Genomic DNA, 72,089 nt, shown 5'->3' on the forward strand with positions numbered 1-72,089 from the left:
ACCATAACTGATATCCTATTAAATATTTTACATATTGTATTTATTGTAAATGTTTTATTTTATTTTGAATTCTGTGTTTATGAATCAATAAATTCACTTTATCTTTCTATGTCCACTACTTTTGTTGGCTTTATTGTTATGCAACAATAGAGGAAGACACTTCTTGCTACAATTGAATTTGAAGTGCGCAGTGATTTTTTTCTTAATAATTTTCCGTCCCACAAAGAACAAAGTTTGAGAACGGCTGGTCTTCTAGTCAATTGTCGCTTTTACCAAACAACATTTTGAATATTGCAACTAAGCTTGGATAAAATGATAGATAGATGACCATTGGGTTATTTGATTTAAACCTGGATTTTTGAACCACTGAAACTGGCAAACTGGATTTTTGAACCACTGAAACAGGAAAATATCTAACAAAACCAATAAAACATGACAAATGTACAACCATGTACAAGCAAGCAGCCACTTTTATTTTTAAAAAGCTACTCACAAACTTACTTCAACTTTAAAGTTGTTCAAGAAATAAAGCGCGGAATTTCATATATAACTTGGTCGTTACGTTTGGAGTATGGACTGTTAGTAAGCTAAAACATGTTGAGTTATCAGTCATTCACATACAACAAGGGTTCACAATCAGCGGCCGTCAAAGGTGAAATGTGCGGCCGTGCTGGTGTGTATGTTTTACTCCAAAATACCATATGTTGGTGTTTTATTAACGGAAAATAAACTAGACTCGGAAATTATAAAAAGTAGCAGTTGTAAACAATGCACCATATCACTAGGGAGGAAAAAGGTCTGTTACATTTCATACAATTTCATATTATTACAAATGCCAGTAGCGCAGTCAGCCAGAATCAAAGGCATAAATATTTGATTCAACTTCGGTAATTATGATATAGATACCAATCTAGCATTATGGCCCAATTTTGGAGATTTGCAATGTCTAAAATAGCACTTTTTCATATGGCGCGGAATCTTAAAGCAAAACTTACGGTGTATTCCGTTCATGTTGTTAATATTTTATAAAATGATTTTACAGCCTTAAAATTCACTCCTTCATTTTCAGTTGGAACTTTTTTAGAAGCAGATTTACCCTTTCATTTATACTTAACGTCTCTATGTCGATGCTCGCAAAATAACAAGTTATTTTGAGATGGGAAGATTTCCAAAAATATAGTTTACCGACATAATATTGATGACGGCCTAAATAATCGCGTTGAGCTGACCAAAACAATCGGCAAGGGTTCAAGGGTTAACCCTTTAATGCATGGCGGGTCAAATTTGGCACATCAGGGAAAACACCCAATTTCCTTAATTAAGTAAATTCCACTTGCAGCCGTAGACCAATTATAAAAACGTAATCGGGCCGTCTATAGAAAAAAGGTTGTGCCACCCTGACTTACAAGTAGAGCAAAATGGTGTTGACAAAGACACATGAGTTTATGTCTCACAGCAAATGCTGCAAAATCGCTTTTCAAAAAACATTTGGGACTGGACCCAGGCTACGTATATAACACTGCGTATACCTTATATAGGTAATTATACAATTAATCTTTGTTTTCAATGCAGTATATGAAAAATTATCAAACAAATACAGCCCAAGTTTTTCATATCAAATTTTGGAAAGTTAAGTTGGGTATCAGCTATAATAATGCAGCAAAGTAATTTTACATGAATGATTGAAAATTTTGATTATTAAAATAAAGAATTGTGCAATGCCAAACTATTAAGATATGAGCAATAATACATTTAAGATAAAGCAGTTAATTTCACTGTTTTTTCATGTTGCATTAAATTAACTTTCCTTGAACTAGATTGACCAAACATGGGCTGCTGATGGATTGCACAATTAAGGTATGATTAACCTATTGACCAGAATCGGCCAAAGAAGATTTCAATTATTATATACCCACCCTCTTCGTTTACGGCTTTATAGGACGGGCAAATATATTGCTATTTCAAGAAATACAGCATATTAATCACCTGTCTGTCGTCATCTGTTTACTTAGCACTTCAATATCTGGTACAAACTGGCATTTATCAGAAAAACTAATAAATCATTGACTGAGAGGAAACAAAGGGCAGAGGAATATTACAGAGGAATTTCGCAACAACTCAGAAGCGCAATAAACTGAACACATTATCCAGCCAATACAAGGGAAACTTGCTTTAACATCTCTACTACAAAATTACGAATCAGACAGACTAATGAAAAACATCAAAAAAGTGGCAAAAACTTAAGTTTGAAAATCTCGCTTTAGTATTGCATTTGAAATACATTCACAGAAAAGATCAAGCACACATACAGATTTTCATTTAACACATGAGAAAGCTTTCAATAGTAAAGTTTAAATAAAATTAATATCATCTGCAAGGGGTCCAATTATTATCTGTGGTAGGGTACATGAGAATTCAATATATTCGATCACATGTTGTGCCAGACCAATCAACTGCAATTCATTCTGGCATGAAAATCCTTTGTATGTATGTGTGATAAATGATCATGCATGACTGGGAAGGTTGAAAAATCTAATCATTGAATAATTCGTCTACCGGTAATTCATTTACCATCATTGCCTGCATCGAGACTGATTGGGATTTGATTGGGACAACATCCAATTCTTTTAGCATTGATAACACAGATTAGATAATTGACATATTTGCTACATTTGATTGTAGATAATGCATTATTGTTGAATATATCAAAAATAAACTCGAACCATTTCATTAGAACTAATTTTCATTCAATCGTTTATTTAAGCTTTACTGTCTAGTGAAAGGTTAAGCGTGAGTAATAGCTCATAACATTTTCTTGTGTTATTTTCTTACAAAACAATAGTACAATCATTATGATGGATAGTTACTGAGAATTTCACATTGTATTTTCGGAATTTGCAAATTCAATGCAAAATACAATGAATGGGTTGGTTTGCATAAGTTAATTCACCTAGGATTGACTTATGCACATGACTGAAGACTGATGACATCAGTAGGTTCTCTCAGACCTTCAATCAAATGAAAAAATAAATATGAGAGAGAAATGGAAAAAAGCTCTCTCGTTTCACAGTGGCACTCAACAGACACAATTCAAAAACCGGCGTGGCATGGACACACCCCGTTTACATACAGCTTTTATAGGACTATCGAATATACATTTATAATCACCTGTCTGTCATCAACTGTTTACATAGCACTCCAATTCCTGGTAGTAACTGTCATCTCATCAGAAAAACTATTTAATCATTGACTAAGGTTAAAGATAGGACACAGAAATATTACAGAGAAATTTCGCAATAATCTGAAACACAAAAACATTGGAAAAATGGACAAAACTTTGGAATTAGGTTTAAGAAACATACAGACATTATTTACAAAAAAATTAAAGCTACAAATAGTTAATTAAATGAATAGTATTCTATCACAAGATATTCAGCGCCAGCATTACCCTTTGGAATGTGCATAACAATACAACCGATTATGTTTCATGACTAATTGGTCGCAAAATATTGTGCCTAGAAAGTCCTTTCAAGTATGCGATATTTGGTCATGTGTGACTGGGAGAGTGAAAAAAATTGAACTCATTGAAGAAAATATCGGAAGGTACAATAGTGCCTACAATATGCTTATTATGTGGGCCTTCAATGTTTATGTCACTAAACCCGACTCCAGAAAAATTCCTTCCTATTGGTCATCATATTAAATTTTGAAAGCTTATATTTTGAGAATAATTACGAGAATTGGCAAATCTTTCAAAACCATCATCTGGGTCAAAATATTTAAAAACCTGAAAAATTTGATTTCAGGCCCTGGATTCTCCCAATAAACGTTTGAGTCATACATATTGATTATACAAATTGTATGTTCATTCAAGCCTGATGCAGACCTAATCAAATTGGTTGATACTATTAATAAATTTATAGCTCAACCTTAATCTTGCCTTCACTAGTGAAATTAATTTAATTAAGAACAGTGGCGCAACCAGCGGGGGGGTTACGGGGGTCGTGTCCCCCCCGTTTAAAATTCGTTTTTTTTTATAATATTGTTCTACGTTCAAACAATACGGTGAAAACTACTTTTTTCCATTGCTTCATCACCTCGACGTAATTTAACACCGCCCGACTTCAATCATACCTTTTTGCTGTTAGTTGCGTAATAATCGCTATCCCCGCGTATATGTTTGTATTCGAAAATGACATATGTTACCTCAAAAAAGTAGAAATCGCGCGCTGTCGATGCGAATTGAAAGCGACAATAGCATAATGCTATCTCTCTCTCTCTTGTGACGAATACTCTCGTGCTTCATCATCTTGACGCAATGTAACGCCGCCCGTCTCCATGTTATAATAATGCAGCAGAAACTCTGAAAATCTGGCTACGAAAATTATTTTCGGAAAAATATTGCTTCGACTAACCTAAGATTTTCTACATATGAAAGGCCGAAACCGAAAACGCCGTACACATCCTACCGCCCCCGTTCACGTTCTGATTTCAAAACATTTCACAAGTATTTCATTTTTTATCGCAATCGAAAGCAGCCATGTGTGGCACGGCAATAACTAACAGTTGTCGCGAAAGGTTTTCAAAAACTCCGACTTGAAGTGCTTATAAGACGTCGAGGACGTTTTTGGTTGAACATTTTTTACATTTGTTATCGTATATTTCAATTTAGTCAAGATATGTTGCGCGCCTCGGCAATAAACTTAAAAGCAAATCCTGCTCTAATTAATTTTTTAATTTCTTGCAATCTATAAAATAGCTTCTAAATATTATTGGGTTTCTATCGGAGATTTTATCGTTATCCCAACGTCGTTGATAACAATATCGTTCATTTTAAGTTGGAGGTATTGATTTATAAACCAAAAAATTATAACACATAACATGAAAAATTTAAATCAACACCGACTCAAAAAGTATAACACGTGTTTCCATCTTTATTCTCCATTATTGGCGGACGGAAATTTAAGAATCGAGTGTAACTAATTTGATTATGATGACGATGATAAACAAAAGTACACAAACATACCATACCGTTCTTAGTCGTTATTTCTCTGTCCTTTCTTCTTTCTAAGTGTATATTAAGACCATAAAACGTGTTTTATTTTTGAACTCTGCGCTGATTTGAATATTTCATGTCGGCTGTTATGTATTTTTGTTTGTAAATGAATACCTCTAACTTAAACTGAACGATGTTGTCATCAACGCCGGATGCCGACGAAATCCGCGATAGATATTAAATACTATTTAAGAGCTATTTTATACGCGCTAAATTACAAGAAATGAAAAAATTTCCTGTTATGTTCGGTCACTATCGAAATTGAGGAGGAAAACAACTAATTAAGACACAATTTGCCTAAACCATCTCGACTAAGTTAAAATACACGATAAGAAAATATTTTCAATCAAAAACGTCCTCGAAGTCTTATAAATTCTTCAAGTCGGCTTTATCGAAATTCTTTCTTGTCAGCTGTAATATATTGCCGAACCACACATGGACGACGACGCTAGGATATGTGCGCCATATTCGGGATTATTATAAACACGAAAAAACAGTATTTGAAGTTTGCGATATTTAAATTTTAAATTCGATTCGGACATCCCTGCATTAAATTAGTCAGTTTTTAGTTGTGTTTCCAAAAATTAGTTGTAAATCAAGTTCTTTATTTGTCATTATGTCTTCCGGTGAGCTTCAGTTTAGTTTAGAATTTTTCTGGGGTTAGGGTCGGGAAAAGGTCCATTCGCAAGAAGTGCATTTTGTTTTTAGTCTTAACGAATTCACCCAACGAGCAAGGCGCGGCACGAAGGAAACACTGGAATTTATTCAAGCCGTGTTTCACTATCCACGAGGCGCAGAGCGAGGGAAACGTTGAAAATAATTAACAGCTTTTCGTTAGCAATTCGCTGGAATGTAATGAACGGCGTTTTACTACCCACGAGGTGCAATACATAGCGAAGCGCCGTTAATGAACGAGAGCAAGGTAAGCGAAAGGCTGGGATTTAATCGATGGCGTTTCCCTATTAACCAGGAGCAATTTATCGTGTTTCAGCGGAGCGACACCTAGTGGCGTTGCGACTTACGTCGTGGTTGCACTGTGTAAATGCCGGTCGGACCCCCCCATTGAAAACGGCCTGGTTGCGCCACTGATTAAGAACAATCATTTACATTATACTCTTCCAAAATAGGACATCAATCAAAGATACATAATCCATCACAAGGTCACTAAAAAATTTCCTGGGACTGACAAACTTGGAATATTACTTCTAAATACCACAAACATTTACCACAAAATGCCACCACTGAGTAGTGACAGTCAGTATGGAATACAAGACTTGTTATATTTGAATAACACATATTGTTCAACACTGATAAAATGCCATTCAAACCAATTTTGCAAGTTGTTTATATAATAGTATAAAATTTTTCTAGTCTATTCAAACTGTTTCCTTTCCTTTTATAAATTATACTTTGGAGTGTGAATAGAATAGTTCACAAGCACATAATTCAACGTATGTAACAGACAAGAATGAGGACTGAAGTTTGCTTAGTATTGAGAAGATACTACTATTATCACAAAAAATACTTAGCTTATCAAATGCAGAATAAGTTTCATTTGATCATATGCAAATATACCTTTCGTCTTCTCGGAACCTCTTGTCTGGTTACCAGACGATGTAGAGTATGGGACTATTTAGCCAGTAATTTGTTTCAGATGCATGGACATGATGGAGGATGAAGCTGTAACTAACCCAGTGGTTAAGTGAACCACCCACGGTGGCGAGGAATCCATCAATTCTCTTGCACATAAATATTCCCCATAGAATTCGAACTTGTGAAGCGCACAATGCCAAGATTTACAGCTTCGTTCTGAAAACAGCTTTTACCAGGCAATTACTGATAAGTGGAAATATTACCTTACGAATGGATCATACATAAGTTAAATAATTGAAAGCATTTCAGCACAAAGATTTTGAGCTTTGCAGTAATCTGTTATTTCATGCCATTAAACTTTTGATCTGTTTACTGCAATTCTATTTCCCCTGGGATAAACCAGGGCTGTGCAACAGGCAGTCCGTGGGCCACAATCTGGCCAGCAAGGCCATCGAGTGTGGCCCTTGTCAACACTCAGATTTTTTCCCAATCAAGCATAAAACCCTAATCCGACAGTTTATGTTTGAAAAGGCACTCACATGGATAAAATGGACATAATGTTTTATGCTCTTGTCGCTTTTAAACTAACCATGGGACAACTAATGAGATAAACAGAGGATGGTGGGACACTAAACCTCACTTCCAGCAAACAAAACAACATTAATGCTGAAAACTAATGTTGGGGCAGTAGCAGAAAAATACAGATAAATAAATTTCAAATGAATGAATTTGGAAACATTAGGCCATCTGTCAAAAATCACCAATAATATTTGACTTCACATTCAAAGCAAATCACTAATGGCAGTATGCAACGTTCAAAATTTTAAACTTTAGCCTGCTCATTTCAGTCATTAGCCTGCTGGGAGTTAAACATTGTGCCTGGGTTAAACTTGCCACCAATTATAATCATGTAATTCTCTTAAATAAGTTGCTAAAAGAAATTCTATAACTCATGTTGCAGGGTGCCATATCCAACATGGATGCCTAGAGATCGCTTAACCAAGAATTTGATTTATATACCGGTTATACAGTTACCGTAGATGTTTTCACCTGAAATTTTTAAATTGATGGTTATTGAGAAGCCTCACCTATGAGAGGGTTAGTCTAACAATAAACCATACTGAAAAAGAAGTCAAACCTAAAATACTAACGAAAGCCGGACTTTGAGAAACATTTAAGCGACCCGATATCCCGGTGACTCTATAGTTTACAAAAGAAAACGACTGTAGACATGACATCCGAGGTAACCATAGCAGACGTGGATCATTGAATAAACAAACAAGGGTACCGGTAATTATTTAATGACTGCGCTAAGTACAATTGTTTGTTTTTTTGGCGCAGTACTGAATTCCAGTACACATCAACGGACAATTTTACTTAATTCAGAAGCTAAGTGATGTTTTATATATACACTTATGGATCTCTGCTGAGGCTGGGTGCTGGAGGTAATTATATACATGAAAAGAGGTTGTTAAACTCACAGTAATATGGATCTAGTACGACAGCACATGAGACATAAGAAGCAATAATATTATAAAAATAGGATGATGAAAACGAGTACGATACCGGTACCAGTTCCATATTATAAAAGCAAGGCTAAAATGTATAAACATGACAATGTTAACAAGCCCAATTCCAGATGAAATTAACCTATTTTCAAACATGTACTTGCCCTAATGTCCATGTGACACAACATGGACACTCATTTGATCCATGTGGAGTCAAGTCGAAATAGGCTGGCGAAGATGACTTGTCACATGCTAATCTGTACCAGTTGCTGGTAAGGTTTCCTACTTCTCATTGTATTTCATTGTTTGAAGCAAAAATTGAGACTACTACTTAAGAACTATTCAATTTTAGAAAATAAAAATCCTAAGGCTCAAAAGCCTCAATTGAATGGAAAGTAAAATAAGTGTTAATATAGCCTACTCTAATGACAGGAAGATGCAAAATGAAATATAAGATATCTTCTGAATTTAAGAATTAAAACAAAAATGTAGAGCACACACAAAAAATATTCAGTCACAATTTCTTATACCAGCATATCCTAATCAGAAACAAATATTGAATTGGTTGATCTTTTCGAAAAAAGTCCAAAAAAGTAAACTTTATATATAAGTGTTATTAGGAAAATTAGCATGGTGTTCGATACAATATTTAAAATTTAATTTTAAAGCAAAGATTTCCAAGTTAAATGTTGAATGTTACTGTATGATTTTACGAGTTGTATTTCCAATCAATCTTGATTCAAAATCTGACCATAATTTTATTCCAATTTTCCTTATTTCAGTTCTATTATGAGTTCGTGGACCATCCAAGTGACTCCCGTACCGGAAATTATAGCCTAACCCTAACCTGGTACACATACTATGTTCTGGTGTCTGCCACAGTGGTTAACATACTTTGAGAGTCTTAATTTTTCGGAAACGTCTCATTCAAAAATGATAATGAAAAAAAACAACTGTACCCCAATCATGTTCCTATTATAAATAACCGATACATACATATATATGTTCATTAACATATTATTAAAGAAAAAATATGACACACCGGAAAGATTTTTTTGTAAAATTTGATTGGAGTCAGAAAAAATCGAATTCAATTTCAGTAAGACTTCGCTATATATTTTCTAAGTTTTTAGTAAAACATAAAATGAAATGTATATATTCAAGTTAAAATTAACACAAGGATAATCAGTGCATGCTCGATAGTAAGTTCTATGAATAGACTGACTGAATCTGATTTTTGACCAAAATTTAGATTCCAATAGAAAATAAAAGATTTTTGTTTATTGGAGTGAATACACTTTACTCTGAACAATGCTTCTGACAAGTATCGAGCTAATAGTTTTAGTCCCTCAACTGAAAGCAACAGACATTAGAACTGCATGATTTTGAAATCTTGTGCCTGCTTTACTCCTTGCCAAAGCTCAAAACAGTCTCTTATAGCAGTAGTCGCCAAACTTTTTAAGACGCGGCCCCATTTCAAAAATTATGGCGTATGATAAGCACTCATGACTCCAAGGTATATGAATACGACAGTACGACAAGAAAAAAATATTTATTAAAATTATTCAAACCACTAAAAACTAATCACAGTGAAATCTCATTCTCGTGCACTTGCAACATAGCGTTTCCAAATTTGACTTGCCATATTTTCCAACGCCTAAATAGACGCCCCACAACTTCCCATAATTTCAGAGAATGAATGTTTCACGCATATTTTGTTCGCCACTGTTCATTGTGATGTCACACTTGTGTCTGTTACAATCGAGTACTTTTATTTCTCTATGCCAGCTCAGGCCCGTGTCGCATTTCGAAAATTCCATCATACGCTCTTGATTTATTGTTATAATTCAGATTATTGTCATTACATAATAGCCTTATTCTAAACCAGGGGTTCGCCAGTACTTTTTGGTGCGACCCAAAAAAAGGTTTTTCTAATTTCTTGCGACCCAAAGATTTGGTAAGCATTTAATTGATTATTGATTTTAAGACTATTATTGACACTAGCAATTTTCTTGCACAAAATTATCTGACAATTAGCACATAAAATCTTGTTATCTGTCTTATTTAGCAATTACACACAGCTGCTGCTAACCTTGCATTGCTACAAAACAATACAATTGACTACGTAGTAGGATAATAACAAATAACATTTCGAACGACTATGCAATAAATGTTACCCCGACTTTTGATCCCCTGATATTTTTTCTGTATACTCTACCTGTGTAAAATTATTGGTACTTATTTCAAGAGTGGTTTTACGAGTCGGCGCCTATAAACCAGTTTATATGTTTCAGACTATCTTTTTAAATCAAAACATTCAACAACCTTCCAATTAAATGTATCGGTAGAAAAGTTAGTCTAGTCTGTCACAGCTATTTTTAGACTAATTTTTGATTACTGCAATTAAAATGAGACTCATACGAAGACAAAATGATCATTGAGTTATTTGATTTGGACTTATATTTACCAAAACACGACTGAAAAGTTACAAATAGCATGCGAAAACAAGATAATAATCACCATGAAAATCTGTCTGAGTGACACAAAAGTGTTTGAGTGTATGCTAAAACGCTTATTGTTACATCAAATTTTGCATTTATGCTGATTGGCCAATGTTCAGCAGTAAATAAAGATGTCGATGCTCAGGAAAGCATCCATAATTTTAATCAGATGCTCATAAAGTTGTGATAGATAAATATGCTACACAGACACAATTCCTATATTTACGGAAAATTGCAATTGTTTTGCGACCCAGAGTGGACGGTTTTGGGTCACAACCCTGTATTTGCGGATCCCTGTATAAAAGATATAACGATAATTCAGAATATCCAAATTTGCTATGTAGAGCTAGTCAGCTCGGTGTAGAATGCACACAATAGAATATTAAAAAATAAAACAAGAATACAACGCCGGACACTGGGTGACCCCTAAAATATTTAGGGCGACTCAACTTGGGGTCACGACCCACACTTTGGTGACCACTGTCCTATAGCTTTTCTTACCAATAACAAGAACATCTATTTGATGTTTGTTTCCTGCCTTTCACTTTGAAATAGGCTCTGTATAAGCTTCCACTGATATACCATATTTGTAGTCTGAAATCTTTCCTATTCAAAAGTGTGAATATTTTAAACACGACATTTTAACCTGCAATGCTAACATAGGTAGAGCTTATGTAGAGCTTTATAGCCTTGCGTGGGTTGGCAGGTTTGAATCCTGTGATGGATAATTATGTACAAGATGATTGTTGGACTCCTCCCCACCGTAGGGTGATTCACGTAACCGCTGGTCAGTTGCAGCTCCCTTCACTATCAAGTACATGCATCCAAAATCAAATAACTAGCTAACTAATACAATACCCGACATTGACAGGTAACCGGTGGTTTTCTATATGACTAAGAGGTGTTATTGGCTTTCTCTTCGGCAGGATATTTAAATTCTCTTCTATCCTGTCCTAATAATAATCTTCTTTTTGAAATAAAATAGGTTGTTGTATATCAATAGCCACAAAATAATAGTAAATTTAAGCTACATCTTCAACGTTAAGAATTCCAATGTTTTGCCTCTATTTCCAATACTTTGCCTTCATGATGTGTAAAATTATTTAGGCCGGAAGTTACAATTAAGTCACCATGGATACCGAAAAGAATATTGTTCATTGTTGCCGCATAGTGGCTGCCATTTGAGTTCCCGCAAAATATCAAATTAGATGAAAGAAAGGGTGATTACAATCGGTTTGATAATTTACAAAATCATTGCATAAAATTATTTGATGTGCAAGTTGTAGTTGAGTTGATTTTAAATGTCTTGATCTTCAGATGTCAATCATTCAAAGACCACGTTGATGAATTGAATAGTTGTTCTATACTGTCACCTACTGTGAACTTTTCTAATATTCGCAGGACAAGAGAGCAATGCTCAAATATATGGACACGTTAACCATAACTTTGACGCTACCGGTACCCTCAAAAAATTTCCGAGTTTTGCGTAGCAAGAATTTACAGAATCAAACCGGACAGCCAGTGTTCCCATGGATGAAATAATACAGCGAAATTTTGGATGATATATTAGATTCCATACGAAATTTAGAAATAAATAAAAGTAATAAGTCTTAACCACTATAAGTTTCAAAGCAATTGGTTTAGTATTCGAAAAAAAAAGCGATTTTTTAATGATGACGAATAACAAGAACAACAACATAATATTAAAACGATCGTTATGTCCACTGACGTGTCAAATAGGTAGCTGAGATTTCACATACAGTAAGAAACATGTTACATCAAATAACTCTCTTGAAAGAAAAGAGTCATATGTCAGAATAGATTCGAAAGCTCTTCTGATAAACAAAAAGCTACCAATGCTATAAGAAGACATGTTAGGTCTGCATTGGTGATCAGAGACAGGAGTGTAGCCAGGAATTTTCAGAGGGGGAGGGGGATTCTGAACTTTGTAATTTTCAAGTTAGACCGTAACAGCTAGCAGAACCGGCTCAGGGTCTAAAAAGCGTTCTAAGCTATGAAAAATTTCTATGTGTGACAGAGGCGTTGCCAGCATATTTTGCGCCCGGGGCAAACTATAAAATTGGCGCCCCGACCTTCAAGTTTAATCATATTTTCTATTACATTTAATTGTACATGTAAAAACAAATTATATATGTAAAATCAAATTTATATGTATTTATATATATTTATTCAAAATAATATGTATATATATTGAAACAAATTTGCAATTTGTCACTTTCATCGAATCATCGAATATTACCCTTGAAAACTTGACTTTCGACTTAGAATCTGTAAATTTTCATGAGCATAAAAAAATTCCACAGGACAAGGAAATCATCGCTATTTTTGAACCCAAACTAGGTCATTTCATGAACTTTACAAGATATTCGACCTAAATTAGAATTTGATTGGTCGAGGAAAAACCTTCTTTCCGAAGAAGTAACAAATAAAGATAGACAAATTATCCAATAAATTGAGAAACCCCCAATTCCATTTAAATAGACTGATCAGGACAAAGAAAATAGAGTGTTGGGAGAAAGGTTAGCTGTTCTAGTTAATTCTGCTGTTATTGGACACGTAGTGGACATAACGCTCGTTTCAATATTATGTTTTTTTTTGTTCTTTGACACAGAATAACACACCTAGTGGAAATATTAAAAAACCGCTTTTCTCTTCGAATACTGGACCAATTGCTTTGAAATTTTCAGTGGTTGAAGATAAAATTTTGTCCCAGAAGGCTATTACTTTTATTCATTTTAAATATTCCTGTTAGCTCTGTGAAATTTCTTTTTGTTTGCTATGACGTCATTAAACGTTCTGCGGGAATCGGACGCCATTTTGTGTCCTACTGTACTGCTTCGCTTGGTGTGAATATATTTGTAGACTGTGAGCTGACGGTATGGTAAACCGTACTGTACTGCGAACAGACGTGTACATATAGTTGGGCGTAGCTCTCTTGTCCTATGGACAATGCTATTTAAGGTACCATTCATATTTTATGATTTAAGTCGTGTTTTATAATTTCTTGTTATTAACGATCGTAATTTGTTTAACCGGAGCAATGACATTAAACAACATGATAGGCAACTCTGACGTCACTCCATAAGACTACATGCGAAAGATTGTATTTCATGATACGCTCCAATGCACATATTTCTCGTCGCATTTCGCGATCGTTTTCCACTCGCTTTTGCTACTCGGCGTCTTCTTTACTTGTAGTACCTGCCCTTTTTGCGCCTGTAACAAAAGAAAATAATCTCTATATCTAAGAAGTTTTGCTCACTTGGGAAGCTGGAATGGCAGACAAGCTGTAAAGAGTAATTCTAGACATCATAGACGTTTTTTTTATCAGAGAAGATTACAAACGCGATAGCGTAAAGATTTGTGTGGAACATTTTGCAGATAATGACAAAGTTCAAAGTTAGTAATTTTAATGTTTGCGCTTAAACATTGAAATTTCATTTAAAGAGGGTGTCATACAAAACAGCAAAACTGTTTTTACTTCTCTTAACGGTGCTGTGATACAATTCCATAACACAAAGTTTGCACTTATCGAACTTGCTTTAGTAGGTGAATTTATTAGACATATTTCATATTCAGTTAATCGTAGGTAACATTGCTGGTACATAATGCCTCGTAGATAGGTTTGTGTCTAAATTTAGGAATTTAGCTCATAGCCCATTAATTAATATTATCTTCTATGCAGGAGGTTGCAGGGCTGATTCAACTTGCAGCCTTATCGATCACCTGACGATACTCATTTAGTTTGTCTCGAGCAAGTCTTCTTGAAAGACTTGTGTGAATGGAAACTACCTACATGTTTTGCCTTCCTCCGATTTTAGAAAACAAATTTATTATGAGGGATTTGGCATATAATTCTCATTGATTGTTGGGTGTTTATAATTCCTATTAATTGTGATTTCTGATTATAACAATGAGTTAAAAAAAATTTTACGTAATTTATGGGCACCTTTTTCTTGTCAATACTCCAAGCTGAGGTAATAAGCAAGACAAAACATTTATTTTAGCTGGAAGCAAAATATGCACGCTAATTAAAAGTTTGACACATTGAGATAATACATTATGACAGAAAATACAATTTAAAGATTTGTATGACCATCACATGACAATTAAAATTAAAAAAAAAATTAATAGAGGCTGAGGAGTATGAAAAGTTCAAGACAAAGAAGAGAACAAAATTTCATAGCTCATGAACTCTCAATTTTGCCTCCATTGCTTTGTGAAGGCCAATATATTCCGAGTGGCTGAATTGGTTTACCTTTATGATAGCAACGATTTTGTATTTAATATAGCGAGATTTTTTTCAATTTAATTGAAGGGATATTATTTCCCAAAGCAAATCGCTTGAATCGTCTAGAATAGATCAGTGGTGTCAAACTGTCAGTGGTGTATTTTTCAGATAGTTTTAGTTTGTGACATATACTGTGATGCAACTAAACAATTGGATTAGGTTTTATTATTTTCTTTTATTTCAAATGCAATTACATATTAATATTTGCATTCCCCTATTATTGCAAGTTATTGTATTTATTACAAAAAATCATAAAATTCCATGTACAACCATCAAAATCATTTTTGAACAAGCTTTGGTTAAGGAATAAATAATACATACACTAAAAATGACTTAATCTGAATATATGAACCTAAAATTAACAAAAATACTACAGTATAAACTCAATGTTTTTAATTACATTTGTGCTGACGTTTGGCATCTTTTTTGTGTCACCAGCATACTAAGGCCAGACTGAAATGATTTCATAGTACTAACTCACATGATCATAACGAGGTCACATGATCATGGGTTAATCTGGATCTTTGTGAATGTTTAATTAATTCCAGTAATGCAAAAAAGTTACTTTTATCATTTCATGTATAGATCAGTAAAAAAACAAATGACCGATTTTTTCGACAAGACATTTCGCGCCACATTGCATGGCATAGGATTGCTTGAATTATTATTGCTATTGAGTCGTTATATAATCATATTAATATACAAGCACATGGAAATTTTCTGTTCGAAGTTGGTCTTCGAATTTGTCATATTGACTGCTGAGCTTATTGTGTTTTTTTATTGTACTGATGGAAATATGAGAAATTAATATGACACAATGTGCTTCAGAATTTTGTAAAATGCAGAAATATTGCAACTCCCATTTTCTTTGAAAATGCCACCTTCTTCATGTACTTTGCGTTTAATTTAATCACTCAAATGTTTTATTTAAGTATTCTTTTGCTAGATTGATGTTAACAAAAAAAAAAAATTTTCAAAACTACTTTCAGTAAATTGTTTTCTGTGTGAATATTCAATTTCACTTTGAAAGGTTTGAAAAATTTATTACATTTAGATAAAAAAAAACTTCCAAAATACTATTACAATTATTGTTAAGCGTTCGAGGGCCGCACTGGAAGTTCTCTGGGGCCGCGAGTTTGACATCCCTGGTCTAGATTGAAGCTGTCCAAAATACATAACAGTATTTTATCATAAATCATGATTATACCCTTTTTTTGTTTTTCTTCTATAGTACTACCAAAAGTTGATGAACCAAATATAACACAGGTGTAGTCAGTGACCCGTAATCCTCATTTTTCGAAGCTGTTTTAGGTATGTCTGGCATGTTTTGTGACTTTTTACAAATAAGACCGCTTATGTAATCTTACGCTTTGGAATTTTTAGTTATTTCCCTCAAGCCCTGCAGGATGTAGGGGCTATATACACAACTTTACCGAAGGGTCAAATTTCTTTGCATGCCTCCATAGGTTGTTCTTCTATTGCAAACATTTATGGAGTATTCTAATTATATTTCTTGGAATCACACTGTCACTGATATGTCGCCAGACTTTTGATATCTCCCCTTCTGCTATAGTTGTCCTGTGAATAAATAATAGGAAATTGAGATTAAACGAATAGTTGAAAGTTTTGCTTTATGTCGGCTTAATTTCTTGATTGATATACTTACTATATTTGCTATTGCCTCTTGTGCTGCAGGAGTCTCACAATGCTTAGACAGGTTTGTCCACAACTTTCACATCTGAAGAGAGAGAGGAGATTTATTTATTTTCGTTAAGAATAAATATAGCAGTCTATATGATTTAGAATGGAAAAGCTAATAAATCCAATATCCCATGTTTTATGTAAAAAATGTTTTACTGAATTTGGTATATAAACCAACTAATAAAAGCATTCGTGGCTCCAAATACTTGAGAGATCAGACTATACAATATAGACCGGCATGAGTGGAATGTTAGGTGAACTTGTTAACACTTTGATTCAATACGCAAATAAAAGTGAATGCGCAATAGTATGTTACAATGAACAGCAATCAGCAATGAGTATATATCCCCACTGATTGAAAACATCTAAATGGAGGTGCATGAACTATTTGAAACCATAAGGGGTAAGTAAATATGCAATTTCGGCAAATGGTCAACTACGTACCGTACTGAATTAATAACTTCGTAGTATTTGACAAAAGCTGGCTTTCCCACATGTACTTAACAGTGCGATTCCCGGGTGTGATATACAACAATAGTATTTACCTTACTTTCTTCCGATTTCTTTTTACCTTCAATTTTCCAAATATCATTAAAAACCAAACAACTGTCAAAGCAGGCACGAACACCATTCGTGTTATGCTTTGAAAGCAGCACACATCCGCTCGTTTTCGTCTCGTCAAGTATGTGCATTGGAGCGTGCTATCGGATACGATCTTCGGCCAAAAATGCCGGAGTTGCGCATCATGTTGTTTAATGTCATTGACCGGAGCAACAAAATTATACTAAAGGATGGATATTGAGTTTATCTGTTATATAAAATTAATAGGAGCTCCCAATTGAGCACGTATAACTTCTGATTAATATAATTGTTTTATATCGGAGTCTAGATAGTAGGAGCCCAATATATATCAAAGTAGTTAACTAGTCAACATCAACTAACGAAGAAGATAGCCAACAGCAATTTTGGTTACAATATGTGTATTCAAATTTTAATGGAACATTTTGTTTAAAGAAGACGCAAAACCATACAAATATAGCATAAGTCCATAATGTCCCACTCAGTTACTGTCTAAGATGATTTACATCGGGGGTCTTAAACTCGCGGCCCGCGGGCCAATTGCGGCTCGCGGGATGATAGTTTGTGGCACCCGCCTTGGCATTGAAGTTTGATGTTAGTGCGGCCCGCACGACACTTAGCTCATTTAGCACGATTAATGCTTTTAATATAACAGCGTTTCCCAAACTGTGTTCCGCGGAACACTAATGTTCCGCAAGCATCTCCCGAGTGTTGCGTGGAAAAGGAATCAAAAATACATCTAAATTGGTCGCCATGGCGATCTGAGAATCACGAAGGTTTTGCCCAACTGACCGTTTAAAATTGCGTCACCGTCGGCCTAAATTGGACTAACTAAGTTAGGGTAGTGGCATTTGAAACATCAGCGCAACAGTTATTACAAGATGGAATTTTATAATTTCGCACATCCCTAAACGTGTCGTTGGAAGTGAAGTTTCAGTAAACATAAAGGTTTGTGATGAGCACAGACAATTTCAAAAAACTGGTTAATGCAATATTTCTTTGTTGAGCATAGGAGCATCCCGACGTGTTTTATCTGCACAGTTAAAGTTGCAGTACACAAGGAATACAATTTAAACGAGTTGCTAAGCTTTTATTATGAAAAACCTGATGCGGCCCGGACTCATCCAGACTCTGCCCCAGCGGCCCCCAAGTAAATTGAGTTTGAGACCTGTTTACATAGTCTACAATAATTTTTTTATTTTATTTCACTGGCGCAAACTGGTTAACACGTCATCAAAATCTGTTTTTTTTTTCTAATGTTTCTCTTTCAACACTTAGAAATGCAAGATCATTGAGACGATCTTGTCCCATTGATGCACGCGAATACGACAAAATAAGTTTCAATTTGCTGAAAGACCGTTCACAGCTTGCAATTGAAACTGACATTGTTGACAAAATTTGTAGAGAAATTCGCAGATTGGGTAAAACGTCGTCTCCAAAAGACACAATAAAACCAAGAAGAGCCAAAAGAGTTTCTGGTTGACTTTCAGTTCTGTTACTGAGCAACATTCTGCAATCTTCAATTTCGGTGAAAAGTTCGTGGCCATTGATGTCCGTGTCGTAGAAATTTGCAAAATATGTGCAATCTCGTCGAATTGTCGAAAATGGCATTGGGGTCTTTTAGCACAGTATAATAAATTTTATGTAACTCTGCCGCAAAGTACGGTACTCTGACAACCACGTATTACTCAAAACATGTATTAACATCATTCAACCAAATTCCGTTGCCATTTGTTTTCAGCACAGAACTAATATCAACTTACATCAGAGTGCGCAGGCAAGAACTTAACGATACAGAACCACGTAATTAACCCCGTGTATTTTGTTACCTAACGTTACCAAATCAAATTTTGCTTTGTTTCCCGGCCAGATTTCTTGGCCATGTAATTACGATGGAAATCTGACCGTGCGCGAGCAATGTGCCTGATGACGTCGGCAGTCGACGTAAGTGGTCTGACCAAGTGTACAGTTTGTCATGTACTAAGGCTAGATGTCTGCCGCCAGTGCGATCTTGCTTGTGACTGTTTTTTCACCCTTGTTGTGAAATTTTTGCTAGCCCCATTTTGGCGCCCCTGTACCTTGGTGCCCGGGGACATATAAACCCCATTGCCCAAGAAGAGGGGTCTGAAATTCAAACTCAATATTTCAAACTTGCAATGTCAACATTGTCAAGCCCAACACTCCGTGTACCAGGGCATTACAATTTTTTTTTATCATTCTTTATTGTTCAAAATGTCTTCACCCCTCCCATTTCAAAGAAAAAACACAGTCCTGCAAAATATTATTTATATTTGTCCAATTTACTTTCAAAAATTTCAAAACACACAAAAACAGCTAAAAGTTTAAGTATATAGAGAGAACGGCGGGTCTGAATTCAGCAGTATAAAAGTTTATACCTAAATGCTTTTAAATTACAGAATTTCACCCTGCTTGTCAGAATGTGATTATTCTGCTCAGTCATGCTTCAGTGACCATAAGCTGGATAGCTTTTTGAGATTGAATAGTTTAATCCAGGGGTGGGCAACCTTTAATACAAGAGGGCCAGATACAAATACCTTGATGAAACCGCGGGACACACCTTTTTAACATAGGATTTCTAGTAGTCGCAGGCAAAAAAGGTATGGCTATTGATCTTATGGCATGTGTAGTTCGCTTCTGTGACGTCATAAGCATAGATAATAAATTGAACTCGGGTATAAGCTATGCGATGCAAAGAGATTGGAATAACTGGCACAAACCAGATTGAACTAATAAAAACTCGTTTTACAGGCAGCACACCTTTTAAAACTGTCACTTCTGCGCGGACCACACAATTTTTTCTTATGGCCGCAGGTTGCACACCCCTGTGATAGGACATCCCTAGAGTTTGACATGCTTTTAATAACAATATTGGAGTCCGACAGAGTTTAGTTTGAATTGCTCTTATTGATATTGAAAAGCTGTATTCAAAGACTAGAGCAGCGGTTCCCAACCGGGGGTCTTTAAAACTATGAATACCACTGGAATGATAAACAGGGGGCCAATGAGTCCTTAAAGCCTCAGGAAGGGAGCTGTTGATGGTTGGGAACCACCGGACTAAAAACTAGAGACTACTAGAGTAGAGTCCGGAGTCGAAAATTCAAATCTAAGCGCTCCGGAAATATTTGCTCAAAGATGGCGCACAACCTGAACTCTAAATTGGTACCTATACATCTCGGTGCACATACTTCGGGAGCACCCTCACTATTTTCACTATCCATTGGAATATTCAGAGTAAAAAATACTTTCGGACACCCAGAATTAAAAATCAGCCAAGAGCGCTGTGACTTGAATCCAGTAGAGAAAAAAGCTGGCATTACACACCTAATTAATTAGGGCTTGCATGCTCCCAAAGTATTCGTACCAAGATGGTGCACAACCTGAACATAGTATGTGTACCAGGTCAAGGTTGTTCAGGTTGTGCGTCATCTTGGTGTGAATACTTCCGGAGCGCCTGGGCTTGTATATAAAGAGCAAAACTTGAACACACTCTGAGATTCTGATAATGTGAATGACATGCTCCTAAAAAATATGATAATTAGAAAAATACACCACCTTGTGAAAAAAAATACGCTCGAATAAATACTTGAATAGTCACACATAACTCATACAAAAATATTGTTTCACCAAAAATTCGAACACAAAATCAGGGCTGTAGAGATGGGACACAGAGTCTTAGTTTTTTGTGGTCAAAATTTGGAATTCTCTCATTAATTATAGTTTTGGACTTTTGATGGTGATAATCATAACTTCGACAAAAACTCAAAAATTAAGCCAAAGAAGTTTTCTTTACAGACATTTGAAGCGTGTATAAGCAGAAGCGTAGCCAGGAATTTTCAAGAGTGAAGGTCTTGATATTTGGTATTGCCAAGTTGGACGGTAATTGCTAGGTCTGTCCAGTGGTCGTATAGGACTATAGGTCATAAAATTGCTTTTTTTACATTTCAAAAGGATGCCGAAGCAGATGGGTTTTCAAGATCAAAAAGCATTTTATTTTACGAAAAACTGCTATGTTTAAATCAGTAATATGTCTTTTTTACATTTATAAAGGGAAGGAGCAACCCTCTAAACCCCCTCCTGACTATGTCCCTGTATATACGCTACAGCTCTCATTATCTAATTTGGTTTCCAAAGTTCAGTCCTGGAATCATAATTAAAACTTCAAAAAAGATTCAATTCCTAACAGTCTATCAAAGAAGATCACAAATTTAATATATATAGAGGAAACACCACATTATTCTGAGTTGATTGTCAAAAAGAATTGTGTCGGTGTCTTTTATAATAATTATATGAGAAACCCGAGCCATTTCTAATCCTATAGAATATTGCCATAACCGAGAATATAATCATATATTGTCAAATCTAAAATGCCTCATAAATACAGGGTGTCCATAAAGTCCGTTTACAATTTCAATTTTGTTAAGAAGTCAGTTCTCAATATATCTTAACCAGGTTTGTTGTTTTATAATCGGTAATTGTTTTTACCTTCATTTAATACGTCTGTGAGGGCCAATACAATATATGGTTTCGTAACAACGTATTGTTTTGAAAAATAATATCCTCAATAAAGTGAAAATATTTGAGGAAGATAAGTTGGAAGGAACTAAGAAATTTTTTTATTCTATTTTCTATCTATGCTGTATTCTTGTTAATGTAAATATGAATATAACACATTTTTTTATTTCATTTTTTTTTGGGGGGAGGGGGGGGGGGGTTATTATCAAAAATATTTGTGACTATGTGGTGTTCCCTAAAAGCAAATACAAAGTGGTTGATATGTTGAATATACAGAAAATGAAAAAGCGGGGGAGCACAACATGGGAGTTTATCTTGGAAAAAGAGGGGAGGGGGAGAAAAAAAAAACAGGGCCCCGACAGATAGCACCCACTAGAGCGGTTTTCCTTCCTGGCTGGGCCATTGAAATGGTGGGGGGACAGGGGGTGTGAGAAAAAATGTCATAATCTCTCTGGGTCCTGTGTTGTGACCTCACCACAGACAAATGGACCAAAATTCTTAAAAAAAACGTGAAAAACATGTCTAGATATATATGCTGTATACAGCTCTCACCTGAGTGAGACGACGAAAATTCAAGGGGGGGGGGGGGCAGGGGGCAGAAAAAAAGTTCAGAGTCACTGCCGGTTTGTTCAAAATTGTCAAAATATTTATGCAAGTATGCTGAATCGTGATTTATATCAAATTTTAATCAAATTCAAATTTATCTGAAAAATTCCCCCATCCCTCAGAAATTTTTTTTTTTGGTTTTCAAATCTGTTTTACACTAAGATAAAAACACAATCAGTAAATATTACAGAAAAAATAGAACACGCTTTTTCACACAAAAGTATAAGTAAAATCAAAATAAAATCTCCTACTTTTTTACCCCCAGTGCTCCCCCCTTTTTTTATAGAACACAATGCATTAAAACCTAATAATAATAATTCCTAATTTTTTTCTTTTTTTCTCAAATTATTTTTTCTTTGCATATTCGCAGAGGTCCTTCACATCCATCATTGCTTTTTCGATGTTATCAGCAAATCGAGATGAGTTCTGATAAGATAAATAGATAGGGAGATAATAACGTGGAAATATGAATACATTCAAAAGAATGTAATCAGAGAGTCCCCTAGATAAAAAAAACAGTTAAGATAAGATGATGATAAAATAATGAATATGGTAGTCTAATAAGATAAGACAGCCCGATGCTGCCACAACCAAACTAAAACCAAATTTTGATGTTTAAGTTTAAAATAACTAAAGGAATTTGTTGACATTGCTATTAAATTTAGTTTTGGCACGAGGCTTATTGTTTTCCACCTTTGCTTTTGCAACACTGTAAATATTATTCATAAAATGTAACTTTTTAGTCAGACTTACATGGCCCACCGGTCTAGGTGGGCAAACTAGCTAACTAATCCCAGACAGAATATGGACTGGTAACCGGACGACGAGCCGAGGTTTGCCGTAGAATCAGGCTGTGTTATCATCTTCCCCCTCCTCGGGATAAATATGCAAATCCATTACATAGAAATAGCTGCAAATGCAGGTCACATGAAATATTATAAAAGGATTACTTACTGTCTCATGAGACTTTGCTTGGGATGTGAAACATAATGGTGTTTTCGTGGCTTTTTAAGCCCCTTTGTCAAGTTTGCACCAGACTAGTGAATGTAAATACCAAAAATAAGGCAGGAAAGATCAAATCAAACAAACACTACTGTAATCAAACAAATAACACTGTTCTCAAGTATCACCGCAGCCGAAATCATTAACGATGTTGAGATCCTTCAATAGACTGGCCATGACCTAGCGTAGTGGTTCTCAAATGGGGCGCAACCTGCCGTAGACAATTGTTTGATGGGGCGTCAAGCTAATTAAAAAAGAAAATTTGATTTGATATTGCATGCCTTATTTTGGATATTTACCTCAATTTCATTATTTATGTTCCATCCACGTAGATTATTTTCAATTAGCTTCAAGCCCCCTCAAATAATTGTCTACGCCTTCCTTGTGGGGCGCACCCCATCGCTTGAGAAACACTGTTTTAGTTGTTGTTTTTTCATTTAATCAGCCCATTGGTCACCCTGTATATAATCACGTATTGTATCAACCAATCAAATCAAGGATTTGTTATTCAAATTTTGACTTGTTAACACACTCCACACACACAATTAACTGAAACAATTTTGGTAATTGAGGTATTGAAGAGAGGAGGACATAGCTGCCCGAGACATTATAAGCTTGACTATAATTATAAATACAAGGTGTGCAGATTTAAGACTCAATGCAAGAAACAGCACAACATAGCCTGCAAGCGTGTAAGACCCATATGTCCATTAGATGTCGCTATTGCATTCTTACCGGACTGAATCCTCCTCCCCCAGACAAGAATGAGGGGTGTTCGACAAGATTTATCTTCATTCCCTGTTGGTGGGGGGGGTCTGAGACGTCGAAAGACGCCACGGCTCACGAAGAACCTGTTGGGGTGAAGCAGGGTCGTAGCAGAAGAGTGGAAAGGTCAAATTTAGGGTCAAAGGTTATTTTGTAGAGACCAAATTTTAAGTTGAAGGTCATTTTGTAAAGTAGAGGTCAAATTTAGGAGTGAAGGTCATTTCGCAAATTAGGGGTCAAATTTGGGGTTGAATGTCATTTTGTATAATAAAGGTCAAATTTAGGAGTGAAGGTCATTTCGCAAATTAGGGGTCAAATTTGGGGTTGAAGGTCATTTTGTAAATTAGAGGTTAATTTTTTGGTTTAAGGTGATTTTATAATTTGGGGTTAAATATCATTTTATAGAGGTCAAATTTATAGTCAAAGGTCATACAATGTTAGACAAAACAACCCAAACCATAAAATACGTTATTTCAAGCACCTAATGTTTCGTTATATGTTGGAATGATAAGGGGCCATATCAGGTTCAAGGGTCATAAGATCAGGAAGTAGGAAGCAAGTTTAATAAAGAGAGAAAAGGTGAAAATGATTAGAGCAATGAAAATATTATTATTGTAAAAATGGTTTCTAGCGGAATAAGCTTACACAAGTCTCGCTCCAATTCGCAAAATTATACCCCTACGGAATTCAAACCTCGTACTCACACATGGTAATCAAAAGTGCAATGACGAGCATGTACTAATCCATTAGAAACCATTTCTACAAATATACAAGATTGTTAAAATTAAAACAAACTTCTAAAATATAGCATTGCATAATCCCTTGTAAACCAGGTAGAATACAACTGTTTTATATATGTTATTTATACAAATTTGCCAAATAGTAGGCCGTTAACACAGGTATCAATAACAGTAGGCCCACTTTTGGGCCAACCTGTAATGCGTTCAGTACTCCCGAAGTATGTGAACCAAGATGGTGGACACCGGAGCGTAATATGTATACCAGGTTAAGATTAGACCAACATTTTATTCCAATTTTCCTTATTTTAGTTCTATTTCGTGTTAGGGGACTAGCTAAGTGACTCCCTTAGTATTTGTACCTGAGATTATGGCCTAACCCTAACCTGGTACACATACTACATTCCGGTGTCCTCCATCTTGGTTCACATCCTTCGAGAGTACCATTTGTTCTATGTGAAAACTTTTTGCATAAGCAATACGAGGATTTAACAAACACAGAGGATTTTTAGGGAAAGATATAGAAGTCGAATGCCCTCGCAAAAAGTTTTCACACAAATACCCCCCCCCCCCTCCATTGATTGTTCACTCCCCCCACGATGACTGAACCTGACTAAAACAGAAAAAATTGTAAAAAAATCGCAAATTCGGTTTAAAAAATGCGTTGAGGGCAATGATTGTTGCAATCGCATGTTCTGTAGAATTAAAAACTAAAAATTAGGAGATAGAATTACGCAAACAAGGGTGTTAGTAATACCATGCATGAGTGATGATTAGACAAACAGCCAATCACAGCCAGTGTATTATGAGATGCTTGATGATGTCATATTAGACTCACCTGACCAAATCCTCCCCCTTGTGGTGTCAAGTCAGTGTGAAAATCTTTATGATGGTCGATACGACCAGTTTGGTTAATCGCGGTCTGGAACGTTGACAATTTCCACGCTTCACCGAGCACCTACCCCAAATTATGATGTCATAAGTCAATATATGATGTCACAATGAAACTAAGTAAATCATTTAAACAGACATGGTCAGGTTATGAAAATAATTTCCACGCTTCACCAAGCATCTGATTTCAAATTATGATGTTATGAATCAAAATATGATGTCACAATGAAACAAAGTGATGTGGTTTAGAGTGATTTTTACATCATGAAGATGAATACTCATACCATATTATGACATCAAAATATCCTAAAAATGAAAATCGTTGCACTATAGTGATGTCAGAACACAACCATAGTTACATCACAATACAATATCAAAACTAAAAAGCAACAGTGGATTAGATAGAAGGGTTTGCGTTAATACAAATGGTTAGAAGCACAACCCAAAGAATATTTGAAGAGATTTTTAAGAATGTATTCGAAATGATAGGGTATTAGGTTTAGGCCAGTTGTTCCCGAAGTTGATTGGCCGAGGCCAAATTAGAAGCAGAAGGATATTTTCGGGAAAGTGGAGCGCCCGCTAGGGGTCGAAACCAGTACTGGTACATATAATTTAGATACCGGTATAAGTAAGAATATATACAGGCTTAAACTGTGATATTAACAGTATCTAGAACTAAAAAAATTTGTTAAACTGTTTCACTTGAGTTCGGCGAGCCATATTAAATCGTTGACCGGCGGGCTGCGGTTTGGAAACCACTGGTTTAGACCATTTGTGCTTGTGTCCACCCTCATACTCCTATTTTACTCATGATCCCTCCAGATTACAATCGATATTCCACATCCGGATATATTATATTAAAATGTACAAAGCACAAGTATTCATTTTTAGCCAACCCTGGTTATCATTTGTTAAGTCAGTTTGAGCGTAATTTTAGAAAAAAGCCAAAAAAGACTTGAATATTAATCAAGGTCAAACATATTTAAAAGTAGGGCAAAATTTACAAAATTCACAGCGGAAAAACCAAAGCAGTTTGTGTCACTTTTTTCAGGAATTGAATTTTTCATCTACCATCATCATGGACCATCTTAATATGGCGTACCTGCAACTGTTTTAGTTTTGATTGCAAGTCGTCCCTTATGTGCAATTTAGTTTTGGTTGCACGGTATTACAAAAAAGCGATTTTCACAAAACCTTAAGATGTGACATAAGCCAATTTTGTTGAGTTGCAGCAAGACAGACTTACTTAAGTTGGGAGTTATTGCGACAGAAAACATGGAAACTGATTGAAGATTAATGAAAACAGGGAAAAGAAAGACACACAGCATGATAATAGTTATTTTTTAGAGTAGAGAAACTCAAAGATGAAAAAGGTTTTCTTTTTAATATGAAAAAATGTTATATGCGTGTAATGACTACATCCAAAAAATGGGATTCCCCCTCCCTCCTTCAATTTTTGAACTATGTTTTTTGAAAGGCTGATGAGTCACAACCTATGGGTGTATTTGAAAGGTCCAATAACTTGCCATGTGGGTCATGGTTTAATGACTAAAAACGCAGGGTTGAAATGAAAATAAAATTAAAAAAGACTGTTAATTTTTCATCATCAGATTCAACTAAAAAAAAAGTTGTGGTCCAATAAGTAAAAAAAGGGTTTAAATGAAGCAAAATTGCTGTGATACTATTTGCACATTCGGGGGTCGCAAGGATTTGTAACTGCTTTGTCACAGAGTGTTCAACTAAAGAGTCGCGGTCTAATAAATAAAAATACAGGGTTGAAATGAACCGAAATTGATGTGGATCTATCTAATCATTCAGGGGATCGCATGGATTTGTAAAGTCACAGGGTGATATGTTACTGAGGGTTCAACTAAAGAGTCACGGTCTAATAAGTAAAAATGCAGTATCAAAATGAACTAAAATTGATGCGGAACTATTTGCGTATTCACAAGTTGCTGCTTTCACAGAGGGGCTGAATGTTTGCTGGATATACGGAATCAAGACAATTTTTTTTTTAGTTTAGTTAGATACAAAGAAAATTTCCAAATTTCTGTGGCAAACAAATAAATAATTATTATCATGATTGTAATTCGCGATTTAAAAAAAACTTTTTAGAAAATTTTTTTTTTTGACATAATGAAGAATTTGATGACAATAGACAGCCATGCGTTAATAACTAAAAATGAAGGGTACAAATAAAGACAGTCACAGTTGAATGATTAAAAATGCTGGGTTAAAATGATAATAACATTCTTTATGATTTTTTATCTAATGAACTTAAATTTGTGAAACACTTAATCAAAGTTATGGTCAGAGGAATAAAAATGCAGGGCCAAATGAACAAATAATTTGAGATTAGGAATGTTGGCTGGAGCATCATGGTCTGATGAACGAAAATGTCGGGTTAAATTGAACAAAAAATTGATGAATATGAATATGCAATAGAACACCACATGATTGAAAAATGAATGGCAGTCATGGTTGGATGAATGATGACCGAAAATGCAGGGTTAAAATGAGAAAAATATTTGATTAACGATAATGACTAGAGAGTCACATGATTGAGAAATCTAATGGAAGTCATGGTCGAATGAGTAAATAATGCAGGGTTTGAAATGTCAATGTGACCAGATGAAATTAATTCCATAACAGCCAATTTGACAAATTTTTAGGGACAAAATTTTGTGAATTTCGAATTAAACATGCACTAAGTTGCAACAGCGAGAAAGAAAATTAAGTTTCAGCGATAGCTTGCACCAGCACGATAAGAAACACCGAAAAGAAAAATGATCGTTGCGAGAAATGTTTTGAAAACAACTTATGCTTTTAGTTTTTACTTTTATGCTAAAGTTTATGGTGTGAGACTTTGTTGGCCGAATAAAAAACTCTGGTCACCAGCTCATCTAGAGGTGCAATAAATTTGGGTAGGCAAAGACGAAAGTGGGGCAAGTGTTTAGAAAAGCAATAAAGACTAATAGATCTGGAAATCCAACTTTATTTGTGCTTTTACTTTAATTCTAATGTTTAAGGGGTTGGACCTAGACGATAGTTTGAGTTCAAACATCATGTCGCCCCACCTTACCCAGGGTGTAATAAATTGGATCATCGGCTAAACTGGAAAGATTCTGTCACTTCTAGAACAGGAGGTTCTCACATAGTGGAGATATGAGAACCCACGGCCAGTATGTACCTCAGCATTTCATTTTAGAGGGTTAGAAGGTTGGTAAATATTTTCCTATTAGCGATAAAATAACTTATAAAAATGTGTTATGTATTTGACAGACCAACTGCACTGATAAATATTCTACCTTCTGGATATTCAAATACAATCATACTTAAGTTAGGTAAAAAAATGCGGTATCTTACTTCAAAATTAGGGGGGTGTTTGAAATTTTAGAGAGGGTGGGGGATTAATGCAAACAGCGAATCAGAACCTTCCCAGTTCCCAGTATTGCCTACCCAATTAATTGAACCCAGACCTTAAAAAAAAATGCAGCCCCTTACAAATCATCAGTGACAACTTATTAGGTTTGTCCAGAGCGAAGACACAAAACATCACATGTGGTTAGCGTAATAAAAAGTGAGTAGAAATATATAAACAATAAGAAAAAGTAAAAAATCGAAAAAAAATTAAAAAATAAAACGAAAAAAAAAAAAGAATAGAAAATGATATTCTGACCTTTTTGCAAGAAGGGAGACTCGATCTTGAGATATTTTGACACGACGTAGAGACAGAATAAATGACGATCAATGCCTTGACCTATGGGAGGAAAAAAAGATCGGTTTAGAATTGGGGCCTTGTTGGAATTCCCCCTCCCCCCTATTGATTTGAATTGTTTCAAGCATTGCTTAGTGCAATAGTCAAACAGAGGGGTGCCCCACAAGGGGGGCGTAAACAATTTTTTGAGGGGGTGTGAAGCTAATTCAAAATAAAAATATTTTTAGATTTGATCTTGCCCGCCTTATTTTAGATATTTACATTTATTTAGTTTTGGAATTTACGTTCAATCCATATATTTTCATCGTATTTTTTGAATAAAACATACTTTCGCTTGATACTAGCTTGCAACTTTTTTATTAGTACCCTTTCAAATAACTTGCTTTGGCCAATGGGGAGAAAAAATAGTTTAGAACTGTCTTTTGAGTAGAATTCCCCAACCACCTCGCCACAATTCCTACCAAAATAAGAGTTGTTTTCGCAGAAAAAGCGATCAAAATTTATCACCAAGTTGCCTGGTATCCCAGAACCAGGCTTTGTCTACAGAAGCGTGGCCAGGAATTATTAAAGGAGGGGGGTTTTGAAATTTTAATAGCCAAGCTAGACAGAAACAGCTATCATTTTCTACCAGATGCCGGTGGAAGTAGGTTTTCAATTTTCTCGAGGGTCTAAAAAGCGTTTCAAGCTGCGAAAAATTGCTATGTATGTTACACAAAAATGTTTTTTTACATTTCAAAAGGGGGCGTTTCGACCCTGAAAACCCTATGTCCCTGCCTCATATAGCCAGCGGGTTGTAGGTACTAAGTTCGAATTGAGGGTAAGAAAATGTTTTTAAATAACACAATAACCTAGCAGTCATTGCCTCCTTATATCCAAATACATGGCGTTCTGTAGCTTTCTTCAAAAGAGCAATTCTGTCTTCATTCTAAAAAGGGAAAATTTATTAGGAATGGTGAAAACTGATTCAAAACGTTATAGAAAGATTTGAAAAGTGGGAACACTCTTTCAAATATAAGAAGGATAAACAGAATAGCAAAGATGCCTGAGCTATGAACAAAGAAAAACTTTAAGAGAGCGTTATTGGGACGATACCAAAACTTTGTTGACACTAAATTGAAACGCAAGGCTGCGCATGCGGAAGAGATGTAAAAAGCACATTGTCGAATCGAGCGAGCGAGAAAACAACGTTTTGTTAACAGTTACATAACTTGAAAGTCTCAGTTCCTATATTACAACACAAATAGTTCGTACTATTTCATCTCAATTGAGCCAAGAAATAGCAGCATCGATTCTTGTTTATTACAACTACATTATTCTGACTAGTCACGCTCTAATGACCAAAACTTGGTTAGTAAAATAATGAACTTACAGTTTGTTCTAGTTCTTCCATGGCCCGAACGAAAGCGCAGGATTCAGTCAAGCATGAACGTTCTCGCTCCTCCTCGATGTTGATCCAATCAAACAAAATATTGTTGCTATTTTCAAATCACGCCAACTCGTCGGCGCCCAAAAGTTTGGCGTCAAATCTATAAAGGTGACGCAACATGACGTCAGTGTGACAGGAAGTTCAACGTGTCATCAGATACTATTATTATAATAAAAAAATATTTGAATTTCTATTTTTTCTCAAGTCTTCTGCGACATTTTGCGATCAGTCTAATTTCCCATATACATTGTTATCGCCCTCTATCGAAAGACGGTAGTTTGAGGAAGTTAGCATCAGTAGAAGTCACGATTTGAGCCGCTCGAAAACGGAAGGTCAGTTCTATTGTGAAACATGATTTTTTTAATCAAAAAATAAATTAAATTGCCCGATTGAATATGATTTAGATATATAAGGATTCACTATAGAAACTGCCAGAAGCACAATATGACAAACGATTGAAAACTTTATCCGAAATTACAAGGCATCCGAAGTTAGCAAGTTTTACAGTAGGTCAGTATAAACGGTAAACAATTTCAATAGGTTCGCAAGTTCGCATAATTATCCTGTGGAAGATAATTATGTTTGAAAAGATTGCTGGACTCCTCGCCGCTGTAGGGCAGTAGGGTGGTTCACATAACCACTGGTCAGTTACCTCTACCATCAAGTCCATGCAATCGGAATAATTGTCTAATCCCATATCCGTCATGGACTGGTAACCGGATGAGAGGCCGTGGTTTGCCATATGGTTAAGCAGTATTTCGGCTTTCCTTTCCCCTGGCATAAATATGTAAATGCCTAACCTATCCTAAGTATCTCAACAATTCTAGTATCGGTACGGGAGGCACAGTTCTTACCACTTCATGGCAGCTCCTGCCACAAACGTACCGTCGCGTCTCTTGTCATGGTTTTATCGCACTATTACCGGTATGTTTACAAAGTCATGTACAATATTTTAGTCTATCATGCGGAATTATATCTACTTAAACCCAAACCTAACCCCAAAAACATTAAAACTGTATTCATAAGGAAGGTGTTCCAAATCATCCAACATTTATCACCGTCAGGGGCAGCCCTGCTATTACATTCGACATGCCGTGGTTACGGCAGCAAAATTGGTGGTATTCGATTTGCTGTCGTAATGACCGCCGCTCGCTATTGGTTTGTGACAGCTAAAAAGTCAGTCGCCGTGGGTTAGGGTTTGGTCTTAGCGGCCATGGTTTGGAAATCCCGCCATGGTTTTGCGGCAGCTCTAGCCACAAAATACTTGATATTTTTGAACGAAGAGGTGATGCAATAGCCTGACCTAAGGCGAACAAAAACAAAGAACACAGATCAGAAAACGGGGACGATAACGGTATAATACCAGCAATTGAATTTGAAAAAAATCCGCTATTTACCGGAAATTAAAATCTAGTCGTCATGGATACGCTGCATGTTGCCTCCACGCGGCTGAATAATCTGGTCTGGAGTCGTGTTTAGTATTGACTTGTTTACTAACATTAACACTTGTTATGGTCAACATTACATTTTGTAAAGTACTGCACAAAAAATTCCCAGTATACGGTACAATTATGAAGAATGTTCTTGTAGTCATTGACAAATACCGTAAAAGCGCCTAACTTCGGACAAAATTACTATATTTTCGTCAATAACTCGGCCATTTATTGTCCAAACGGTGCCAAAATTGATCGGTAAAACATTCGTGCGGTAATTTACATTCCCTGCAAATTTCGGTTCAATTGGACTATTTTTACTATTGAAATAATCGATATTTCTTGCCATATGACCGTTATCCTTCACTGCCCTAACTTCGGACAATCATTTTCTTCACTGCGTAACCGCGACGCACAGAGAGAAAGAGGCTTCCGATGCGGATGACGTAATCTCGTCGTTGCGTGAAGATAAGACGCTCGATCGTCGTCGTAACGTAACATTGACGTCACGACGAAAATGCATTATTTGAAACTTCCGTCGTCCTATGTTTACATCTTTCGTTCGTCATTTTCGATACTTCAGATGAGTATAATAACACGTTAGTCATTTTAATCAGGAAATGCATACGTAAATATATCTGATGCAAACCGTTTCAATCCACAATGAAGTATTTTAACGGGCTTCTATCGAAGTCTTTGAAGTATTAATATTCTCAACGGATAGCTTTTTTTTATTCTGCGCGGTTATCTTTATAAATGATAATTTATATCAAACACACGGTAAATCCGATTGTAAAGTTTAATTTAAAATTCAACTTAATCTTGTAAACATGTAGGTCCCGTTTATTTGTTGGAGATTAAATTTATTTTTAATTTCGAATAAAATTCACCCAGGCCGTATTCAATAACTGTCATTTCGACTACTAATCATAAAATAATGGTTAAGTCAGTGCACTGTGCCATATGGACGTTGGAATTATCATAGTTTTATATATTCGATTTTTAACGTCATCGATTAAATGTGACATGTATTTTCATTAATGTAATTTTGGCATATATTCATACATGACCGAACAAAATACAAAAATATTACATTGGAACGCCGTCTTTATCTTAACGGAATTTGTCATATTGGCTCCGTTGTGTCTGGCGTCAAAATTCATTTCCGCGACGCAGTGTGACGTCGTGTCGGAAGTGAGCGAAAAATAATCTACGTGAGGTTGACGTAATTTTTGACGCTGCGTGAAATCTTAATATTCTTACGGAATTTATAATTCAGAATTTTAGGTTTTATTTAAATCTCGTACGACATCTTGCGATCACTCAAATGAATTATATACATTGTTGTCGCCCTCTACCGAATGATGGTATTTTGACGATGATAGCTTCAGTAGTAGCGACGCTCTGCGCCGTTGAATGCCGGGCAGTCAGTTTTCGGCAAAATTTCCGTTTTTTTACCAAAAAAATAATTATTCAACATTAAAAAAGATGAGAATAGATGTAGATATAACAGCGCAACCTATAATAATTAAAATTAGCAATATACAGCGCGTTTTAGCCAAGATATGGCCGTTCAAAAATTTTGTCCGAAGTTAGGAACTGTCCGAAGTTAGGCGCTTTTACGGTAGTCTAAAAGTCGTGTTAGCGTTTTTTGTTCTCTATTTCCACCTAGAGTATACCTGGATAACTTTTGCTCACTGAAGCCAGCGCACATGGACCTTTCCCCGAGCATCGACTTCCTTGTTTACTTCGTGACATTTGCCAATCAGCAAGATGCAAAAAGTGACGCAACAAAGCCCCCTTTTCGCTTCCGCTCAAGACACTTTTCTCACTCAGACAGATTTTCAAGCGTGGTTGTAAACATTACCTCGCTTTCGCGTTTTTAAACTCTATTGTTAGTTTTCAGTTGTGTTTCGAAAACTTAAATATAAATCAGATAATTCAATGATCACTCTGTCTTCCCAGGAGTTTCAATTCAATTGCATTAATAAAAATTAGTGTAGAAATAGCCGTGGTACCCTAGCCTGAAATTCTCTACCGTTACTTTTAAAATACAGATTGTTGTATGCGATGAATCATAATGATGGCTTGAAACACATACCCCATTTTACAGGCCCCAACTCGCAAAAGCACTCTTAAAATAGCCCCGAAAATTTTTGCAATGGTAAAGTATAGGGAGAATTTTCCAGGGGTCAAAGGTCGGGCAAAGGGGCATAGCTGTTCCTCTTGTCACATTGATAACCTATGAGTATGAACTTGTTGTAATCACAACTACATAATCTGAGAATGGTTGAATGCAACGTGATTATACTGTTAGAGTGGTTTATGTAACCGCTGTTCGGTACAGGTTCTTCTATGCTGCTTAAATTATTGAAGCAGCAAGAGAAATTCTGATCCCCGACCTTTGAACTTTTCCATGAGTTTCAGCAATGACATTAAACAACATGATGCGCAACTCCGGCCTTTTTGTCCGAAGATCGTATTCGATAGCACGCTCCAATGCACATACTTGACGAGCCGAAAACGAGCGGATGTGTGCTGCTTTCCAGGCGTAGCACGAATGGTGTTCGTGTCTGCTTTGACAGTTGTTGTCGATTTTAATGATATTTTTGAAAGTTGGGGTAAAAAGAAATCGGTAAAAGGTAAGGTGAATACTATTGTTGTATATCACACCCGGGCATCGCACTGTTAAGTACATGTGGGAAAGCCAGCCTTTGTCAAATACTACGAAGTTATTAATTCAGTACGGTACGTAGTTGCCCATTTGCCGAAATTACATATTTACTTACCCCTTATGGTTTCAAATAGTTCATGCACCTCCAGTTAGATTTTTTTAATCAGTGAGGATATATACTCATTGTTGATTGCTGCTCATTGTAACATACTATTACGCATTCACTTTTATTTGCGTATTGAATCAAAGTGTTAACAAGTTCACCTAACATTTCACTCATACCGGTCTATATTGTATAGTCTGATTTCTCAAGTATTTGGAGCCACGAATGCTTGTAATTTTCTGACTAAACCCTTTTATTAGTTGGTTTATATACCAAATTCAGTAAAATATTTTTTAAATAAAACATGAGATATTGGATTTATTAGCTTTTCCATTCTGAATCATATAGACTGCTTTATTTATTCTTAACGAAAATTAATAAATCTCCTCTCTTTCTTCAGATGTGAAAGTTGTGGACAAACCTGTCTAAGCATTGTGAGACTCTTGCAGCACAAGAGGCAATAGCAGAAATAGTAAGTATATCAATCAAGAAATTAAGCCGACATAAAGCAAAACTTTCAACTTTTCGTCTAATCTCAATTTCCTATTATTTATTCACAGGACAACTATAGCAGACGGGGAGATATCAGAAGTCTGGCGACATATCAGTGACAGTGTGATTCCAAGAAATATAATGCAATTGAAAATTGCAATAGAAAAACAACCTATGGAGGCATGCAAAGACATTTGACCCTCCGGTAGAGTTGTGTATGGACCCCACATCCTGCAGGGCTTGAGGAAAATAACTAAAAATTCCAAAGCGTAAGATTGCATAAGCGGTCTTATTTGTAAAAAGGCACAAAACACGCCAGACATACTTAAAACAGCTTTGGAAATGAGGATTACGGGTACCTCACTGCACCTGTGTTATATTTGGTTCATCAACTTTTGGTAGTACTATAGAAGAAATTCCGGAAGGGGTATAATCATCATTCATGATAAAATACTATCATATATTTTTTGAACAACTTCAATCTAGACCAGGGATCTCAAACTCGCGGCCCCAGAGAACTTCCAGTGCGGCCCTCGAACGCTTAACAATAATTGTAATAGTATTTTTGAAGTTTTTTTTTTTTATCTAAATGTAATAGATTTTTCAAACTTTCTAAAGTGAAATTGATTATTCACACAGAAAACAATTTACTGAAAGTAGTTTTGGAATATTAATTTTTTTGTCCACATTTTGACCCAATTAAGAATACACATCAAGCTAGCAAAAGAATACTTGAATAAAACACTTGAGTAATTAAATTAAACGCAAAGTACATGAAGAAGGTGGCATTTTCGAAGAAAATGGGAGTTGTAACATTTCTGCTCTTCACAAAATTCTGAAGCACATTGTTTAATTTGTCATATTTCCGTCAATACAATCAAAAAACACAATAAGCTCAGCAGTCAATATGACAAATTCGAAGACCAACTTCGAACAGAAAATTTCCATGTGTTTGTATATTAATATAATTATACAACGACTTAGTTTTTTTTTTTTTTTTTTTTTTTTTTTTTTTTTTTTTATTAATAAAAACATCACTTTTTATCCACACGATATAACACATAAACACAATTGCACTTTAAGAAAATGAGTTCATGATAACTTTCCACTTCTTAATGTGGTTCGACAGTTTACATTTTCTAGTTACTTAGTTACTAAAAATCAATATCAATAATAATTCAAGCAATCCTATGCCACGCAATGTAGTGCGAAATGTCTTGTCGAAAAAATCTGTCATTTGTTTTTTTACTGATCTATACATGAAATGATAAAAGTAACTTTTTTGCATTACTGGAATTAATTAAACATTCGTAAAGATCCAGATAAACCCATGATCATGTGGCCTCGTTAGTTAGAGTTGGTACTATAAAATCATTTCAGACTGGCCTTAGTATGCTGGTGACACAAAAAAGATGCCAAACGCCAGGACAAATGTAATTATTAAAACATTGAGTTTATACTGTAGTATTTTTGTTAATTTTAGGTTCATATATTTAGATTAAGTTATTTTTAGTGTATGTATTATTCTTTCCTTATTCAAAGCTTGTTCAAAAATGATTTTGATGGTTGTACATAGAATTTTACGATTTTCTATAATAAATACTGTAACTTGCAAATGTTGCAATAATAGTGGAATGCAAATATTAATATGTAATTGCATTTGAAATTGAAGAAAATAATAAAACTTAATCCAACTGTTTAGTTGCATCACAATATATGTCACAAACTAAAACTATCTTAAAAATATCTTTTAAGTATACATTATCAAAAACTGTTTGCGGCTCTTTTTACAATTTTCAAAATGCAATGCGGCTCTCGAAAACCCATGAGTTTGACACCACTGATCTATTCTAGACGATTCAAGCATTGCTTTGGGAAATTATATCACTTCAATTAAATTGAAATAATCTCGCTATATTAAATACAAAATCGTTGCTATCATAAAGGTAAACCAATTCAGCCACTCTAAATATATTGGCCTTCACAAAGCATTGGAAGCAAAATTGAGAGTTCATGAGCTATGAACATTTGTTCTTTTCTTTGTCTTGAACTTTCCATACTCCACAGCCCCTATTAATTTTTTTTAATTTTAATTACCATGTGATGGTCATACATATCTTTAACTTGTATTTTCTGTCATGATGTATTATCTCAATGTGCCAAACTATTAATTAGTGTGCATATTTTGCTTCCAGATGACATAAATGTATTGTCATGTTTATTACCTCAGCTTGGAGTATTGACAAGAAAAAGATGCCAGTAAATTAGGTAAAAAAATTTTCAACTCATTGTTATAATCAGAATTCACAATCAATAGGAATTATAAACAGCCAACAATCAGTGAGAATTATATGCGAAATCCCTCAGAATAAATTTGTCTAAAATCGGAGGAAGGCAAAAAATATGGGTAGTTTCCATCCACATAAGCATTTCAAGAAGACTTGCTCGAGCCAAACTAAATGAGCATCGTCAGGTGATCGGTAAGGCTGCAAGTTGAATTCAGCCCTGCAACCTCCTGCATAGAAGATAATATTAATTAGTGGGCTATGAGCTAAATTCCTAAATTTAAACAAACCTATCTACGATGCATTATGTACCAGCAATGTTACCTACGATTAACTGAATATGTAATATGTCTAATAAATTCACCTACAAAAGCAAGTTCGATAGGTGCAAACTTTGTGTTATGGAATTGTATCGCAGCACAGTTTTGTATGACACCCTCTTTAAATGAAATTTCAATGATTAAGCGCAAACATAAAAATTACTAACTTTGAACTTTGTCATTATCTGCAAAATGTTCCACACAAATCTTTCCGCTATCGCGTTTGTAATCTTCTCTGATAAAAAAAACGTCTATGATGTCCAGAATTGCTCTTTACAGCTTGCCTGTTATTCCAGCTTTCCAAGTAAGCAAAACTTTTTAGATATAGAGATTATTTTGTTTCGTTACGGGCGCAAAAAGGCAGGTACTACACGTAAAAAAGACGCCGAGTAGCAAAAGCGAGCGGAAAACGGACGCGAAAGGCGACGAGAAATATGTGCATTGGAGCGTATCATGAAATACAATGTTTTGCCTGTAGTCTTATGGAGTGACGTCAGAGTTGCCTATCATGTTGTTTAATGTCATTGGTTTCAGCCTGTGATAGTCAACCCTCGTAATTGGACACGTAGTGGACATAACGATCGTTTCAATATTATGTTGTTGTTGTTCTTGTTGTTCTTGTTCTTGTTCTTGTTCTTTGACACGTTTTTAAAAAGTCGCTTTTCTCTTCGAATACTGGACCAATTGCTTTGAAATTTTCAGTGGTTAAAGATTAATTTTTTCGCTAGAAGGCTATTACTTTTGTTTATTCTTAAATTTTATATGAATCCTATGAGATATGATATTTCATACAAAATTTCGCGGTATTTATTTTTACTCATGGGAACACTGTTTTACACTTATTTCAAGCGGTTTCGCGATCGATTGTCTTGCTCAGTACTACAGCTACTGTAGGTCGGTACTGGTAAGTTGCCATACAGGTACCGTAACGCAGTGAAATTGGCTTATTCCTTCCGCAGTATTACTAATGCTGCAATGCAAGTTTTATAGCCTATCGTATGCGGAACGGAATATCAGACCTACAGGTTCGGTACCGGTACTGGTAGCTCAGTACGTAAGTACGATACTGGTACTGGTGCCGGTACCGGTGTCTTACCACAATGAAATTACCGTAACTTATTCTTTCACGGTCCTACCAGTGCAGTAATGCAAGCGTTGTAGCACTTGTAGCCTACTATATTTGTTTATTTTGATGAGAGTCTACTGGAAACAACATAAAATTTGAAAGGGAAGAATTGTTCTGTGATCAAATATCTGTCCTAAAGTGTAAACAACATAAAATTTGCGAGGGAACAACTGTTCTGTGATCAATTACGGTACCGTATATGGCCTACAGTGTACAGGTAAGATGCTGGCTGACTGCTAACCGGTACTGGTAGCACATTACGTAAGTACGATACTGGTACTGGTGCCGGTACCGGTGTCTTACCACAATGAAATTACCGTAACTTATTCTTTCACGGTCCTACCAGTGCAGTAATGCAAGCGTTGTAGCACTTGTAGCCTACTATATTTGTTTATTTTGATGAGAGTCTACTGCAGGGGTCGGGAACCTTTTTGGTCAGGAGAGCCCTAAAATATACATATTTTCAATTGCATTTCCGTGCGAGCCATATAACATTTCTTCACTTAATCAGGCCTGAAACTCAACTCAAAAGTCAACACATTCCATGTCAATATACATTTAATGTGACTTCTGATGCTGCATGTTGTCGCTGCGGGCCTTGAACGGTTGCTCACATGCAGCCCAAGTTGAAATCTACGATAGTCATCACCCTTTTTCGTTTAGGCATCTCCGTAGTATTTTAAAACTCTATCGCTTTGTGATGTCACAATATATGTTCCAGAATCCCCATGTTTTGTCACAATGCCTGTCTGGTAATTCTCTTACATAACATAGACATGCGCTAGGCCCGCGTTGTCAAACGTATTGGGAATTTTTTGCCAAATTTGGCCATGAATTAGTTTGAAGTCTAGTAACAATAGTAAGCTTAATCTTAGAATAATAGATTTTTCTGGGAGCCATATGCCGTCACCAAAAGAGCCATATATGGCTCGCGAGCCATGGGTTCCCGACCTCTGGTCTACTGGAAACAACATAAAATTTGAAAGGGAAGAATTGTTCTGTGATCAATTATCTGTCCTAAAGTGTAAACAACATAAAATTTGCAAGGGAACAACTGTTCTGTGATCAATTACCGTATATGGCCTACAGTGTACAGGTAAGATGCTGCCTGACTGCTAACTCAGTACCGCTTGACACGTTTTTAAAAAGTCGCTTTTCTCTTCGAATACTGGACCAATTGCTTTGAAATTTTTAGTGGTTAAAGATAAAAATTTTCTCCAGAAGGCTATTACTTTTTTTTTTCGCTATGACGTCATCAAAATTATGTGACTCTACGTGTCCATATATTTGAGCATAGCTCTCTTGTTTCCAGTTCAAGTAGTATTCCGCGTTCAATCACATCTGCTTTATTCTGCATTTGTAGCCAATAACTGGTTGACTTGTACTTATTCCTGACATGGATTGGTAACAGGCCAATCGGTCGCGGTATGGCATAGTCAAGTTTATTTTACACATCCAGTATAAATAATATACAATGTTTAACGAGTAATATTGAATACACATATTGAATATAGGGAAGAGAAGTCGCGGAGAACCAAAAATGGTTATCAAGCAGCGACACCCAAAGTGTTGACCTATCAGATGCCACAAGTCCATGAGCTTTGTACAAATAACTGGCTCACTATTCTTATACCTGTCATGGACTGGTAAGCGGATGAGAGAACGTGGATAGCCATATGATTAGGTTGTCTTATCAGTTTTTTTTTCTCCCAAGAATAATATTTGAATCTCGTCCTATAACTGGCCAACTAACCCTGTATCTGACATGGATTGGTGAATAGCCATATGGTCAAGTTGTCATATCAGTTTTTTCCGCAGGATAAACATGCATGTCCAATTAAAAAAGGTAAATGTTGAACTATCAGATACTATAGGTCCACTGGCCAACCATTCCCATACCAGTACGCGTCATGGACTGTTAACCAGACGAGAGGCTGTGTTTTCGCAATATGATTAATTCGTCTTAACGGCTTTCCTCTACCCCGTGATAAATATCTAAATCCCATCCTATAACCACAACCACAAGTTCATGCATCTGAAACAAAATAACTGACCAACTAACCCGTATCTGACATAGATTGGTAATAGGACCAGAGGCCATGGTTAGCCATATGGTCAAGTTTTTCTCTTCCATAGGATAAATAGGAAAGTCCGAGATATGAAAAAAGTAAGTGTCGACAAATCAGATGCCACAGGTACATGCGCTTTGTACAAATAACCGGCCAACTATTCCCATACACGTCATGGACTGGTAACCGGATGAGAGGCCCTGATTCGCTATATGATTAATTCGTTTTACCCGGTTTTCCTCTCCCCCAGAATAAATGTGTAAATCACATCCTATAAGTATAACCATCAGAAACCAATTTAACCTTGTATCGGACATGGACTGTAGATAATAGGACCAGAGACCGTGGCTAGCCATATGGTCAAGTTGTAATATCAGTTTTCCCCTTCCCCAGGATGGATACGAAAGTTCAAGATTTGAAAAATGTAAATGTTGATGACCTATCAGATGCCATAGGGTCAAGCTCTTTGTACATGTACTGTTTCCCCAACAAGAGTCCACGGTTGGCCATATGATTATGGGATTTCCTCCCTACACCAAATCCAATTATAAAAGTTGATCATTGATTACTGCTTAACGGTAGGCCATGCCTAACGAGGTGTATCTCAACTTTGTAAAGGCAGAGCTAGAGTCCTCTAATCCAGGGGTCCCCAAACTTTTTCAGCTTGCGGCACACTAACAGCAAGATTAAAAAGTCGCGGCACACTTAATATAAATCAGTTTTATTAAATTACTCATCCATTAATATTATGCGTTTCGACATTGAATAAGATTAAAACAAGATTTTGCGGGTCAATTGTAACAACAAGTCTTTATCGTTTTTGTCAGTGCAGAAAATTAATATACCGTATGCAGAATCATGAAAATGTGAAAAATATTTTGTTGTACTATATATATATTGTATTGCATATGTTGTACTGACAGAAAATTTACATGGCGAAATTTGAGGTAAAATTGAGAACTCTAAATATTTCATGTGAAAAATCAAATGCGAAAACATGACATGTCAAATATTATGAAATTAATATCGCTTTAAGAGTCTCCTCAATTTCTTAACTGCTGACAGTTTGAAAGAGATTGTTCAGTTAGGACTAGCGACTTTGCTTTGAGCAAACTTGTATTGTTGGGTTGGGGTCGAAAACTTAACACCTTATATATTCAGATATTAGAGAAGTGTGGCATATTACATCACCTATCGGTAGACATTGAATAATAAATCTTTATACAGATTGACCCTATAATATGTGTGGTACCGAACTACATTCATTACTGAATGCAATGTAATAAAGTTCATGTTGCATCGTTAATTATTGTGAAAAAATCTCAGGAATTTTGTGAAAATATGTGGCACATTTTCAAAACCTTGGCGGTCCACTAGTGTGCCGCGATACAGTTTGGGAAACCCTGCACTAATCATTGTCACATGCGACTTTAGCGTGACTCGACCGCATTTAGGGTGAGATCTGCCGCTACATTATTCCTTCTTCAGGTAGGCTACATATAGCGGTTGACGTCTCGCAAAAGTCGCATCCATTTTCATTGTGTCGAACTGCCAAAAACTAAAGTTCTAGGAGATGCATTGCTGCCTGTCCATTCGACATCATTCACTTTTTGATACTCTGATTTCTGATAGCCAAGGCTGCCAGCATCACCATGAAAGTCTTGTCGTAATAAACATTCAGGTTATCGAAAAATGGCAATTTCAAGTACTTGGCTTTGGATTAATTTTTCCTCTTCATTACGAAGGAATAAAAATAAAATTCCTTGGCTTTAGCTATATGATGAATGATGCCCTACCGTCCAAACACTAACCCAGGTGAATAGTTGCTAGTAAAATATGGGTCGATTTCCTTAACCAACCTACCAGTTGAATTCTGCTAGTCTCTCACACAAAATTGAACTCCATGAGATCCGAACAGCATGTAACTCGCAAAATTCTAGTTGTAGGCAATCAGGCTCTTGGGCATGGAGCCCGATTATTTATTATATAGATGCTACAACAATTAACAAAATACCACATGGAATAAAAAAAATTCGAATTATTAGCATTTTTGACAGAAGACCTGTTAGATTATGCAGGCCAAAGTGTTATGTTGATCATTTCATTTTGTATCATGAAGCTATAAGCTCTTTAATGAAATATTTCACATTTATATTTTTAAATTTCTGGGAAACACTAAATTTTTTTTTTTTTTTTGCTGTTTTTTTATTTTTTTTACTTTTTCATATTTAGGGAAATACATAAATTTTTTTTTTCATTATTTTTTGACTATTTTTACTTTTTTAAAACTTACGAGAAACACACGAGGTTATAGAGAATAATTATGAACCAGAAAAGCGGATTGCAGTACATGAAAATTTAAAAACCTGACTCACACAAAAGACAAAAAAATGGAAATTCGTAATAGGCATTGCAAAACAAAACATCATTGTAATATTCTACATGTATCACTAGAATTCATAATGGACATTTCTTATTACTTTACATAGATTAGGGGCAAAGTTACACTGGGCTCCAGTAGAGTCCCTAGCTACCAAGTTTTCGGAACACAATATCAAACTACAACACCGAGCCAAAAATCAATCACTCCAGTCCAACTGTTATTATAACAGTCATGAAATGTATAATTTATGGCGGGTTTGCCGACAAATCAGAATATCATTAATTCATAGGGATGTTCTAAAATATACACAGAAATAATAGATATCAGTGGTTGACAATAATTGAAAAACATAAAAGCAAAAGATAATAATGCATTTCACAACAAAAATTAATTAAAATTCGAACAATGGCTATTTAAAACGAGTTACGATATAGTTTAATAACTTGGATTTTTTTTTATTTATATTTTTTATTGATTTTTATAGTTTTTATTATTTTCATATATTTTAAAATTCAAGCAAAAATGTGGAGTGGCAAAGTAAACTGATATACAGCAAGAATAAGTACAGCAGTTGTCAATTATAAGAAAAAACTCAAAACCTGACCTAAATAATGAAAGTTGTTGACATACCATAAAAAATATAATTACACAAAAATTTCTGAATGAGGGCGACATAAAAACAATACACATGATATCTGGAAAAGCTTAAAGTAAGTTTGTTATGGCTCACTAAAAATAGTACATAAGAAGCTAAAGCATTAATGCAGCACCCAACCTAACTTTTAAAACTAATAGGAAAAAATAATAAAAAAATATGAAATGACAAGAATTTGTATGACAAAACATGTAAATCAGGATTTGATGCAGAATTTTACAAAATGCTCTGTGGTCAGTTCAAGAGGTCAAATCTTGTGAGGGATGACCTAAATTGCCGAAATCGTTGCTGAAGGAAGGTGCATGTGACTAAGAGTCAATTACTATGTTTTGTAATCCAAGCCTATGCAAAATCAGCATTTCACATAAAAAAAAAATTATAAAATTTTCCCCTCAATTCTACTATTATTGGACTAGACTATCTAGTCTTCAAGAGTTAATATTACTAATATTTAAGCCTTTCACTACATATGCACGTCCATAATGTGTTGCAGGATACCACAGGATCATTCAGCATTCAGTCTGAGATTATTGGAGAAATTTAATTTTAAATATACGACGTAACAGTAACATTTGATGGAACATTTGTAGCTTAGCAATGTCTTTAGAATGTGGTCAGTTTGGGAGACTTCTCAAGATCATCGGAATCTGAAAAACAAAATTTTCATTCAGATGACTCTAAAAATTGTGCTCAGTAGAGAAATATCATAGCAATTTTCTATGTGATGTTTGAACAAGGCATTAGTTCAGCAACAATTACAAATCTTGAATATTGTTTGTTAAAAATGAACTTGAGGAAAACCTGGTTGAATTCCTGCAAATTTAATAATATTTCAAGGGTAATTGATCGTCCGCAGATATGTAAAGACCACATTCAAAAAACGAAGACAATTACAAATGAGGTATCGTTTCACCCAATACACTGGTTCTCAACCAGTGGGCCATGTCCCACTGCTTCGCCACAAAAAGATTTTGAGGTGGGCCACAGAACCATTAAAAAATGTTAGTTTTATTTGTATCACTATCTATAATATTGATTGTAGTACAAATGATTGATGATGTTGTTTTCTGCTACTGAATGGCAATTTTCATTCTAATTATCAAAGGTTGCGAACCACTGATCTAATATGACTCCACGAACTATTTCGAGAATATAAAAGACAAGAAATCAAGTTTGCTGTTTTAGTAAATGGTATTTCACGTACCGTCATCACCTTCATGTTGTATTGGTTTATTCTATTGCTTGGTTTCCACCTACTGCACCAGCTTCTTCTTGTTCATTTTGCCCCTTAAAAAAATTTCAATTTTACTATCTAGCATATTTTTTATCTTTATTACCTGCTATAAAAACGCAGACAAATATCATTCAAATTTAGGGATTAAATATTTCATATGGCTTAGTGATTGAATATCCCACAGTTTCTGGTCCCCTGGTATAGCAAAGTTCTAATAAGCATAGTGACATCACATTTTGGGGCTTATTATCAACATGAATCAGAATAGGTTTTGCACATTTATCTCGGGGGAAGAAAAGCCGATAACACTGCTTAATCATATGACGAACCACAGCCTTTCGTCTTGTTATCAGTCTATCTTATGTAGAGTATGGGGTTAGTTAGTCAATATTTCTAATTGCATGAACTTGATGATGGAGGAAGCCATAAATGACCAGCGGTTATGCAGTTACGTGAAACACCCTGCAGCGCCGAAGAGTCCAGCAATCCTCTCACACATAATTATCCCCCATAGGATTCGAACCTGCAAACCCACAGGGTAATCAAAGGGGTGGTACCAAGTGTATTCATATCGCTTAGCATGATGCACCACACAACCACACAGATGATTGAAAACATACATATGAATACTTTGAAATATCATTATAGAAAGTTGAGAATAAATATTACTCAAATCTCACCATTTGCTGATTGTTCTGATTTCCTCATTCCGGTAGATGCAGATTCCCAATATTTGCTCCAGCAAAGTTGATAGGTTGAGGTCCTCTGCGTTCTATAAATATAAGTATAAAAAGCTTTTAAAAGGTGTTAAAATGTTTTAAGTAGCATTTCATTTCAACGTCTGTTAATTTTGCGTAATTATTTTAACACCTAGTAGTTCTAACTAAGTTGATATCAGGCCGGTGTGATGGACGGGTCGTTAAAGTGTTTCAATTCGTTGTACTACTTTTAAAATGAGACAATATATTTGCATACTGCAAAAGGTATTGTAGCATCCTTTGTCAGCAAGACACACAGTATTCGGTGCGTCATTTTCAAACCTTGGCAGTGGTAAAACTTATTTTTGTTACGTAAAAATATGCTCTATAGAACTTGCCCAGACTCAAATACTGTATGTGTATATTGTATTTTTTGTGGTATGTTATTAAATTCACCCAGTTGGCCCACCCATTCACCCATTAAATTTAACCAATATCAGATGATATCGACTACTCGGGACGCGGCGATCAACGAGTTGACCAACTTTGCTATAAGGCAGTGGTTCCTAAATTTTTTGAAAAAAATTCCATGACGTACCCCTCGCAATTTTTTTAACGATTCCCGGCCTTGTGCACCAAAACATTAAAAGATCACAACAAAAAAATCAACGCGCCGTATAGTGAACCGAACAAAAGAATATGAAGCGCAACTCTAATGTGAGTGTGACATCCAGTTTGTTTCGATAGCTACAGCACTGCAGTTAGTATACCTGTGGTGGCATGAATTGAACTCTCTCTGTGATATCACAGGCCCACAGCTCTGTGACATTACAATGGGGCAGCGTGATCGAAACAGAAAGTGAAGAATCAGTGTCTCTAGCGGTGATTGCAAAAGGCGATAAATGTGTATTTGTTTAGACACTCAATTTTTGTATTATCAAGCTAATATCCATATTACAGATTTGTTTCGCGGACCCTCCAAAAGTGCTTCACGGCCCCCAAAAGGTCCGCCGGCCCCAGTTTTGGAACCACTGCCATAGAGTGATTGCTGTAAATCCCAATAGTCGCGATTTATTGCATACTGTAATTCTTACTTGGTTTGCTTTAATTTCAATATCATGCTGTAGTCCAGGGGTGTGCAAACTTTATTACAGGAGGACCAGATACAAGTAACTGGGTAAGGCTGCAGGCCGTGCCTTTGCTATGTTTTCTCAGCAGTGTGTAGTTGGCAACAGAATTCTGCTAGCTATTGTTGCTAATATGACAGTGGCACCCAGGTACTGGTTCAGTATAGACTTTGCGGCGCAAAGAGATTGGAATGCCCGCACGTACCAGATAAACGAAACTAAAAACTCGTTTCGTGGGCCACGGGCCACAATTTGCACACCCCTGTGCTAGTCGATTAAGATATAATCCATGACAAAACTGGAATAAATTGTTACAATGAGTTGGGCAGTCTATCGTCACCACAATATGATTCTGAATGCCAGTGGTTGCTCTTATGTATACTCGTATGTGTATTATTCACAGAAGTCCATGACAAAAAAAATTAAAATCTACATAATCCTGGAAATATACCTTTTATAACATTTTTTGACTGCGTTTTGATGCCAGAGTTTCCCCATTCATCCCTGGCCCAGACTTGGAAACGATGTTTTACCAAGTGTAGGTGACTTCATTCTATACTGAGGAACTTCTGTAGTGTGAGTCTCTCCATGTTTTTCATCTAAGATTTCTATGTTGTATAGAACGTTTCTGTCAGATACTGCATTCCAAGTCAAAAGAATGTCGGATCCACTTCTTTGAGATGAAACATTTCCAATTCGCGGCAAAGCTGGAAATAAAGAAGTGAGTTAGTAAATATAGTAATCAGTAATTTATTTCTTCAACATGCTGAAAGTACAAACTATACATACACAAATTAAAGGAAATATAAAAAAGTCGCATTCAAGGGTGAAAGGAGATGTCGGAAACCAATACTGGTTATCGAGCGACTCCACCCTTGGGGAAATCTAACAGAAACCCGATGAATATAATAAAATCGAACTAAATATGTTATTGAATAAATAAAATGAAAAGCAATAGGTACGCCAAAGCAACCCGGTACATACTAAACAATCATGTTTCAGCAAAAAAAAAGTCGATTCCGTGCACCACAGTCTAGTTACCATGAAAATAAAAGTGCGAAACCAGACAGTGTTGTCTTGGCGAGATACCGTAAAAAGAGTAGGCTATAGTATAGGGCATCGAACATTTGATTGTGTGCATATATACCATCAAGTGTACAAGTAACAAAATAATGACACTTTTTGGCAGGAAGAAACCTGTAGTATTTACCCTAACATGGTACCGTGTACTAACAAGTGTTTTGATGCTGGAGTCAGAGAATTTACGAGGACATGGATATTCATGAAGCATAAATAGGTATAACCTGCTTTTGCAACAATTCTGTTCTAGATTCTTCAATTTCCCATAATTCATTAGTTTCATATTGCATAAGTTACACTCTAAAATCATAATATATTTCAAGTTGAAAAATTAACTTCGTTTACATTTATGCTCGCGCAAAACACCAAACTACTTTCGATTTTGTACTTCAGGCTAGTCTAAGCTTGCAAAGTTGGAAGGCCACAATTTCAAGCAGGCCTTGCGAGTCGCAGTAGTGGGATTCACCCAGTTCTGTTACAAAAAGTCATTGAGAGTAACCAGTAATGTTAACCGGTTCGCTGTTCTCATGAAATTCCGTGAGACGGTTCTATAGAACCGGTGCGAACCGGCTGAATCCCACTACTGGATACGACCTAAGGTCATCAAGTCGGCCACCACCCATTCCAGATAAATAATTCATGAGAAATTTAGGTAACTTTTTTAAATTTCACATAGGAAGCCAATCTAATAGATTCAGGAATTTGATTCCAAATTTTTTGGACCAGTGCACTTGATTGATTCTTGGGAGAATTTTGTGTCAGCTCTTGGAATAAAATATGAATTTTATAAAGAGGATCGTGTATTATACGAATATTAGCTGCTACAATCAGCGACCAATTTCGTCCCTGTTCTGCAGAACAATTTCAGAAAGCATGTGGAACAGCACACAGTTTGAGAAACGCTGCACTAAAGTATTTGAAACAATTGATTGTAATATATGTCAGTGGTTCCCAAATGACTAATTTTTCACAAGATTATTGCATTGTTCAATTTAAACTCATTTAAATAAAAAATATTTGTTTTAAAAAATTAAATAAATCAACAAAATTAACATTGAGAGAGGGAAGACTAAGTTAAAATTTTAGCTGCGTTATAATAATATATAATTTAATATTTAAAATACAGTCACACAATCATAAATTGCATTAATGCAATGCGTGGGGATTTGTATTACAGAATTATAAAAACTGTTAAAATTAACGTTGAAAGAGGGAAATACGAGTTTCAATATCGGAAAAAATACCCTGATTTAAATTAAACAGATAATTCGATGCATTACAGGAAGTAAATTAAATTTGAAAACCTATGGACTTATTCTTTCTTTTTCAAAGAATCTTTTTTCTTCTCAGAGGATTTTTCCTCCCCGGCTTTTTTCTGAGGGAATTTTTCCTCCTCAGCTCCCCCATACGCAGAATAATCTATCATGCAACTTGTGATAATCTTCTCAATTCGATGGAACGAATCAAAGTTGACGCCAAACTTGGAAGAAGCCTGAAGTAACGAGAATTTGTTAATTTTTTATATGTAAGTTGGTCTAAACGTGTCATAGGACTTGAATGCCTGCTATATAACCTCTAATTAACCTGCATGAATTCATAGGTTCGAATCCTGCAGGGAATTCCAAGGCCAGCGCTATAAATAAGTTTGTAATTTTTTTTTAATGGGAACACTATTTAATGGGGGGGAATAAATACATAAATACATACAAATACATAGGTACAAATACAAGGCAAGAATTTGATTCAGTGACATGCCCAGGTAATGTGTTACCAGATATTCGAATAGTAAACTGCAGCTCTAATATTTTAGTATTGATACGATATTCAAATATTTCGCCTGCTCTACTCAGTATTTTTGGATTTGATTCATTATGTAAATAAACTATTTTATTTCCAAGGTAAATCAAAACTTGGTTGGTATTTGAGTTTGCAACCTACAAAAAACTTTCTCATGTGAAAGTGGACCGCAACCATAAAAGACATTAGGCAGGCCTGCTGTAGAGAATAACCCTTGACCTGGTACACATTACGGGAGTATCCAATTGGCCTGGCCGTATTAGAACGCAAAAAGGAAAAAACACAAAGTGTTAAACTATTTCACTCAAGTTCAGCAGGCCATATTAAATCATGGGCTAATTGCCTATAATCTATTATATCTTACCGATATCAGGAACATCACTGTTAGTTGTAGAAGAACAACAGTGTTGAATGAGATCGGCAGGATTCCTAGAAGTTGTAGATTGTAAAATAACGAGAACAGAAGGCTGAGCTTTGTTACTCTAGAAAAAATAAAATATCATGGTAAATTGCCAGTAACTAAATTCAAAATTGTAAGAACGGGTTCTCTTTGTGTCAAACTGGTTCCCTAATCTCAGAAAACCATTTCACGTTCCCAAAGAGCGATTCAGAATTCTAGAACGGGTTCCCTTATGTATCAAGCTCACTAACAATGGGTTCTTTCATTTAGGAAAATGTATGAATGCCACTATCAGGGCTGGAGTCGGAGCCAAGGAGCAAAGCCTACCGGGTTAGATGGAGCCAGAGTTACCACAAATTTTAGTAGCGCTAGCTTATAGCATCTTATTAACTTTTATTATTTTAGTGATATTTAGAAATTGGAGTTAAAACATTGAATTTTGTTTCATGGTGAAATCTATATTTAAACTCTTTTGGAATTGTAAACTTGATTGTCTGTCTGCTCTAAAGATTTCAAAATCTTTACTCCTGCTACTAACTACCGTAATAATTACCGTAATTTTTATGTCTCGATTTGTAACAAATCAATACTCACGTCGCCAAATGAATAGATTTCACGGTCTCATGATTCCATTGTTTCCTCACAAACGTTGCAGCATTTTTGACAAACCCCCCTCCGCAGGCTCCAAACATTCCAAGAATAGTACAGATCAAGAGAGAGTCTGGGAAAGCTCCACGACCAAGTTTCACTCCTAAATTATGAAAATAATTGTTTGAAATAACAAGAGAGCAGAATTCCAATAATTGCACATACATGGAGATGAGCACAGTACTGAGGAACATTTGATATAGTCCTGACAGCGCGGTTTTGATGCTGAACCCCATAAGACAATACCATATTGAATGGAAGAATGAAAAATTGCAAAATCAACAGTTCGTAAAACACTCAATGGCACATAATTTTTGAGCCTGATTAAAATACCAACAGCCCTTGACAGTCTATGCACAAACATGGATTCGGGTATCGGGTTCCTCAGGTTTACTTTCTTTCAAAGACTGGCCACTACGAGACTAGTATAAGTTTATTTCGACTCAATAATCAGCATAGGCTTATTACAGCTATTAGACGATGAAACAATTGAATATGGTAAAATGCATGTCTTCCCGGACTTCCCAGATAGCAAGGTCTGTTCAACTGTTTGTCACCAGTTGGGAGAAAAATTTATCGCTGAAGTAAAGCCGAGATCGCCATGGGGACCAATTTCGTCCCTGTTCCTCAGAACAATTTCAGAAAGTATGTGGAACAGAACACAGTTTGAGAAACGCTGCACTAAAGTATTTGAAACAATTGATTGTAATAAATGTCAGTGGTTCCCAAATGACTACTTTTTCACAAGACTATTGCATTGTTCAATTTAAACTCATTTAAATAAAAAAAATATTTGTTTTTAAAAATGAAATAAATTAACAAAATTAACATTGAGAGATAAATGTCAGTGGTTCCCAAATGACTACTTTTTCACAAGACTATTGCATCGTTCAATTTAAACTCATTTAAATAAAAAAAATATTTGTTTTTAAAAATGAAATAAATTAACAAAATTAACATTGAGAGAGGGAAGACTAAGTTAAAATTTTAGCTGCGTTATAATAATATATAATTTAATATTTATAATACAGTCACACAATCATGAATTGCATTAATGCAATGCGTGGGGATTTGTAATACAGAATTATAAAAACTGTTAAAATTAACGTTAAAAGAGGGAAATACAAGTTTCAATATCGGAAAAAATACCCTGATTTAAATTAAACAGATAATCCGATGCATTACAGGAAGTAAATTAAATTTGAAAACCTGTGGACTTATTCTTTCTTTTTCAAAGAATCTTGTTTCTTTTCAGGAGATTTTTCCTCCTCCGTTCCCCCATACGCAGAATAATCTATCACGCAACTTGCGATAATTCTCTCAATTCGATGGAACGGATCAAAGTTGACGCCAAACTTGGAAGAAGCCTGAAATAACGAGAATTTGTTAAACTTCTTATATGTAGAGTTGGTCTAAACGTGTCATAGGACTTGAATGCCTGCTATATAACCTCTAATTAACCTGCATGAGTTCATAGGTTCAAATCCTGCAGGGAATTCCAAGGCCAGCGCTATAAATAAGTTTGTAATGTTTTTTCAATGGGAACACTATTTAATGGGAGGGAATAAATTGACATAAATTGTTATGGCATGGGACCCAGGCATGCCCAGGTAATGTGTTACCAGATATTCGAATAGTAAACTGCAGCTCTAATATTTTATCATTGATATGATATTCAAATATTTCGCCTGCTCTTTTGGATTTGATTAATTTTATGTAAATAAATTATTTCATGTAATAAGTAAATTTGAAGGTAAATCAAAACTTGGTTGGTATTTGAGTTTGCAACCCACAAAAAACTTTCTCATGTGAAAGTGGATCGCAACCATAAATGACATTAGGCAGGCCTGCTGTCGAGAATAATTACAGTTCGAAAGCATGCTGAATAAACATGTAGTGCTTATATTCAAATCTAGTTTTAAGTTTTGTAAACATTCCTGAATTTCGGTTTTGCATGTTATAATTTTATCATGAAAGAGTTCAAAATATGTTATCTATCACATTGGTTCCCGAAGTTGATTGGCCAGGGTCCAAAATTAGAAGCCAAAGGATATTCGTAGACTAGGAGAGGGAAATGGGCACAAGGGGCTGAAACTTGTACATGAAATTAAGATACCGATATATTTGAATTCTTATATATATTCTTAAACTGTGATAATGACATTACAATTTGAGGCGCTTCAGAAGTATGTGTACCAATATGGAGGTAACTAATTTTGTTCGCCTCCTTCACATCAAGTTGTGTGAAGGGAATGAAACCTATGGGCTTGGCAAGCACAAACAGTCCCTGAATTTGTAATAGAACTAAAATAAGGAAATCAAATTACGGCCTAACCCTTAACCTGGTACACATTACGGGAGTATCCAATTGGCCTGGTCGTATTAGAACGCAAAAAGGTAAAAACACAAAGTGTTAAACTATTTCACTTAAGTTCAGCAGGCCATATTAAATCATGAGCTAATTGCCTATAATCTATTATGTCTTACCGATATCAGGAACATCACTGTTAGTTGTAGAAGAACAACAGTGTTGGATGAGATCGGCAGGATTCCTAGAAGTTGTAGATTATAAAGTAGAGAGAACAGAAGGCTGAGCTTTGTTACTCTGAAAAAAATAGGATATTATGGTAAATTGCCCGTAACTAAATTCAAAAGTGTAAGAACGGGTTCTCTTTTGTGTCAAACTGGTTCCCTAATCTCAGAAAACCTTTTCACGTTCCCAAAGAGCAATTCCGAATTCTAGAACGGGTTCCCTTATGTATCAAGCTCACTAACAACGGGTTCTTTCATTTTAGAAAATGTATGAATTTTGTATGAAATGTATGAAACAAATTTTAGTAGCACTAGCTCATAGCATCTTATTATTATTTTAGTGATATTTAGAAATTGGAGTCAAAACATTGAATTTTGTTTCATGGTGAAATCTATATTTAAACTCTTTTGGAATTGTTAACGTTGATTGTCTGTCTGCTCTAAAGATTTCAAAATCTTTACTACTGCTCGCATGTGTAAATTGAAATTCCATAGCCCAGTCACTAACTGCCGTAATAATTACCGTAATTTTTATGTCTCGATTTGTAACAAATCAATACTCACGTCGCCAAATGAATAGATTTCACGGTCTCATGATTCCATTGTTTCCTCACAAACATTGCAGCATTTTTGACAAACCCCCCTCCGCAGGATCCAAACATTCCAAGAATAGTACAGATCAAGAGAGAGTCTGGGAAAGCTCCACGACCAAGTTTCACTCCTAAATTATGAAAATATTTGTTTGAAATAACAAGAGAGCAGGATTCCAATAATTACACATACGTGGAGATGAGCACAGCGAAATAAAGTGTTGCCGTGTGAGAATCGTAGTGGAACAAAATTATTTTTTGAAGTGAACAATACCTTCAGAAATACCTGAATTACGAAAACGTTGTTTGGAATAACATGAGAGCAACGCTTTGCATTCATACCATCACGCAGCACATGTATCAATGCTTAAATATATGCTGGCCTTAACTGAGAACCGAGACTACGGAAAAAAAACATGCACAGTGAAACACAGCGTATTTCCGTGTGTCATGAAATGAGGTTCTTACAAATTAAATTTGACCGGAAATCTGAAAAAATGACTGGCTAAATTACACCATACCCAACACAGACTTGTAACTGAAGTAGAGGCCAAGGTACGTCATATTATTAAGCTGTCTTACCAACATTCCTTTCCCCTGATATAAATATGAAAATCATTCCTGAATGCCTGGAATTGCGAAGTTTGATGCAAATTTTTCACAAACATCAAATATCAGAAAGTGTAAACATATAAAGTGTAAATATATAGCATACCTTTTATAATTTTTCTTGTTCGAATCATTTCTTTTCCCAGAACAATCACTAACATCGCTGGTTTCCATGACAATAAATTATAAATGACATCTTTGGGAGAGTAGAAGATGTGCCACCATACTATTGTCATCATGAGAACTGACTGAAATTAAAAATTAATGTTTATTTATATGTCCAGACTATCATATGCTATGTTGCCACCGATACCTGTCGATACGTAAGGATCTACAATTTTACGAATGATTGAAATCTTTCCGGTTTAGCACAGCCTACTCCAGCGTTTCTCAAACTGTGTTCCGCAGAACACTACGGTTCTGCAAGGTTAGAACAGAGGTCGAAATTACTACTAAATAGGTCGCTATAGCGATCTTGCCTGTAAGGGAATCTGGATCGTGAATTCGACCGTCGGAAGGCCTCGTACCAGTTTGGAAAGCATAGCATATGCTTTTTCACTCAGAATAACTATTCAGGGATGTGCAGCTTTCAATACAAGGGGTACAAATAAGTGGGTGAAACCGCGGGCCACACCAATATTTTAACAGAGGTTTCTAGTAGACACAAAAATATTGGTTATTGATCTTATGACATGCGTTGTTCGCTTCGCACAACCTAGCTGTTAGGGCATTGTAACGTCATAGATAATAAATTGGACTCGGGTATAGGCTTTGCAATGCAAATGGATCGGAATTACTCTCACATACTAGATTAAACAACTATAAAATTGCAGGGCCGCATTATTTTTCCTTGTGGGCCGCATTTGGCCACAGACCGCAGATTGCACACCCCTGAGCTTAACAATAAAACAAATCCATACCTGATTATTGGATAGAGGAGTCAGAGCATGTTTTCCTACACAAACACTTATGATCATCCCTCCACCGTAGCAACAAGCTATCGACATCAACCATGTGGCAACTGGCTGTTTCCTTGCCTTGTTGACATCTGAGTTTAAAATAATTTTTCCAAAGGGCTCTGTGATTGAAACTTAGGGGCTTTCCGAGCTATTCATTTACTTATTAAAATACTGAATTGGCTAATTTTGTAACTGTCCAAAAAGCTATAACGTCATCAATAAAATTTCACAAGCGGAGTCATTAAATAAAGTAATTTTAATTTATTCAGAAACAATAATCGGCAAATAACAATTGTGTTTTTATTTTTTGAAACTAATTGTGGGGCCATTCCTGGGTTCCATAACACTACAAGTTTGAGAACCCCTACACTAGAGTATATCTCAGTTAAAAAGCATAAAATAGATTCATTTTGGGTTTCTATGTTTTACCCGAAGTAATATTATTTAAGATGTATCAACTACTGATAGAGAATAGGCCTTTAGAAAGCATCAAGCCATCCTTCTGAGTCTGCGGGTCGGAACCAGTAGTGGGATTCAACCGGTTCGCACCGGTTCTATAGAACCGCCTCACGGAATTTTATGAGATCTGCGGACCGGTTGACCATACTGAAAAAAACATGACTTTTTGTAACAGAATCGGCTAAAGAAAAATGACATTCGTGTGATGGAACCGGCTGACAAAAAATTTGAATCCCACCACTGGTCGAAACCCCATTTTTTGAAACGTAAAAAACTGTCTATATATGATCAACTCACCCCAGTCATTCCGTACTCCGTAAATTACCAGAGTATAATGAGCAATCTCTATGATTGTTGCCAGATATACTATCAAGTTATTCGTTGCGTCTGCTATCGATGAAACATCCATTATGATATACTGAGAAACAATAAAAAATGGAAAATTAGAAATGGGTGTAGTATAATTCAGTATGAATATACAGTATCTAGATTTGAAAAAAAAAATTATCATATACCGTATATATATATACGTGCCGGCTGCCGCGCAGCTAGCAATAGGGGGAAGATGTTTAATTCGAAAATTTTATCTTTTACTTGCAAAGAGAGGCGAGCTACACGCAACTATGAAATTTATTCAACAGCATTCCGCTATGAAAGCCACAACCTGCCAGCCGGTGTTGTGAATTGCAGTTTGTTTCAATTCCAAATATCCTTAATGATATCTTAGAAACGAGTATATAAAAACCAATGACAACACACTGAAGTAAAATCTTATAATTCAAAAAATTTCCTAAATTTTTCACTGTTCCACAAAGGCTCAAAATATTACGCGTAGATTATTTCTGTACTGCAGTTATGGCAAACTTTTGAACTGTCTTTCTACCATCCTCCCAGAAGTAACTACTTAAGAAGCTTCTTATTCTACCAACTTTAACCGCCTTTAATAAACAAAGTATACAGGTACGGTAGCAAATAAAATTGACCAACGCAAGGTCGCGCTTTAGACCGGCGAAGTCAGCTGGGAATGCAGCTGCACTCAGAACAGCTGTGCTGTTGACAATATGCGGGGTCAAATTGTGTGCGGCGGAGCGTTACCGATAAGTCCCACTGAACATGGACCTTTCCCCGAGCATTGACTACCTTGTTTACTTCGTGACATTGGCCAATCAGCAAGATGCACAAAGTGACGTAACAATGCCCCCATTTCGCATCCGCTCAGACACTTTTCTCACTCAGACAAATTTTCAAGCGTGGTTGTAAACATTACCACGTTTTTGCGTTTTTGAACTCTATTCGTTAGTTTTCAGTTGCGTTAGTTTTTAGTTGTTTCAACTTAAATATAAATCAGATATATCAATGGTCACTCTTTCTTTCTATGAGTTTTAATTTAATTGCAGTAATAAAAATTAGTGTAGAAATGAGTGATAGACCAGCCTGAAATTCTTTACCGGTACTTTTAAAAAACAGATCGTTGTATGCGATGAATCATAATGATGGTTTGAAACACATACCCCATTTTACGGGCGCCAACACACAAAAGCACCCTTAAAATACCCTCGAGAATATTGCAATGGTAAAGTATAGGAAGAATATTCCGGGGTCAAAGGTCGGGGAAAGGTGCATAGCTCTCAATCAACCAATCAATTTTATTTTAATCACTCTGATAAGAACAAAACAACAACAAACGGACAAACAAAACACAGACGACCTGGAGGACGGGTATAACTTAATAAAAAATTTATAACTGTACAAGTACGTGCCCGTCCACCAAAAACAGTCAAAAGAACACAATAAAACAAAGAAACGATGTAAAATCGGGCAATTACAGTACCTTAGGATAGAATTTACATATTTATCCTGGGGAGAGAAAAACCGAGAAGACGACTCAATCATATGGCGAACCACTGCCTCTCGACCAGCGGTTACGTTAATCACCCTACGGTGGCGAGGAGTCCAGCAATCCTCTCGCACATGATTATCCCTGCATGCGTTGCGAACCTACGAAGAGTAATCAGAGATGAGGTGGCGAGCGTATTCCTAACGCTTAGCACGATGCGCCACACCGGCAAGCCTCTCAAATGAATTTTAAAATGTGAGACGTGTATTTGTATCATAACGGTGCTTTTCCTGCAAAAATATGGAATAAAAAACACTCGTTGACGTATTATGGTGATGCTGTGGTTCAATTTTATTGCAAAAAACAGTGACAAAAAATTGTTACTGAAAAAAACAAACTCTGTAAATAGATTGAATGTTTCATAACAGTCCATCCACAAACGTAGATTGGGGTATCAGGTTCTTCTGTTTACTTTCTTTCAAAGACTGGCTACTACAGAACTAGTATAAGTTTATTTCGACTCAATAATAGGCATAGGCTTATTACAGCTATTAGACGATGAAACAATTGAATATGGTACTGTGTTGTATACGGGTGCTCTGTAACGCCTGAGAAACAACCTGACCGATCTTTTTTCATGAGTTCCCAAAGGATCCAAAGCTTCGGAATAACGCCGAATTAAAAGTAAATTCAATTCACAAACGTTTTTGACTGAAGACCTGTTAGATTATGCAGGCGAAAGTGTTAAGTTGGTCATTTCATTTTGTATCATAGAGTTATAAGCTCTTTATTGAAATATTTCACTTTTACAATAATTAAAATAACATATCAAGCAAAAGTTAGGCATTTAAATACAGGAATCACTGAGAATTTCAAAAATGAATTTTCATCATCAGTTCATCGGTATAAATCACTCTATACCAGGGTGGTCAAAACCAAATGTGGCCCGCAGCTTCATAATCTGTGGCCCGCGTCGAATTCGGAAAGTAGTCAAAGAATCGCATTTGGTGTTGTTTTCATATAAAATTAACCAGAAAATTTTTTGGACATATTGATACATCACTAATGTCGCTCAATTTATTAGTGTTATGATCGGCTGAGGTAACTAGCGAAGTTAAATGATGTGCTTGGCAGTCTAAATTTTTTTTTAATCTATGCTAACAATTTTGGCATTATAAAAAACTAAAAATCGATTGCGGATTTTATTAGCCTAAGTTGGCTATGCCTAATAACTAAATATCAACGTTATGGCCCAACAATATAGCTCATGCCGTGTGTTGTTTGCAGCCACCCTAAACAGTATTACAAAAAATGCTGCCTATTTGTCAGAAAATTCAGTATTTACCCTCCTGTTAGCTTACATTCAGTGATCAATGAATCTGCAGTTATTTATAAGTCATTTCGTAAACATGAGTTTGAAAAGAAAGCTGAAGAAGGCCTTTGCAGGTTTTAGTAAGTTTTTACATGTTTTAGCTTGATAAATGCCAAATAGTGATCAATGTGTTTGCACAATAAAATGTTTGATTTGTATTGCACTGTTTACCTATATTCTTGGCATTATTGTGGCCCGCGAACAATGCAAAAATAATTTTGTGGCTCCCGGAGCCGGCAACCTTGGACGACCCTGCTCTATACAGTACAAACAATGAGACTGATTTGAAAAGCAGATTTGTATGAAAATAACCACTTATAATGGGTGTTTTATCCACAATGTCATATTCAAAAATCCCAATCAAAAGACAAAAATTAGAAACAATAACGACTCACTAGTCTGTATCTCGACTAGATTGCTTTCAATAATGAGCTGTAGCATCAGGTTTGAGACATTGCACATAAACTGCAAATGTAGCTTCATAAAATTATCTATCTAAGAAAGTTGTTCTCAAAGTTACTATGCCTACGGACCCCTTATACCTTTCTGGGGCAATTGCGGACCCCCATAATTTCCAACCAAAAACACAATACAGAACATAGCATATAGCTATTTGGAAAACATTCGCATCGGCTGCCACTCCTCAAATTGCAACACAAATTGTGTTACTGATTTATTGCAACTAAATGATGCCTATTAACCTTAGTGTGATCGCTGAAATGCGGTCATGAAACAAAGACATGATGCAAATATTTTATTTTAATGACGTCATCACACAGAAAAGATAAATACGAATTTCATAGAGACCACATAAATTTTTTAACAATCTTTAGCCGTAGAAAATTTTTTAGCAATTGATCCTGTAGTTAAAGGCTATTTTTTCCCTACAAGAATAAGAAAAATACTAAGATATCCATAAGGCCCTTTCGTTTCGTGTCCAATAAGTAAGTAAAATTCAAAGAACTAAATGACACAACAGCGCCAAGAACAACGTTAGTCTATAACGCCAAAACTAACAGCTGTTCAGACACACCCTCCCTACCCAATTATAAACATAATATGACATTGGTTAATTATCGGAAACCCTTTGATTCAATATAGTTTAATAATGAAGTAATTCAATAAAATAAAAACAAGAATTATTTTTGTTCAGCAAAAGAATTGATACAAAAGCTAATAGGCTACTCCATGAGCTCTGCCTGTGAGTACTTCAAGTCTCACACCAATCAGTATTCACTGGCATGTAATTTTACACTCTAATGTCTTATGGTCTCAGTAGGTTTTGGGGCTTCAGTGGACCCTCATATTTCCACTCATATATCAGCCTCCTTAATTTCTGAGCTTATTTCTGATTTTTTTTTAGTTGTTTTTAATTTTTTTTCTATAATATAAAATTTAGGGAATACATGAATTTTTTTTAATTTTTATTACTGTTTTTTTATTTTTTTTTTTGCTATTTTTTATTTTTTTTAAACATGAAATTTTTTTTTTTCTATTTTATGACTCTTTTTAATTTTTTTTCACGTTTTAAAACATAGGAAAACACACAAGGTGATATAGAAAACCTATATACATTAGGGAGGATTGAGGATTGGATAAGTTGAATTATTTATTCAATTGTTATTCTCATTCCAATACAGCAAGATTAGGTACAGTGCTGTCAATCATGATAAACAAGAAATGTACAGTACATGAAAATTTAAAAAGCAGATGTATACAAAAAAAATGGAAATTTACAATAAGCTTTGCATGTCATTGGGATATTTTTGTGGCATTTTTTTACCAGTGAAAGTCCATTTTGTGTCCAATAATAGAAGTGAAATTCAAAGAACCAACTGACATGATAGCACCAAGAACAACGTTGGCCTATACCGCCAAAACTAAAGGCTGTTGAAAACTTGGGATTTTTTTTTCGTTATTTTTCAATTTTCATTTTTTTATATTACAAAATTTAGGGAACACATTAATTTTTTTTATTTCTACTGTTTTTTATTTTTTTTTTGATATTTTATATTTTTTAAACATAAAATTTTTTTTTTGGCTATTTTTTTTTTCACTTGGAGAAACACACGTAATTATAGAGAAAACCTAGGTACAGCAGTTGTCAATCATGATAAACAAAAAATGTACAGTGCATGAAAATTTAAAAAGCTGATGTTCACAAAACAAAAAATGGAAATTCGCAATAAGCATTGTATGTCATTGTAACATGTATCACCGTTATAATATAACTAGAATTTATCATTGATATCTCTTGTTAATTTACATAGATTAGGAGCAAAGTTACACTGAGCTCCAGTAGAGTCCTCAGGTACAGATTTTTAGGAAATAATCGCAGTATCTAAAATTCATATGAATGTTCTAAAATATACACAGGACTAATAGATATCAGTAGTTGACAATAATTGAAAAACATAAAAGCAAAAGTTGATAATGCATTTCACAACAAAAATTAATAAACATTTAACAATAGCTATATAAAACGAGTTACGATTATGTTAACAACTTGAAAATTTTTTTTTACTTATTGATTTTTTTATTTTTTTTTTATATTTTGAAAATTGAAGCAAATGTGAAGTTTCAAATAAAACTTATATACAGGATTCAAATACAGCAAGATTATGTACAGTAGTTGCCAATCAAGAAAAACTAAAAATCTCAAGTAAATAATGAAAGTTGACATGCCATCAAAATTGTAATTGCATAAAAACTTCTTAATCTGGTCGATATAAAAACAATACACATAATGTTCTGGAAAAGCTTAAAGTGAGTTTGTTGTGGCTCACTGAAAATTGTACATAAAAAGCTAAAGCATGCTGCACTCAGCCTAATTTTCAAATTTATCAGATGACAAGGACTTGTATGGAACAAATGAAAAGACATGCAAATCAGGATTTGGTGCAGAATTTCACAAAATGCTGTAAATTATTACGGTAAATATTGGGCGCTCCAGAATTATTCGTACCAATGTGGGGATCAAGTGAGGCGAAGTAAAGCAAAGGGAAAATGCTCTGGTACAGAAACTTCGGGTTGTATGGCTGTTGTAATGGCTGCCCAAAACACTCATTCAAAGATTATCGTTGTGAGCTTATGGGGTCAAATCTAGTGAGGACTTAGTGTAAGCGAGGGAATTTGCAGAAATCGTCACTGTGACAGGATGGCACATATCACCAAGAGTCAGTTTATACGTCTCCGCAATACAAGCCTATGAACCTACAATGATGAACTGATTTGCTACTCTCAACATTTCACATGAAAATGGTTTATAAAATTTTTGCTTAAATTCTATTATTACTGAAAAATTTGACTATTTAGAGAACAGTCTTTGTGAGTTAATTTTCAATATTCAATCCCTTTACTACATGTGCATGTCTCTAATATGTTGCAGGATAAGAAGTATGAACTGCAGGATATTTCGGCATTCAGTCCAATTTTGTTGGAGTAATTGAAAGTTGAACATGACACTTTAGTTTAACGTTACGCGACATGCCCATGCGTCATTTGTATCTTAGCATTGTCCATGTGTTCAGTCCAGGAAACTTCCCATGTTTTTGAAGGAGTTTTCAGCAAAGGTCATCAGAATCTAAAAAAAATTGTTCATTCAGATGAAGTTGAAAACTAGATAATTTGATTGCAAAAATGGGCTCAGTAAAGATATATCACAACAATTGTGTTGTTTGTATAAGACATTAGAAAAGCAACTATCACAAATATTGTTTATCACAAATGAAATTTTAGGGGTCATTGATCGTCCACAAATATGTAATGTCGCCTTGGCACACTGGGCGTTTCGCAAGTTCCTATTCATTCCCTCCGGGAACCTGGGAAGTACACTTCTCACAGTACAGTACACATATCCAAAATATAAATGCTGAAAATATGAATCATGCAGACAAAATGTGTCATTGTTTCATCTGAAATGACTCCAATAATTATTCCAGCACATCAAAGACTTTTGGTTTAGTATGATTTGAGAAAATACTAATTTGGGAAGGCTGAAAAAATGCTTATGGCGGTGGCATTTCACCTACCGTTATCACTTTCATGTTGTAGAGGTTCATTCAATTGTGGTTCTCTTGCTTGGTTTCCACCAACTGCACCAGGTTGTCTTTGTTCATTTTGCCCCTTAAAACAAATATTTCATATCAACTATATGACATAGATCACTTATTGACAATGACTTATTGACAGTGTTATAAAGCGCAGAATAATATCAATTAACTATAAGGTCAGAATATTTCATATGAAATAGTGGTCTCGATATCCCATAGTTCCTATGAGGGTTTGCTATCACCATAAAATATAACTGTCTATCAACATTAAAATCCATGTTAAACATTCTCAAAGTCACCAAGTATAAATTGACAAGAAGTTTGATTTCTGATCCCTATATGATAAGCCACATATTTTCTCCAAACAAGGCTCTATTCAGGGAGATGCCAAGAGAGGCTAAATTTAAATCGACATTGAGTTTTTATCAGGTTGACTCGCCCGACCTACTTATTACATGAAATACAATAAAAATACAATTAAAAGAAATACCAATTGAATCTCACCATTTGCTGATTGTTATGATTTCCCGGTAGATTCACATTTCCGATATTTGCTCCAGCAAAGTTGACAGGTGGAGGTCCTCCTCCCTCTACGAATATAAGAATAGAAAAATGTTTAATGATAAAGATATTTATTATAATGATTGCTTTTGGTCCTAGTATAATCAAACCGAAGATGGTGAGTAGGTTCTCAAGATAATGCACAGCTAATATAAGAAACCTATGATTTTATGAATATTCAAAATTCGAAAAATAAACTTCAACTTTACATCCTACAAGGGGTTACCTTCTACTTAGCTTGAACCAGTGCTTCTCAACCTTTTAATATCGCAGCCCACTTTCACAGAGAGTTTTACTTTGCGGGCCACCTTTCAGAGGCTAAAATAAGTCGAGGTGCTGAACACACAACACAAAAAGGACAGACGAAATTTTACTCAATGCAAAACCTGAGCTTAGGCAATGCCTGGAAAATCATTTTTAATTCTGTCGCGGGTCAAACAAAATCTGAACAACACGATAACAAATTTTTGAGGAACCACTAGGTTAAGGAGCAGAGTCATCACTTACCTGCGGGTGGTAATGGAAAATCAAAGTCTTGCATTTCATGCAAAACGTCATTTTTCAAAACTCTGCAAATGATGAGTCTTTCAGGATATTCTTGCAAATTAGGAAGAAGACGGTATTTTAATTTATGTCTCTGGGATGTTAGAAATGCATCGTTACAATCGAATTGTCCATGGGGCATATTGAATTGTAAATCTTCTCGTCCCCGATCAATCTGTAACTCGAGGCGAAGTTTGTCACCAGTTTCCAAAGGGATTGGATTGAACCAAATTGGAGCAAGACGTGCCCCTAGTTCTCTGAAATGGGATCTGATTCTTGTTTCAACAGTCTCACATTGGCCATAAAATGTGAAATAAAAGTCATTTTTGTTTGAAATATAGAGACAGTTATCCACAATGACCTGTTGTTTGCCAATTAGCCATTTTAACCACTTGATGGCGACAGTGAATAGACTAAACTTTCTACATCGAAATTCTATGCTGTTATCCTCTGTGATTCGATCAGGAATAATAATGTCCCAGTCAGTTTTACTTGAGAAATGTAATATGTCAATTTTGTCTTTTTCCAGACCGACGCACCATGACTTGATTTGCACGATCGCATCTTTGAAAAATTCGGAATCTGCACTGATATCGAAAAAAGGTGTGATACCAATGTATTCTTTGGGGCATATTGAATTGTCTATTCCAACCGACAGCCATACCTTTGTTCGTTTGTTGAAAGTTCCACTAGGGAACGTGACTTTGCATTCGTTCAGTCTCATGGAGCCACCAGCAACTTCAATGTTTACGACTAAAAAAATAGATTTGTTTTATAATGCGGCAAAAATTGAATTATGACGGGTTCCAAAGTTATTTTAAAAACCTTTCCAATGTCATTGGGATTTCTATGGGAAAGCAGACATCAAATCATATGGCAAACCACGGACGGCACTTGTTCGATAACCAGTCCATGTCAGGTAAGGGAATAGCCAGTAATTTGTTTCAGATGCATCCATCCATTAGGGAAAGGAGGTCATTGGCTACAAAATGAGAAGATTGCTAATTACTGAAATAAAATGCAAGAAGTAGCTTGAGCAGGAAATGGGTACGCGGACATAAATCACGGCAGGCTTAGCTCTAATTTCACTGTCATTTGAACATTTGGCGCAAAAAAGGCAAAATATAGAAAGGGCTTGCTAGCACTGGAAATGCGACAAAATATTTGTTACCATAAGTTATTAGAGCAACAGGGTTAGAATTTTCAATTGTTTTTTCTCAGTTCAACCAGGTATGGAAAAATGTATCCACATTCAGGAATAAAAAAATGATTCGGTTTCATAAATTTAGATTGCTTGTATGACCAGAGCACGATATATTTTCATTAATTACATTTAAGGGAAGAGGATGGTGTTTAGGAGACATTATAGTAGTGGTTTCTGCATAAATTTTTCAGTACTCCCAAAGTATGTTGACCAAGATGGCAGACACTGTAACGTAGTATGTGTACCAGGTTAGTATTAGGCCATAATTCCAGGTACAAATACTGCAGGAGTCACTTTGTTAGTCCCCAAACTCAATATGTGTACCAGGTTAGGATTAGGATTAGGCCATAATTCCAGGTACAAATACTGCAGGAGTCACTTGGTTAGTCTCAGAACTCAATATGTTTACCAGGTTAGAATTAAGCCATAATTCCAGGTACAAATACTGCAGGAGTCACTTGGTTAGTCTCAGAACTCAATATGTTTACCAGGTTAGAATTAGGCCATAATTCCAGGTACAAATACTGCAGGAGTCACTTGGCTAGTCCCAGAACTCAATATTTGTACCAGGTTAGGATTAGGCCATTATTCCAGGTACAAATACTGCAGGAGTCACTTGGCTAGTCCCAGAACTCAATATTTGTACCAGGTTAGGATTAGGCCATTATTCCAGGTACAAATACTGCAGGAGTCACTTGGCTAGTCCCCGAACTCAATATGTGTACCAGGTCAGCATTCGGCCATAATTCCAGGTACAAATACTGTGGGAGTCTGCAGGAGTCACTTGGCTAGTCCCAGAACTCAATATGTGTAACAGGTTAGGATTAGGCCATAATTCCAGGTACAAATACTGTGGGAGTCACTTGGCTAGTCCCCGAACTCATAATATAAATAAAAAAAGGAAAATTGTATAATGAAAATATGGCCTAACCCTGACCTGGTACACATACAACGTTCCGGTGTATCTTGGTTCACATACTTCGGGGGTGCCATTATTACACATAACAGTTTGACATAGTGCAGTCGAACGCCAGTGAACAAATCTTGAACTACCACAAATGGTAGAATAAATACAAAGTGCCTTGGTCAACGGATGTAAATCATTTTGATTTCGAAAAAATGTCGTTTGGAACCACTGATTTTATGCCAATTAGCCTTCTGCTCATTACAAATATACAGCATTGATATGTATGGCAATTCATATTCAATTGATTTTTTGCTATTCCAAATACTTGCCCAAAATTTTTTTTGAATCCTAAGTAAAGTTGCTATGGCTGTTATTCAAGTTCGAATGAGTGAGTTACTCGAGTCCCCCCAACATTGCTACCAAGGCCCACAGAAGACCGATCAATATGTTATTGAAACAACATTGTCTAACCCAAAATGCACTAATAAGTGAATTTCAGAATGAAAATGCTTGATATTTTTATAGCAATGTTGATGGGCCGCCACCATGCAGATACACTCACCGACTATTTATTGACACAACGAACAAGTTGAATTATGAGGCTGCTACTTCACTTAATAATAAATGACCAAAACTTACATTTGATAACATTCTTTGATTGTGTTTTGATGCCGGAGTTTCCCAATTCATCTTTGGCCCAGACTTGGAAACGATATTTTTTACCAAGTTTAGATGACTTCATTCTATACTGAGGAACTTCTGTAGTGTGAGTCTCTCCAAGTTTCTCATCATCACAGAAGATTTCTATGTTGTATAGAACGTTTCTGTCAGATACTGCATTCCAAGTCAAGAGAATGTCAGATCCACTTCTTTGAGAAGAAACATTTTCAATTTGCGGCAAAGCTAAAAATAAATATTTCGACTTAGCATACTTCAATAAAAAACATTTTCGATATAAACTGTGAACTTAAAATTATTTCTGCGCAATTCATACAAATTCAAAAACAAAATCGAATATAAAATAGTAGTGAGTTGCAATTCAGATATTTTTGAATCAATAAAGCAGGCCTATAATAAAACAACTGTGAATGACTTTTTCAATCAAAAGCGAAATACAAAGATTCATGTGCAACTAATAGGAAATCTAAGACTCAGTTAGCGATATATCCTAAAAGCAGGATAAAACGTTTTCATTGGAATTGGAGCTGAAGTGATATTTTCAAACTCAAAGTCAGGAGTAGAAGTTGGAATGTTAAATTATCTGGGTAATATGGTAATTTTAGACTTTTATGAATTTTTTTTACTGAAACTCAAAAACATGAGGTGGCCCAAGCGTTCCTAACAGTGTATTAAAAAGGCATGCACACGGCAATTAATTATAATTAAAATTTGATTTCCTTGTAGTTTGGAGCTGGAGTTGATATCTTCTCCAACCAGGAGTGGGTTATATTTGTCCAGTTTGGCAGTTGATTTGCCAAACCTTACTATTTGTGCGAAAATTTGGTTGAGGACAGATTCAATTATTTCAGGGGTGTGCAACAGGTGGCTCGTTGGCCATAAACCGTTCCGTCAAGCTATTCAGTGTGGCCCTTGTCAGCATTCAAATCTCCCCCAAAGGATAAAATCCCAATCCGACTGTTTATGTTGACAGTTCTGATAAAGCTGATCTTAACAAACTATGCATAATCTTGAAGTTTCCAATGTCCCATTAAACTGTTACATGAATGGGATTCGTTATTGTGGGAATTTTTCAATTCTTTATGTTTATGGAAAAGCTAAATTTTTTGTCTGGCCTAGCTAGATGTCTGAAGTTGGTCATATGGCCCACCGGCAAAAAATGTTGCACACCCCCTGTATTATTCCAACATCTTAATGGTTCAGCACCTCCTCTTAATTATAAGCATTTAGCTCAGCCCAACACCATCTGATTCTATTAAGACGACTGACTTACTATGCTGAGTTGGCTTTGCAAGTTCTTCCATTACTTCTTCGTCTGATTGTTCTGCTTCTTCTTCAGACAGTAAAAGTTCACTTCTGAAGATAAAATTGGAGAATGCAAATGTATTAATTTTGATCCATTGGTTAAAATAACAGCCCCTATTACTCGATTTCAAAACCCTTCTCCCCTCACCCACAGCGTTAAAGATTGTGCACCAGGTAAGCTGGTGGGCATGGGCTTTGTACCAAAGATTTCTAACCTGTGATAGATAATAAGTTCAACACTTTAACCACTAGGCCAGAGGTTCCCACGACGCGAAAATTAACAGAATTGTGTTAAACATAGCTGATATATGATTGAATTTTTTACATATTGTATTTATTATAAATGTTTTATTATTTCTCATTTTAAATGATGTGTATATGAAGATATATGCTTATCAACAAGCAAAGCTGAGCAATTTGTCGACTTGACATCTGATTTTAATGACTTATATGAATTTTGTTCAAGCACTGTTTGAAATGGCCACATGTGCAACCTCCTATCTCTGCAAAGCTGGATTTTCAACAGTGGTGTCAATCAAAACAAAATACCAGTTACGTTTGGACATAGAGAGAGAAATGCATGTGCATAACAAGTATAACATCGCACTTTGAAAAGATGTGTTCAGAGCAACTGCCACACACCTCTCATTAGATAAATAAGTGTGAATGTTTTTTGATGGCATTCCCTTTTCTTGAGGCGCACATATTGACAAACTTTAAAAAGCATAAAATGCACGATCACAAAATTCAGTTTTATCCAAAGGCAGCAAGTTTCATGTGTGTGTACGGCGATTTTTTCCCTGATAATTTAGCGCCGTACGAACATAAAGTTTGGGAACCGCTGCACTAGGCCATCACTATCCTTGACAATTGAATTATAGGTCAGCATTATATATCATACAAAATACTGTTATATCTAACCTGGGGCTTCCTACTTCTTGTAAAGTCTCCACATTTTCTCCAGTATTCTCAAAACTGTCATCTGGTAATCCTGAGAAAAAATAAAAAATAATTATCAAAAAATTATAGTATTTAGGAATCTGTTTTGAGCTATTTAACATCGTATATCAGAAATTATGATAGAATTCCATATTTTACCCGGGAAAGAAAAATAAATCAATAATGCGGCTTACACAGTGAACCATGTCCTCTCATCCGGTTACCAATACATGATTGGGTATGGGATTAATTAGTTACTTATTTGTTTCAGATGCATGAACTTGATGATGAAGGAAGCTCAATCAACCAGTGGGTACATGAACCACTATTTGACGACATGAAATTCAGCAAACCTCTCGCACTTAATTATCCCCAAGATCTGAAACTGCGAACCGAGCAAGATAATCAGATTGGTATGCCAAGCAACCATCCATAACGATGCTCCGCAACCAAATTCAACAACTTGGAAACAATTAATTTATATTTTTCCATGAAATTAATTTTAATATGCTAGATTTATATTCAATCTTAACACACTGAAAATTTTGTTCGATAATTCCATATTTATAATAAACGATAAAAATATAAAAATCTGTTTAAAAAATCACAATATATAACATATTGCAAGACAGTGTTGAATGATATGCCAGATTCAGCAGCAATGAAAGTATATTTATTACCATTAAATCCTCAAAAAATGAAAAATACTTGATGACCATAACTAAAATACTTGATGACCATTACGTACTCATTATACCATAGCACCACTCAATTTAAACAACATATTTATAACTTACCAAATTCAGCTTTTGAAGTTGTGGTCGGAAGTTGTTTAGAAAAAAAATTAGTTGTAGCATCTGCTGACTTCCTTTGACTTTTGAGTGTACTACTAAAAAACTGAATTTCTAGTTCCTGTAATAAATAAAACAAAGTTTTTATACAAGATCAGCACTAAGAATGCAGAACAATAATCAAACAGACAATGGTATCTGATAATTCCAGTGCTAAAATTTGATGCATTTTCCCATAAAACCATACTATATAAAAGTGCTGCTCATTTTATTAAGAATTCTTCCATTTATTGAGAAACTTTCAAAATTTGCATATTTTATCTTATCTTTGATAACTCACTAAACAGACAGTCTAGTGACTTGGTAGTTCATTGAAATAAGAATTATTGTGAAAAATTAGTAAATTCATTTCAAATTTAGACTTTTGTTTGGCGAAACAGAAACACAAATGAATCTTGATACAAAACCTTGATATTATAAAATTTTTTTTTTAGTTTCATTTGATAAAAAAATTAAAATAAATAATCAATGCAGTAGAGCAAGATGAATGATAAATTTTGGGAAATAAAAAAATGTACTATGAAATTGTTCTTTTTATCAAAACACAAATAAACATGATTAAAAAATAGCAAATATTGAATAGGTACAACACAATCACATTGACTGCGATGACATTATATTTTAACGACTCCTTTAAAGAATCGAAACGACACCAATGGAAATAACATACCGGTACACTTCGATGAAACTTTAAAGTGTTCAGTTCAGCGTGAACAATTTAGACTTGCAGTTTATTTCAGTTTTTACGCAAATCGTTGATTTTATGTCTGTCCCATATATTATATTTAGATTATCGCAGAAAGATTTTCAAACCTCAGATCCAATTTCATTCAATTGATTCTGCAATATTTCTTTTTCTTCATCTGCAATTTTCCATCCTAGCAATGATAACTCCTCTGTAACATTAGGAAGCAGATTTGCAACTGCAACAATATCTTCATGATTTGCAGTACGAATTTCATACAGATCTAATTGATCAATCTGTTGAAATAAACAAAAACAAAGAACAATCAGACATGGATAAAATATATAACAGTCATATTCATCATAGTTTGTCCAAACCCATATTATTCATATTACACAGAAATGCATTGTAACATTAAATACAGCCTGGTGCTAGAAGTTGGGAGTTTTCATCAAGGGAGAAACGATAGTTATCAAAATTCAATGTTTTCGTTGTGTAGCATTTTTTGTGGTGAAATCAATTGTATTTCACAAACCGCTAACATTTGTAATCAT

At 35.4% G+C, this 72,089-nt stretch overlaps 2 protein-coding genes and 2 long non-coding RNA genes across 4 annotated transcripts in view; 1 reads left to right on the forward strand and 3 right to left on the reverse strand.

Moving 5' to 3' along the window:
- Nucleotides 1–24,223: 24,223 nt before the first annotated feature.
- On the reverse strand, nucleotides 24,224–31,376 carry LOC120335780 (uncharacterized). Its single transcript, XR_013479851.1, has 5 exons — nucleotides 30,872–31,376; nucleotides 30,351–30,427; nucleotides 29,464–29,544; nucleotides 25,732–25,851; nucleotides 24,224–24,637 (listed from the first exon to the last, which is right to left on the reverse strand). It is a non-coding gene; the product is annotated as an uncharacterized LOC120335780 (long non-coding RNA).
- A 3,543-nt stretch (nucleotides 31,377–34,919) lies between these two features.
- LOC144419960 (uncharacterized) lies at nucleotides 34,920–36,607 on the forward strand. The gene is made up of 3 exons (XR_013474397.1): nucleotides 34,920–35,003; nucleotides 35,539–35,610; nucleotides 35,699–36,607. It is a non-coding gene; the product is annotated as an uncharacterized LOC144419960 (long non-coding RNA).
- Nucleotides 36,608–52,669: 16,062 nt separating this feature from the next.
- On the reverse strand, nucleotides 52,670–57,010 carry LOC120335777 (trimeric intracellular cation channel type B-like). Its single transcript, XM_078110313.1, has 7 exons — nucleotides 56,899–57,010; nucleotides 56,104–56,231; nucleotides 55,290–55,431; nucleotides 54,849–54,860; nucleotides 54,549–54,705; nucleotides 53,940–54,057; nucleotides 52,670–52,819 (listed from the first exon to the last, which is right to left on the reverse strand). The coding sequence occupies exons 1-7, from the start codon at nucleotides 57,008–57,010 to the stop codon at nucleotides 52,670–52,672; spliced, it is 819 nt and encodes a 272-aa protein (XP_077966439.1).
- A 7,329-nt stretch (nucleotides 57,011–64,339) lies between these two features.
- The window catches only part of LOC120336383 (uncharacterized), a 19,292-nt gene continuing 11,542 nt past the window's right edge, over nucleotides 64,340–72,089 (reverse strand). Inside the window, exons 4-10 of the mRNA XM_078110314.1 lie at nucleotides 71,664–71,831; nucleotides 70,797–70,911; nucleotides 69,982–70,051; nucleotides 69,029–69,111; nucleotides 67,717–67,980; nucleotides 64,931–65,719; nucleotides 64,340–64,452 (exon numbers count right to left, since the gene is read on the reverse strand). Coding sequence (XP_077966440.1) covers nucleotides 64,340–64,452; nucleotides 64,931–65,719; nucleotides 67,717–67,980; nucleotides 69,029–69,111; nucleotides 69,982–70,051; nucleotides 70,797–70,911; nucleotides 71,664–71,831 — 1,602 coding nt within the window. The remainder of the gene's footprint in view (nucleotides 64,453–64,930; nucleotides 65,720–67,716; nucleotides 67,981–69,028; nucleotides 69,112–69,981; nucleotides 70,052–70,796; nucleotides 70,912–71,663; nucleotides 71,832–72,089) is intronic.

Source organism: Styela clava, chromosome 2 (genome assembly GCF_964204865.1).
Source record: "Styela clava chromosome 2, kaStyClav1.hap1.2, whole genome shotgun sequence".
Classification (NCBI taxonomy): domain Eukaryota; kingdom Metazoa; phylum Chordata; class Ascidiacea; order Stolidobranchia; family Styelidae; genus Styela; species Styela clava.

Bases quoted from the DNA above. Each gene is read 5' to 3' on its own strand.
- LOC120335777 (XM_078110313.1), bottom strand. From the start codon at position 57,010: ATGGATGTTTCATCGATAGCAGACGCAACGAATAACTTGATAGTATAT. The intron at 56,232-56,898 runs GTGAGTTGATCA...TTTTAAACTCAG, and splicing joins CGGAGTACGGAATGACTGGG to ATGTCAACAAGGCAAGGAAA. The intron at 55,432-56,103 runs GTATGGATTTGT...TTTTAATTTCAG, and splicing joins CTCCTCTATCCAATAATCAG to TCAGTTCTCATGATGACAAT.